The sequence below is a fragment of the Phoenix dactylifera genome, chromosome 2, assembly GCF_051530095.1.
Source record: "Phoenix dactylifera cultivar Ajwa chromosome 2, Ajwa_hap1_PhDact_Kaust_v1.1, whole genome shotgun sequence".
NCBI classification, from domain to species: domain Eukaryota; kingdom Viridiplantae; phylum Streptophyta; class Magnoliopsida; order Arecales; family Arecaceae; genus Phoenix; species Phoenix dactylifera.
In genome coordinates this window covers 24542134-24612311 of record NC_143191.1, presented here as the reverse complement: position 1 = coordinate 24612311, position 70178 = coordinate 24542134, and the positions used below count along the sequence as shown (strand labels likewise).

Below are 70178 nucleotides of genomic sequence, written 5' to 3'. Positions count from 1 at the left end.
TCATGCTGCTGAACTGCTGAGATCAGATATTCTGGTGGTAAAAAAATAAAAACTCTAACCATAAAATATTCAAAGATAAGCCCAAGATAAAGACTACACCACAGTAAACAGAGGCCATAGCGGTGTAACCCTGATGGATGTTAGAAATGAAGTTTGATCTGATTCATGTGCAATCTTAGAGCTCTTCTCTCAGCTGCTAGCTTGAAACATGCTCAGATCATTGTCAGATCTGATAAACACCAATAATAATGCTGTTGTTTGTCAGCAAGAAAGTAACAAAATTAATGAAAGAGGAAGAGAAAGAGACAAAGATACCATAAGAAAAAGGAGAACAATCTAAGAAATCAGAAGAACAAGAGGAAGTTTACTACTTTAGTTAGGACTAGAACCTAAACAAGCAGGCCAATAGAGCCTGATAATAGGCTTGAGGCCCTGTTTGGAATTGCTATTGGAAGTAGAACTTCAAGCAGTAGAATTTTTAACAAAAAGTTGTTCGTTGTTTAATAACTACATTTCTAGAGTGTAGTGAAACTTATACATCTGTTTGGTAACTAAATTGAAAATGTACTTTTAGTATGACGAAATTAACAATAAAGGGGACTACATAGTATTTTATATTATAGTATAATATAAATATAATATAGTAATATATTATTACATAGTATAATATTATTATAATGTAATATATTATTATAATGTAATATATTATTATAATATTATGTAATATAATATTATAATAATATTATGTGATTATAATATAATATAATGTAATGTAATTATGTGATTTGTTCAGTGATTTGTTTATGGGCATTTTGTTCCCTACAAAATTTTAATTAAATGAAAAATAACTTCCCAACATCAGCCAAGTAGAGCTATTGGAGAACCAAAAGGCACTTCTCTCTCTCTCTCTCTCTCTCTCTCTCTCTCTCTCTTAACAAACACCACCTATTCCCTGAAAGTACTTTCTACCTTCCAAAAAACACTTTCCAGCCCTCAAAAGATGTTCCCAATCAGGGCCAAAGTGATTATAACTTCTAACCTACTAACACCATCTAATGAGGAAATAGCATAAGACCAAGCAACACCTAAAACCCTGGCCATATTTTTGAATAGTAAAGGCCAGACATAACACCCCCTTTTAATGGCCTTCTGCTGCTCCTAACTGCACCACCTAGCCAAGACCTCTCTGATGCACTAGTAATTTTAGCACCTCTTCACTAATCTGCAGATCCTCTCAAGTCATGAGTTAGGCTTAGGGTTTTGATAGTCAAGTAATGGTTTAAGTTTTATGTAGGCAAACAGATGGATCCCAAGCTCATCTACCAGGTCATATTAGGAGATTCTGAAGGTCTTGATAAGCATTAGGGTTTTCTAGGCAGAAGTTAATGAGGGTTTCAAGCTTGAAAAACAAATGATGATGGGTTTGGAATCAAACAACAGCTGTACTGACATGGAAAACAAACCACCTGCTGATAACAGATCCATACTTAGCTGCAATGGATGGAGTGATGTGAGCAACAGACCAGCTTGCTGATCGAAGATCTGTACTTAGTTGTAGACTAGTCACGATTAGTAAGCTGAGGACTCTATAAAGAGCTGAGTATTGAGATAGACATGTTTATAGACAATTAAGAGATTGATTTGAGCATCAGAAAGGCCCTATAGGGGCTGCTTGAAGAGCAGATCAAGCCAGTATAATCAAATCTGAGCTAAGTTGGACCAGAAACCCTTATTCAGACTGGTGGCTGCTTCCGATAGTTGAGGCTATATACATGTAGAACTTAAAGCAAATTTACGCCGGTTGGGTGCAGAAAAGAGAAAAAGAATAGAAAATATTCTAAGAAGGGGAGGAAGAAAGAAGACTTGCTCCAGACTCCCCATCTTCATAAAGCCCCTAAGTTGGTTCAAACTTGAAATTAATTTCCAAGGAATCAAAACATTAAAGAAAGTAATATGTAGCCTCTTCATAACAAATACAAAGGTCAACTCATCCCAACAACTTTGTCAATATTCATCCAACATCTTTAATATGTCCCGAAATCATGGCAGACTCCATGAGGACTACTACAGCTAATTGATATGACCTGAATATGTGGTGGACTCTACAAGTCCTACTGCAGCATATTGACATGCCCTATCTCCCTTGGCAACCATGACATTCAATATGAACCTGCTAGCATGGTCACTTTATAGTCCAATTTCATGATATAGTCACCTGCAATAAGACCTGTATTACACCTACTATTAACGACAAAATGCAATTTCCCCAGTTGCTTGGAACGGAAGATCTAGTCATCGAGCCTCTGTTGGTTTTGATTCAACTGACACTGACATATTTTAAGCCATCAATCGACATCCATTTTCTACATGCTAAGCCTGCTGCCCTTTACTTCATTATCATCCCACCCATCTTTCTTCAAAATTCTGAAGAACTAGAAGTTCTTAGCACAGATAAAAGCACAGAATCCCAATACGCTATTAAGGACACCCACTTATAACCAAAAGCTGATCATGCTTGAGTAAATCTTTTCAATTCCATCACAACAATAATTACAAAGAAGGAACAGGCAAAAGAATCCCAAATCGCTATACCCAGTACTCATAATAATATATCACCAAAATACATATATATTTGCATCAAAAATAGCCGAATCTAACTTAGTCACGAAATACATATAGATTTAAGCAGAAAAAAAGTCTGAATAATATATAACACGAAGAGTTGGACATCTGGAATCAAAAGCCGACCCGAATCACAAAATCGACCGCTTAAATCGAAGATCGAAGGAGATGAGATTTGCTTACAGATGAGAAAAATCCAATCGAAACGAGCTCTAATGGCGCTCGGAGCGAAGCCTCGATCTCTTGGAGAGGAGAGGGAGAAGGAGAAGGACAAGGAAATGAGACTCAGAGGGAAAGATTATATCGCAGGGGCCGCGGATCCGGTCACCTCCCCGGCAAGGTCATCGGATCCAGAGAGGAGCTGCTCCTTCAGCTGGCGATAACGGCCAGTAATTGTCCGTTTGTTAAATAGATTTTATAAGGGGGACAAATATCAACGTGGCAAATGTTTATTGGCTTTGTATGCTGTGTCTAAGCAGCGTCGTCTCGGCCGGTTTTCGAAGTTTCCAGTGACCTAAGACCCAAACCGCGTTCTTTTCGTTGACCAGAATAAGTGCTCGCCTTGGTAGGCTGCGTGTGGTGTCGTTTCTATTTTATTTTTATTTAGAAATAAATTTTATTTTTCAGGTTTTTTATGTCAATATATATATATATATATATATATATTTTTAATACTAAAGTGACAGGCTAAACGAAAGTTAAAAGCATTAAAATGAGCAAATATTAAAAACTTGTTTGGTTTGTATAAAAAAATTTTCTAACTATAATATGTTTTTTGAAAAGATGTTTCCTAAAAAAAATAATGACTGAAAATATAGTTTTAGCATGTTTGGTTGATTATGGAAAAGTGGTATATTCTAGAGTGGTATTTTGTTAAGTATCTACTTTTCTAAGAAAGTTTTATAAAATATCTATTATATCCTCAATAAAGAGAAAGACTTTACTTATAGATATTGATGGTTTAAAGATAATTTTAGAAAAACATAACCCTAATTTCCAATCAGAGAGAAAGTAGCTTTTCCATATCTCCCATTAGTTTTGATTTTCTATAAAATATGAAAATTTTATTCTTATAGAAATTCTACTTTTCCATCTCTTTTTTTAAAAAATTTTAATCAAATAAAAGGTATTTCTTTGTTTTTCCGTTGACCACACTTTTTCTCTTTTTTTCACGATCCAAACGAGTCTCAAGAGAGTAGGAAGTGGGAGTAAGGAACAACCAGTGACAATGCCATGGGGACATGTTTGATCAGAGTGATAGATGCCATCAATGGATCGATGCCACCACTTCCAAAAGAATGAACTTATGGACAGACGAACGATGATAAAAGACAATGAATGAATGAATACAAAGAATGAAAGAATGGATGAACAAAGGTGGAAGATGGATGCTAGAAATGAATGAACGAATGAATGGAAGAAATGGCGGAACTGAGAAGGACGCCGATGAGATAATGGAGGAAGCCATCGGAGAGATGAGTGGCGATGAAGAGGAGGAAGGCAAAGGACTTGAGGAGGTGGAAGGATAGAGCCGAGAACGATAGGCTGGGTGGAAGAGATAGGAGAGGGATGAAAATCTATTTCGAAAAAAAAAGAAATAGAAAATTTTTCACTTCCACTTTTTTTCAAAAATAATAAAAATTATTTAAAAAACTAAAAAAAAATAACCAAATATATTTGTTGCATCAGATTTTATATTTTTATTTTTGAATAAAAAAAGATTAAAAAAACTATACCAAACAAGGTTTGTTTTATCTAATAATAATGCATGTATGGGAAAAGAGAAGGAAAGAGTTGGGAGCTTTCCGATATTCAGTCAGACGCAAAAATTGCAGCAGGTTCCACGTAAATTGTTTTGTTTCAAGAAGCTACCTCTTGTCTGCTCCCGAACAGCTTATCTGGGATTTGAGGTATAAATCCGTTGATCAAGTTTTTTTTTTTCTTTGAAGAAAAAAAGTTGCAATCAACCTATTTCTAAATCTTATATAATAGATTTGTCTTGTACAGCAGTTTTGGATCCTGCAAGACTTGATGGTATTGTTCTTTTTTTTATATAAAATTAAGAATTCAGAGGTGAAAGCTAAAGTTAGATTATATTCTTGATATATCTATATAGACATATATATGTGAATTATTGCATCTATTTAGATATTGATATACTTTAATAGATATATGCACCCTGTATACACATATACATTTTTTGCTACCTGGAACTCGCATAGCCAATGCATGCATATAGTGTATTCATGGATAGATACAAGTTATCCAAATATAAAAGCATAAAATTATGTATGTGTTTATAAGGATTAAGGAATTTATCCAAAACTATTCATGAAATAAATGTATTATACTATGTCTACTTCACGATAATTGAAGGATACTTATCATATATATATCCCATATAATATTTGGCCACATGTTGAATAACTAAGTCTTTTGATGAAACGTTAAATGATTAATTATGAATTGAATTTGGTTGGCTTGCCTGACAATTTGACGTAACCTAAGTTAGCTCACTGAAAAAAAAAAAGAATCTATGGGCAGGATGATAGAAGATTGTATTTTATATTGAGACGCGTATACGATTCATTAGCCACCTAATTGGAAGAAAGCCAACTACTTTTTGGCCTCATCCATGAGGTCTCCTGTTCAGCTACCATTTTGCTGAGCTTATCTTTACTTTTTGGCATCATCCATGAGGTCTCCTGTTCAGCTACCATTCTACTGAGCTTATCTTTATTTTGATGCTACTTCATGGTAGGACTGCAGGCTGCAACGAGAGAAATCTAGAAATTTCTCAATTGAGTCGGATCAGATATAACTAGAGATGTGCATGAGTTGGATCAGATTGATTTAGAGATATATTTGGAACCAAACTGATTTAAATCGGTTTTCTAAATTCGAAATTGAAACCAAATCGACTATCAAGAAAAATTGCCTGGAATTGGCTTGAGAAATTCAATTTAGTTTAGTTCAATTTATGGAATTGATGTTCAGTAGCGCGAGCTAAATCTAGAAATAAAAATTCTATTTTACATAAGGTTGATGTTCAATAAATTGAACCAAACGGACTGGGCTAAGTCCATACATAAAAATTTTATTTTATATTTTAAAAATATAAAAAATTAAAAAATATATATAAAGAGGGAGAGGTAAGCTCAAGACTTTTTCAAACCGGTACTAAATTGAATTTTAAAAAATCAATATAAATTAAACCAAAGAGGTTATAAGCCCTGGTTGGGTTCGGATTCGGCTTGTTTTTTGTGCATCCCTATATAGTAAGTACCCTTTTGTTTGCTATACTGCATTTGATTGTCTCTACTCAAACAAATTCCCACTGGATCCATCATCTACTACTCACCATTCAAGTGGTTCCTTCTTAATTACCACTTTTAATTTTAATAAAAAGTGACTAGAGGATCAACTCTTCCACCCTAGCATGAAGAATGGAGGAAAAGAAAAAAATATAGCCCCACAATAAAAAAAACTAAAGAAAAGAAAAAGGAAAAGTTACATATTCACGCAAGTACACCTCATTGTTCCTAATAAGCAAGTGGCACCAAAGAAGCCTTTTTAGATGGCAGTAACCTAGTCAATGCCAAAGCCTACCCATGATATATTCTAATTCCCCTTATGGATATTGACCACCAAAGTTCGTTGCCAATTGCTCAGCTTTCCTTGCACACTTTATCTGCATGTAGATAAGTAAATGCATGTATGGAAAAAGACTTTTGACATATGACCAGGTGCATGGCATCCCACTATAATATTTCATTTGGACTAGCATATGGGGCATAACCATTCTAATAACCAAATTAATTTGAACATCTAAAATAACTCTATAATTTCACAAATAATCTTACATATAAGCTATACAAAGGCATCATTTTTGGACCTTATCAAAATTTTCCACTCATGCATGCATGGGGCGTCTATGTTAGAAACCTATTCAAGTTTCTCTCATCACTTATCTCAAGAATATCAACTTTTTAATTACAAATTTCTGTCATTTTTTAATTATATTTTTTTTCTTTCTTTAGAAATCGAGTTTCTCCCATCACGTATTTCAAGAATATCAAAATTTTCCATGCATGCATGGAACGTCATCCGGAGAAACAGAGCGTTTGAGTCCAACAAGAAGAAAGCCTTAGCATATATACTAGTCGAAATTCAATATAACTTAAAAGTTTACATGCTTGAATTTTGAATCCAATCATCTATTTAAATCTTTCTACCTCCCATTAAGTACTTTCTGCGGGGTTAATGTCATATGTGATCCTCAATATTTCTAAGGAATCTCCACTCTCTAGCTTTCTAGTGGAAAAGGATTTGGTTGGACCGTCATTAGACCATTATGATAGTCCAGTTAGCATGAGCCCTCATATCATGCATGCACAACAATATGCGAAATGCGTGCTCATCTCCCTGTGTGAATCAAGAACCCAGACCAAATATATATATAGCAATCTTCAAACTGTTTGCAAGCCAATAAAGGGGGTTAGAAAGATTGTAGGATATTATGGAAAAGTGTATGGATGTATGTTGTTGTCACCAAAATCTGAGCTAAAGAGACCAGACGAGCTCTGAGCTGGATAGATTGGATGAGCGGGTGAATAACAGGTGATCGGTTGTGGCCATGCTCGGATGAAGAGATTTGCTAAGAGTCCGATTTGAAAGTAAGACAGAGAAAATACCGAAGGTCACCATATTTTGTCTGAGAAGGGACTCTTTGATGATAATTTTGTTTGGAAACAGTAAGCAATTGAGAATAGTGAAAACAAGAGTGTCTTGCGTGAGAGAGAACACATATGAAGGTTCTTCAGGTGTTGATTATATAGAGGGTCGGTATTGGTTATCCAAAGAGATAGACTTGTGACTTAACTGCTCTGTAGATCCCAAATGTTATGGGCTTAATTGCATAGGTCGTGTGGTAACTTCTCAATCAAGTAGATCGAGCTGTAAGTACTATTCTGCATTGTACCTCATAAATGCATAGAATCATAACTGTCTCTTTAGTAGGCTTTAACTATCTTAAATATACTTTTATTCGAAGATACATGACTCGTTACTGCTGGGCATCTGCTCATATTGCTGGCTCTGTCGACTCCTCAAGTCCGGGTCGATGAATCCATATGCTACATCATATGTATATATAGGAAGTTTTGTGCCTTCCACCCCTTTGGAAGCAGGTCTTGGAGAATGTAAATTATTCAAGTTGATGAAACTTTGGTTTGCAAACCTAGGACCCTCCCTATATTCAAAATCAATCACCTGAGTAACTTGGATGGGGCCAACAATTGCTGGGCCAATAAAAATTTTCCATGTACCATAACTCCAAGAATTTTCAGATAATGAGGCTAAACAAGAATTATACTCGAGTATTTTTCATAAAACTAATAAATATTTTCATATTTTAAAACCATCTTTTGTTACTTCCTTGCATGACTAGGAGCTAGCATACCACATCGAAAAGAACATGCGGCAGAGCTAAAAAAGAAAATCACATGAGAGAAAAGAAAGCAAAGCTAATGACCCAAGCAAATTCAGTCAACTTTTGAGAGAAAAGCAAATTTAATTGATAAGAAGCCACCTCCCACACACAAATACAATGGATTCCCCCACCCACCAAAACTATCACATCCCCCCAACTCCAAAGCCAAAGTTTACCACCATCCCTTAGGATTAAATTCAGAAAAACTTGGGATCGTAGCCGTTGCTGGAGGTGGCGAGGATGTAATAAGCCACGATGTGGCCGATGGAACCCCATGCAAGGACGTCGACTATGTTGAACCCGACCGGGTCGTTGGACTTGAGGAGACTCACGTACTCCTTGGCCCGGGTGTCGCCGGCGTCGTAATGGGTCATCCCGTTCTGCTCCGGGAGCCCTTGCTTGGCCACGTTCTCCCTCTGGAAGTTGAAGAACACGAACCGGCCCAGGAAGAGGGACAGACCGGTGCTGAGGCTGATCACCAGGGACGGGTTCAGCTCGGCCTTCACCGCTAGACCGGGTCTGGTGCTGGACCGGGCCGGCGGCCGGGCAGAGAGGGCGAGGCTGGCTCTTCGGGGGAAGGAGAGGGAGGAGTCGGTAGGCTTGAGAGGGCGGAGGCCGGTGAAGGTGGGTGTGGAGAAGAGGGTGGCGGCCATGGCTGATGCTGGCTTTGGCTTGTGGTTGAGGTTAAGACTGGTGTGGGGGGAAAGGAATGTGGATGCTGTGAAAGATTTGAGGATTGCGAGTGCTGGAAGCCAGGGGAGATGTTGTGGGGGAGGAGGATGAACGGGAGGCGAGAGGAGAGGACGATTTGGGGTGATGAGTTGGCTGGAAGTGATTGGAGGGAGATAGATAGGATATTGGGGTAATTAATCACCGGTCCATTTATTGACGGGTCTCTAATGTTTAATCCGGTGTGGGCATTTTTGGTCTTTTCTTAAAAAAAAAAAGAAAAAGAGCTCAAGGACCGGAAATTAAACTTGGTGAAGATATTGGACGGAAGATTTTAAGATCAGTCAACCAGGACTTTTTGTTATAGCGCGGTCTTTTTGAGGGTAGAGAATTAATGACCCTTAGGATAGGGGTTTGGTGGCCACAGCACCCAAATATAGCACCCACTCAATGTCGCACCCACCCAATGTCACACCCACGTATTGATCTATTGTTTGTTTTAGTTAAATTGAGACATCGCCCAATGGTGTATATGCATTCGATTCATGTGGCTTCAAAATTCCCATCCAAAACATGTCTTCTATTTTTTTTTTCTTAAATTTTCTTTAATTTTTTTGCATAAATATTCTTCTAAAAATTAAAATTTGCACAAATATCCTTTTAAAATTTATATTTATTTTTGTACCCTCGTAAAAGACTGATTTTGCACAAATCTTCCCAATATAATGATTCTTCTAACACCGTTAATAAAAACTATGTTTATTTTATTAAAAATAAAATAAAATTTTGAAATTGCTTTTTTTATCCTCCATTGCGATTGCCTTATAAATATATTTTTTTTTGCTCATCCATTTATTAAGAATATTTTAGTCATTTTAATTTGAAACCGTTAATTTTTTAACGTCGTTAGATTGTGTGGGTACATACGCAAAAACAAGGATAAAAAAAAGGTAAAATAGCAAAACAAGTGTTTTACGAGGGTATATATATTTATGAGGATATATATGTAAATATTAATTTTGAGAGGGTATTCATGCAAAATTCAATATTTAGGAGGGTATTAATGTAAAAAAATATTTTTTTTTCTTTTGTTTTTGCTTTTTTTTCTGCCCATTCTTTTGGGTCTTGCTTTTACTTTTTTTGATTATTATTTAAAACACTTTTTCTCTTCATTTCCCCTTTTATTTTCTTTTTTCCTTTTTTTTCTCTTCATTCTTTTGGGCCTTGCTTTTATAAACTTTTGCGCCTGTGATGAGATGATGTGAAACATCCTTTCTAATGATGGGTCAGCCACCTCTATTTTTTCTTTCTTTTTTCCTTTTTTTAATCTTTTTCTCTTCATTCTTTTAGGCATTGCTTTTATCTATTTTCGGCATGGGGTCTGATGGTGTGAATAGATACTTTGTCATCATGACTTGGCCATTTGGGAGTGGATCAGCACTGGATTTCACAAAATCCAGCTCATTTAATCATATTGAGGAATCTTTTGATTGCGGTAGTATTTTATCAATGCATATAGATCCAAAAGGTGAATGCACCATATTTTCCCTTTTATTTCCCTCTTTTTCTCTTCATTGTTTTGGGCCTCGCTTTATCTATATTTGGGACTGGGGTGTGATGGTGTGAACCGATCCTTTCTGATAACGATTTAGCTATTTGATGAGTGGATCAGTGTTGGATTTCATAGAATTCAATTCATTTCATGTGTGTTGAGGAAGCTTTTGATTGTGGTAGCATTTTATCAATATCTAGATGCAAAAGGTGAATGAAATCTATATTTTTAGTGTGGTATGTCTTGAGAAAGCATTTATCTTTCAAAAAAAGGCTTGATAACCATGCCTTTGACCTTTGAGCTTTGGTTTCCTTCAGCATTGATATCTGTCATTTGAATGGAAGTGAAAGCTCCTCCCTAGTCAAGTCTCCGATTAAATTTTCCAGAACAGTAGTTTTTATAAACAACCATTATTAGTCACTTGGAGAAATCTAGAACTATAACTGCAAAATAGCACCTTTGTTCATCATGTTCTTGGACTTTATCTCTTATGAAAAATACTGTTTGTAACCTCTACTTAAAAATTAGAAAGAAAAAAAAAAATCTCTTGTGGAGCATTGTCTTCTTTCAAAATTTACAAAGCAGAAGTCCAATCAAAGCTAATGAGAGTTTAGGTACAAAAATTGACAAGTAAAAATTTATTTCAAAATTCAAAATACCATCATCATATGATATAGTATCCAAAAACAGTTTGTGCGAAGCTTTCATTATCTCACTTCTTTACTGAACCAATTTAGTGTTCCTAGATGAGCTGTGCATCTTCATGCTAAGAAAAATCCTCCAATCAATCAGTAGTCAGTCCCTTACATACTTGATGCAGGGAGTTTGAGTTTGCACTTCTCATCCTTTATAGCATGCGTCTTTTACGAAACATTTTTCCATTTTAGCTTTTCATTATTTTTCACCCAATAAAGCCTTGCTCAAATGATCTACTCATGCTGATGCTTCTAAAAGTATTCTTTGCCTTTCAAAGGATGGAGTAGTAGAATGATAAACCAGTTGCATCCCTTGTGTACAATGAATTGGTACTCAGATATAACAATTAACTAAAATGACTCAACCCTATATACTTCACATTTTAATACAAAACTCAGGTTACTTCACTGCTGAACTTGATATAGGATACTTCACCTTCCTCAAAAATCTATTAATTTCCTTGAAGAGATAAAACAGACTTCAAGAGAAGCATAACCCAGTACAGTAGCATCCTCTTGCTAACCTGATACCCCTCTGAAAAATCTTAGATTAACGTGATATTTTAAATTAGTATAATAATCAAAAGAAAATAAATACTGTTAAAAGTAGAAACATTGACAAAAAATATAAATACTAACATCAGATCAAAATCAGCAGAATCACACATATATAGAAGTAATAATACGGACAAAAAATGATAATAATACATTATAGATCTTCTAGGACTAATAAAACAATATGCCCATAATTATTCACAAAATAATTACCCTTTACAAATCTTACATCGAGAAAAAAAATTTGTAAATAAACCTGAATCTTGCTCCTCAAAAGAAATTTTGCACGATGACAGCACAAAAATAACTTTCCGATGTCGATCCAATAATCACAGGTCAAAGCAATCCAAACATAAAACATTTGACTGAAAAAGTAATCAAACTAAGAAGAACAGATTACCAGAAATATCATCTTGTACTGCAATGCATGAGTCGAAACAAGCGGTGTGAAATTTCACTAAAGTTTGTAGAGAACAGAAAAAATAAAAAAACATTGAATGAAGATTACAACAGAATCACTCAGAAAATCTTCTGAAGGACAGCTGAAAGTCTAGCACATAGAGCTAACTCCAAATTTTCTTCACCTCACAACTGCAGTCTCTAGACATATGTACATTTTCTCTTTGTACACTTCAAAGGAGTCTGTTTTTTTTTATTCACGATTGAACATGAGAAAGATTTCCAACTTCCCCTTTACCCTTACTCTCAGTCCCCCTGGCCATGTCCATGTACAACACTCTGTCCTGGGCGCCAGAACAAAGAGTCTCAAGAGCTACAACATAGAAACGAGTTTTAATTCAAAGTAGTGAGTCAAGGTACGAGTAGTTCCGGAGGCGGCTGTACTGAAGGAGACTGCCATAGGTGCGATCCCACACACCAACAAAAAGAGCCTCGGTGTCAGGACTGAACGACATGCCTGAGATTTCACCAAAGAAGTCCAGCTCCTGTCGCTTGTTGTACCCACTTCTAACATCAAAGATGTGAACAAAGTCTGCAGGCTCTGCCATCGCCATGAACTGACCATCAGATGTGAAGCGGATTGATCTTATGGCTCCAAGGTTCCCTCTCAGTACATCCACAGATTTTGAGAGGTTCCTTGCATCCCAAATCCGACAGGTCTTATCCTGGTTACCAGTGGCAAATGTGTGACCATCAGGATTCCATGCCGATGCAAACGAGTAGTCCAGGTGACCACGCAATTCATGGATAGTCTGCAAGAACCAAACTTCAGAAACAAACTTTTTGTTGCTTCAACATTTAAAATTGGAAGTGATGAAGGCAGGTTACTCCCATTGAGGTTCATCACTTGACCAGAATAACCAAGTATAGTACTCACCTTTCCGGTATGAGCATCAACCAGTAGTCCGTCAGGGTTGTCACCCACAATAACAAGAAGCTTCCCATCAGGACTAAGTGATGTATGCTGAAAACAGAACAACAGGTAAAGATACAATAGTACAAGATATTGTCTGATAAAATATTAGACTATAAATAACACCAACTTCCCATAGACCAGCACGACTCAACTTATTGATTGGGTTTATAGTTTTTATAATCTGATTCCACTGAATATCCAAAGAAATGATAACACTAAATGGCTCTTTGACCAGGATTAACAACTTAACCAACTACACACTACAGTAGATCAATTACAGATGGCTCATATTCACATCCCACTAGAAAAAGAAAAAACATCTAACAATACAGTACAGGTAATCAAATACTAATGGCTTACATTGACCGGCCATTGGAAACGGAAATGCTTGCAAAGCTGAAACTTCTCCATGTCAAAGTCACGAACTCCACAGTCATTATTTGAAGCCATAAAGTGAACAGCGCCACTGAATAAATTCCATTTTTGAGTCAGAGCCACCAGACATGATCAAAACAAAAGAGAATGCCAGGCAAAATGTAGTACCTGGGACTGTCGTAAATCTCCACAGCATTAGTGATTGCATTGTCATCATAAGTTGTCCGGGAACAATAGCTTATTCCTTCTCGATCTAAATACTGCATTTCCAAGAAAGTAAGAGAAAAGCTCAGATAATATATACCTTCTAAAATACTGGAATAAATATATTTCCAATGTTGCATTAACTGTACAGTCCACTGCAATTGCATTTAGTGCATCTATGTCAAACTGCTAACACCATAAGTTTCATGCCTAAATTACACAATCGCTTCACCCGATTGATGATGACGAATCAGATACTCAAAAACACCTGATCGATCATATATATATATATATATATATATATATATATATATATATATATATATATATATATATATATATATTACCATTGGCAATAAATTTATAGCTATTTTACTTACGCAATACCAGAGATTTAGACTTCTCAACAAGGAGCCAAAAAAGTAACTTTCAAAAATCCTGGCCCGAATTATATGTGCATAAAACAATAATATTTCATTATTATCTAAAATTTTTAAATCGAACAGCCTAAAATGTTGAGCAGCATATTAGCAATAGATAATGATGCCAGGTAAGTAAAAGATAAGGTTGAAATGAAGAATTAACTCCTGGAACATAAACAAAAAGAAAAGAATGTTACAGTTTACAGCAAACTGATGATTTTTATCCTTTCAGAAGCATGAACACAAGCACTGGGATAGCACAACGTTGTGTAAATCTCTATTGCTTATGTACTACTGGAGGCAATGGCCACTTTTAAGTCATATTTCTTGCCTCATCAATTATTGTATTCCTATAAATTTTCTAAGATATTAGCTGAGCAAATCAGCTGATTGATTCTCAGGCTTGCTAAGCTGCTCCCACTTTAACATAATCCTTTCATCCAGTAGAATTCATAACCTCTTAGTGTAGCTATGAACTATGACCACATTAGATCACATAAATAAAATGTGCATATCACCTAATAACTGCTTTAAACAACCTGAACTACTCCTAGTAAACCATAACTTCTCAGCTTGCTCGATCTTTGTAACTGCCGACTTTTGGGGAGATCAGACAGTCTACCACCATGGTTCTTGACAAAGCCAAAACCATAACTCTAATTATCATTTTCTGATCTCAACTATTTGGAGTTAAACTTTTTTAATTCTTACAAGGTGTCTTTTAAAAGGGTAACTCTAAAAACACTACAAACTCTTCCAAAACATTTCTCATAGCTTTCATTCAAAATAGCTTATCACTTCTCTCTTTTGTGACCCTTCAAAATGCAAGTTTAAGCACCTTTCTATTGCATGCAATCACCTCTACATATCAAGTCTTCTCATCTTACACAGCATAGACCTTGAAAGCCTTGACTGACAGTCCACAAACCTCATTGTCCTCCCTACCCTGCGTGCTCAAATATGAATTGGCATTTCTATCAACCAAGGGTAAATACTTTCTCCTGAGATAGCTTTCCATCATACTACATTTTGCCATTCTTCTCAGACTCTCTCTTTGCATTATGCATTATCAGCATAACACTAAGTACTATGTACACAAGTATACAGTCATATATCTCGTTATTTTGCTACATATATAAGATATACATGGCAACTTTCTCACACATATGCTTATGAAAATACTTAATGAATAAGGTAAGCCAAAGAGGAAACTGTTTTTTTAATCATCGGCAAATTTTTCGTGAACATGCTTCTGGAAATAACAAAACATGTTTCATTAAAAGCAGAGAACAAATTGATAAACTAATGAAAAATAAATAGATAGATAATGGAAGTAGTGATGGATATTATATTCTCCCATGCTTCCATGAATTATTGTAAAAGAGTGGTGGACAAAATGAAGAGAATTACTTTACAAATAAGTTCCCCTTGAAATCCACCCGCTACAAGTAACTTATCTTTTACTGCCAATGTGCTAACTTGAGTCTGAGAAAATCCTTCTAATACACTTCCAGGGTGTTTCTGTAACAAAATTAAAAAGCCATTATGTAAGTTAAAAATTATAACTATCCACCTAATAAAATGATTATTGAAGAAAAACATCATTTAAATCAAAATAAAAAAGGAAGAGGAACAAAAGGAACTTTATAATAGATTTATGAAGAAAGATTATGCACCTCATTTGGTGCCACATGTCCTGAGACATTCATAACCTCATACTTCTCACAAGTTAACGCTGACCAATGGAGCACAGAATAGTGTGACATTAGATAGACATCATGCTTTGATGTAGCCCAGACCAGATTTCTCAGCTGTAAAAATAAAATATAATTAATGAAGATCAATAGCACAGTTTTTAAAGAAACTCAAAATAAATAGAATGCACTCATATAAATGTAATAAGTCCACTGAAAATTCTTTTGCACTATAGTTTAGCTACCTAGAAACAAATAACAGGGCAATCACATGGCACTTAAATTTTATAAAAATATGTAGACAAAATTTGACATGGTTAAGGCCCAGCAATAAGAGAAAGGTCAGTAACAGAAGGTAGAAAGAGGTATTTGATGTACTTATCCTTGATTATGGGTGTAGTCAAGATGAGCTAGAACAATTTTTGTTCTGAATTTCTGATCAACGACGGCTTGAAAATTTATTTCAAGCATTATATTCAGGACCCAACATGCCTTGCTTCAAGCCTTGTTCGAGGAAAACTGAACATAAGCCTATTTTTTGAACGGATTGATAGTCTTAAATCAATTCCTCAAGAGATTGAATGAATTATTCCTAGAAAAGAAAATGAAAGTCAAATCAAGTTTGAATCGGGCTCAATTCAAGCTCATTTGAGCTTCAAATTTAAATCCTTATTTAGACAAATAAAACCCATGACCCAGTAAACTGGAAAGCTATCAACCTACAACTATTGAGCCCATCTGACTGAATTATGACAATACAATGAAGCCATCAATTTGTTTAAATAACACCACATTAGTTTCAGCAGTTGCTGATTAACAATATACATAACAGGTACTGTATATAAAATATACATTGTTAGGTATTCTCTCTAAATATAGCATTTAAAACTTAAACATGATTTTTTAGCCTAATCATGCGATGCCTCATCAAATAGAGATCTGCTCAAGATTGGCTTGAAATTTATTCCAAGCCAAAAAGCCAAGATCAAGCTTAGATTGTTCCTATCTCATTCAAGATTAATTGAACCTATTTGCAAGTGAGTTGAACTGATCGGCATTTATATCCATAATGCGATGAATCTAATATGCCCCCTCTATGATTAAGTTCAAATGTCCAGTTACCACATGCATTTTTAGAAATTTCATCTTTATAATCTGTACAAGGCCACCACCAAGCACGTGCTCAGATGGCATCACCCTTGATAATCGGACAAATGGGCAGGAGTTCGACTTTAGCTAGGATCAGCCATCTACAACTGGGGTGGGAATAGGGTAGAAAGGTAGGGATTAGCCCCTCCTAATCTAATTTTTTTAAACAAAAAACTGCATAAGGGTCACCTGAACCTTTAATGTAATATGTTATTCACTAAATCTGCAGATTCCCACAACCAAAGGTAAAAATATAAAAATTTGATTTCAAGTATAGAGCTGAAAACTATTTCCCTTTCTTTTCTCAAAATATTTCTAAACTAGAAGTGGTGATCTTGCAGATATTGCAATTGCTTGTGTCAGCATATGTGGGATTGTGCACAAACATGTAGTTGAACAATTTCTTTTACATGTTCCCAATTATTAAAGTTAAAAGTGAAAGACAAATACTAAAATATGTTATCCCTCTCTTTCCTCAACCTGTTTCCAAAACACTGATGATAACACAGTACATGCTGAAAGTACTCAGCAACTCTATAAGGTTCATGTCTTAGTTGCCAGTAGTAGGAGCAGGTCCAGGAGCGAGGAAGCACATCTTTCACAAAATTGGAACAATGAAAAGCTCAGGAAGTGGGTGATGAGTTTCTGAAGCACATATGCCACTCTAAGTAGAATTCTAGATACTGAGGTTCATGCACGCAGAAATTTACTCAAACTTTCTTGTTATTGTTCCCAATTGCCAAATATTAATATAAGTGGAATGCAAATGATATTAAATCCAAAAAGTTAAATACCTGCAATAGTTCAGTCCATCTGCTGTAACGTCAAAGCAATCAATACAACTACTAGGGTCCAAACTTTGACTATTAAGGAACCTGAGATCTTAATCTGGACAAGGAAAATATTAATGTTTCCTCACTTGCAAGGCGGAAGGAGCTTTGGCTTATTAGAGTGAGATCTAGTCTTCCATATTTCACATTGATGACAGGCAAACATGCTAAGAAGACCGCAATAGAACATGTCCCCCTGTTAAGAGAGTGCAAACTAAGGGCCTGTCCGAATAAAATACGATAGGATGGTACATATAATTTCCTAAAGTTATCGCTATCACCCAAGGTCGGTTGTATGGATGTCTTCCTCATCAGATAAACTGCTTGTCAGTAAAGGCTAAAGCTTCAGGACAAGTCCCATAAATCTAGGACTTCTGCTCATAAAGCATCCATGCTCTCCAATACCCCTCCCTAGAGTTGCCTAAAGAGAATTCTCTGGCCTGTGATCTATATGCTCAGCCTCTGCCCACCAGCCTTCAACCATTTACACCACCAACTTCCCTCCCTCCCACCTCACAGCCGCTTGATGAGATCATAAATGCACAGGTGAGTTTCAAACCCACTCATCCGTCAACCCCACCTGTCCCCTCCATTCCATATCCTTTCCCCTTTCATCACTGCCCCCTACCTGTGCCCATGCCTCCACTCCATCCCTACCCCTTCAGTTGCCTCTTTCCCATCTGCCTCAACCCCTCCAATCATAAGCAGCTCTCTTCTGCATCCAGCCTTCTTTTTTTCCATTGATTTGTGTGTTGGTGGGGCCAGGTGGGAGGGGAAAGAGCAGGGGAGAGGCAGCAAAGAGGCAGCCACTTATGTTAATTAAATTAACCAAACATCAATAATTAAAATAACTAATCAGACATTCCCCCTATCTATTTAAACATAAACATACCGTAGGTTACATGATTTTATTTTTAAACCATAAGTCTTATTAGCTACTTAAATAGGACCTAACAACAAGGGTGTGAAGCTCAACGACCACGGGATGAATGGGAATCAACAGATTTTGCAAGCCTCTACTAGGATTTTGCAGTATAATATATGGGCATGCTCTAAATCAAAGCATCCATTCTCCTATAAAGCTAATCTGCTATTTTGATTTAAACACTAGCTACTAACCAAAGGCTATTAGCTTTGCTACTGACGAGGCTCAAAAGGTCAGAGATACCTTCAATCCAACTAAAAAAAAAGGATCTCTATGCTCTTGAAATGATACATTTTAACTTTTACATGTAAAAATATTCATGTCTGATAATCAGCAAAACCTACTGAGAGAAACATCAGTTATTAACCTAGTGAAGAACTATATGCCCATGTCCTAATCAGTTATCTCTTGATAGGATGAGAAGCATAAAGATATTAACCTTCCAAAATATACAATAAAAGAAGACTAAGATTTTATTAATCTAAAGGTAACTGAAAGACTCATAGAAAGCCAAAACCAAAAGGTGCTAATATGTTTTACAATCAATAACTTTTGAGAACAAAAATTAAGAGTCTATCAAAAATCCTAAGAGATTTGATTCCCTTTTCAAGCATCTTTCACGATCACATTCTGTATACATTAATTTTAATAACCAGAAAATTATTCACCTCCTCTACCAGACTAAGACTCTAGCTCAACGAACACATCTACAAAATACACTGTCAAAACTGTCAAAACCCTTCGGACTTTAGTAAGTTTTACTCCTTAGACTAGGAATCAAAAGTCCATCCAAATTCTACTTCAAGTTAAATTATCATTATCTCAATAACTTGTTGACATTGACTGATTCAAACCTTGGTACAAAACAGAAACCATGTCTCCAAGACATAGAAACATCTTGAAACAATACAAATAGCACGGCATTACATAAACCAAGATACTGAGCAAAGAATGAACAAACAAATTCTATAGCTCATTAATGAATAGAAAGGAACCTGCTTGGGAACTTTATTTGCTTACCTGAAAATGGAGGATAGTTGATTTCACTGATCTTGTATTAAGTCGAAACTCATAATACATGCCCCCTTTCTCAGTTGGTTTGCAAAACTAGATACAAGAAAAGGATGTTGAAAAGAATGCAACAAGAAAACCATGTAACAAACCCAAAATTGTGTAGCTATTGTACCTTTTCTGATGATTCGCCAGAATTTGGAATGTTCTCATAATTCTTGTATTGTTCTAATCTGGTTTGTCTGTACTTCTCCCTTGTGATGCTTAAGCTACTCCACGGTATTCCTTGGATATCCCTTCCTTTCCTTGCTTGTGCTGATGAAGTGTCAAATACCTTACTATGCTGGATAAAATAAGATAGCTTTCTTTTAGAATGTTGAGAGCATAATACAGAAAAGAGAAATGAGAAATGAGAAAAGAGTTTCTAGGAATTATAAATTCTGTACTAATAAGAAACACTAGCATGCCACTTAAAAATTGAAAAAGAAAGTAATTGCAGTAGTTTGATGAAAAGCACGCTAGTATAAGGATAGGCATACAGATTGGCCATATTCTTCATCATCAGAATCTGAATCACCCATCACTCTTCCTTGAAAATCTTCATCCATGTCATCCTCTGCATCCCCCATTTCATAATCCTCTGCCATCTCATCAACATCATCACCTTGGTACCGAGACATATTTGACTTACTTCAAAATTTATGCCTGTGCGATATCCAATACAAGGAAAGTTCAGATAGAGGCATACAGTTCCTATGGCATCTCAAAGATGCTCTCCAATATGCATGAGCTTAAGAGTAAAAAAAAATAGCAATATGAGAAACAAATTCCAATAGGGCATACCAAAAGGCACACTCCGGCAGGCACAAAAGAAGAAGTCTACCTACAGGTTCATATCTACTATGTATAAAATGAAAGGCTTTGCATGGCTTCATGACCTACAACACGTCATGATGATGAGAGCTGACAAACAGAGCCCCTTTAGGGATGAATACCCAGTGCTTCTCTATTATACAAACTACAGAGAGGGAAAAGCTATAATGGGTGGGTCTCTCTCTCTCTCTCTCTCTCTCTCTCTCTCTCTCTCTCTCTCTCTCTCTCTCTCTCTCTCTCTATATATATATATATATATATATATATATATATATATATATATCTACATACATATATATATATATATATATATATATATATATCTACATACATATATATATATATATCTACATATCTACATACATATATATATATATCTACATATCTACATACATATATATATATATATCTACATATCTACATACATATATATATATGTATCGACATATCTACATACATATATATATATATATGTGTGTGTGTGTGTGTGTGTGTGTGTGTGTATCTACATATCTACATAAACATATGTATATGTATACGTAGATACATATATATATATATATATATATATATATATATATATATATATATATATATATGTATGTATGTATGTACATATCTACATATCTACAGAAATATCAAAAAGAGAATTATAACCATTTTACATCATTCATACGCTAAACTGAAGGATTCATACACAATTGCTTTATTTATGAAATGTCAATGCTAATTAACATTCATCCTGAAACTTTTCTCGGTTTAAAAAATTGGGAGGACATAACTGACAGCTAACAAAAACTTTCCCTGATGCTTGAACTTGGGCAGATCATTAGTTCAACCACCAAATATCTTCCTTCATCACAAATGGATTGACAAACAGCAAATTGCCCAAGCAACAGAATAGTATCCAACATAAAAGTGAAATAGACTAAACCAAGAGCGATATGTTTATATGGCTAACAACAAACCTAGACCACAGAGAGCAACGGCCTTAGACAAATTCGTATCTTTACCCACACGATTGAAACAAAAACACATGCACCAATAAGTTGCATATATATATATATATATATATATATATATATATATATATATATATATATATATATATATATATATATATATATATGCAGATGAGAAAAAATAATTCTTCATCTATTAATTTCATGAATTAAATAACCAACCTGGGAACCACACCACAATGTAATATCATGAAATTACAAGAAAAAAACACCTTGTACGCAGAGTTCAGAGATCTTTACCCGGATTTTTTCGATAAATCGATAAGTTACTCAAGACAACATAAAAATTCGAACAAGGGGAGGTTTTTCACCGTAATTCCAAATTTAAAGAAAGACGGAACTTTAGATTACGCCACGATCCTGAAGTCGCAAACCCATACCTTTCTCTTTACAAACAATAAACCTCAAAAAATGACAATAAAAAAGTCAAAGATATCCAACATACACCAGAGGCAGCAAAGATGGATCACAAACATCCAAATCCAGAGACATCTAACCGATCGCATAAATTTCCAAAAAAAAAAACGAATTTTTATAATTTCGCACCTTTTCCAGGGTTGGCAAGCCTTCAGATCTCGAAGGAGGAGAGAATCTGCATCCCCTAGGGCCAGGAATCCGAGGAATCGAAAGCCTCCCGACCGGAATCAGACGAATTGAGGAGATTAAAAGGATCGCTTCTCGCCGATTTAGGGTTGGGCTTTCCTTAATTTTTCTTTTATTTTTTTATTTCTTTCCGATAGCTTACCGGATCGCAGACGAAGGAAGGACAGGGACAGGTTAGGGATAGAAATACTGGTCCGTTTACGGTAATGCCCGTATAATTTCGGATAACTACGAAAATGCCGTCCTCGGCCTCTTGCCAACGTGTCCCGTTGGCGATGTCCAGTTTTCCAAAACAAAATTCTGAATTTCTAAAACTTGTTTGCTTGATTTTGAATTTTTATAATTATTAAAGCTTTAGAATTATTTACCACAAAGATTTTTATTTTGCTTTGTAAAAGGCTGAGATTTAATTTTTACTCTCATCTTATTTTCTACTACATGAGAACAAAAGATAAGCAAAATTTGAAAGGATAACATATTTTTTTGCTAAAAAATGATAATATTATAATAATCATTAAAAAAATTGAAGGAATGTAATTGATTTTCTGTGTTTGGATGGGGACGCTGCATAATGTTGTGACGATATACCGGTTGCTTCCTATCAAATAAGAGAAAGGCCAAAATTCAGATAGATCGTGATTAAGCCCGTGATATTCAGATAATGAATTTCTTTTTATTTCATAGGATTGGTCAATGATTCAAGTTAGTATACATTATAATTGTATTGTACAGTTATATCTAGTTTTTGGAATAAATATTTGATTTAGATGGTGTAAAAGAGGGCTATAATTTTTTCTGAAGAAATATATCTAGCTCTGCAGCTATAAGACAAAATTAATTTTTTCTACAAAAAGATTGCATGAATCAGATTCAAAAGTCAAATTTTAGCTGAAACTATTGCATTAAGCATTGCAATTTCTTAAAATACTCTTTTTCTTTTATGGCATTTTACTTACTAAATTTGAATGTTGCGGTCTCAACCTTATCGCCTTTTTGTTAAAAAAAAAAGTAAATATAAAAACTTTGATCACTATTATTATCTTGCATACAAATGCTAAGATTTAAACATTATTAAAGTAGAGTACTACCGCGCCCAGTTTAAATTATATGATTCCAATGAAACCTCCTAAACTATTAGTAATCAATTATCAATTGGTTTCCAAATTTCAACATCAATGTATTAGCAATCTTAGCCAGCATACATCTAGTTAGCTACTTTTGCAAACGGATAATATACCTGATCATGCTTGGTTGCATCCGAGATATCGACCTATTAGCTTTGGAATAAAAAGAACCCCCCCTACTTGAATGATAGATTATATAGTAAATTGGAGGATTGTTGGGGGTATTATTAAGGATAGAGAGGAATAGATGGTTTGTAAATAGAGTTAATGACAAGGCTGTTTTGGTGACGCCATGAGAAATATCCTTGGGCAAGAAAGCCCATTCACCCTCAATTTTCTGGAGCTAATCCCAAGAGCTGTCAACTTCTTGTACCAGCGATGATGGCCGAAAGATAAGCACTGCAAGTCACCTTGGGCCCATTCAAACCATTTCCTTTTGTTTCCCGTTGATGGTATTGGCCCCATTCAACTGATGATAGAATGATAGCACTTTATATATTTCTCCACAAAACTTTGTCTCCAGCCCCTCGATTCTGGTTTCATTTGTCCAACATAGGTAAAAGCCATCATAAGTCTTCGGCTAAAATAGTTCTATAAATTTTATCCAGATTTCTTACCTCACAACCAGATCAACGTATCTTTCATAAAACAAAAGAAAAGAAAAAAAAACTACGGCTGCATGGATTGACTCTGCTTGGAAATAAACATTGTTGAATATACCTAAACCTGCAAGACTACATTAAACCATATTAGTTATTAGTTGGACCAGATCCACCGTTAAGTTGGTGGACCAATCCAACCATGAAGTAACAAGGACAAATATGTGTATATTCTACATGTTACTTCATGGTTGGACCAGTCCACTAGCTGAGAGGTAGACCAAGTCCAACCAATAAGACAATAACCACTCCGTTAAACCTATCTTGCAACATGTCAAGCCTCGCTGGATGCCATGTCATCGCCGAGTAGAGCTGTGAGCCGGTGGTCATGATCCTTGCCTCTACCATAGAGCTGAATCACAGGGGCATATTGTTTGAGGTTCAATTTGGGGTTGTGGAATGTCTAGAGTGAGGAGGGCTAAGAGCAATGGACCAATTGGTTCCTATTTTAATTGATTATTTATTGGGTTATTCTGATGAGCTTGGAAAATGTTTAGTATTGCTTTATAGAGTTAGCATTAAGAACATAAGAATAAGGGAAATCTAAAAAGATGGAGAAAATGGAAAAACAGAGGACTAGATTTTTAATATATATTATGTTACCCCAGAGCTTGATGTTGGAGGAACTACATGTTGAATAAGTTTTTGATAAAAATTCATGCATTCTTCTTCGCAACAATTGCATTTAGAGTTTTTGCTCTCTCTTTTGGGCTGGGGTGGGGGACGAGAACAAGAAAATATTGTTTATATTGTAAAAGAGTGAAATCATACAAGGTGATGTTATAAAGCCAGGATGGGACATCCTCGATCCAAGCTTCCTAATCATCCATAGATAAATAAGCCACCTCATTACCAGCGTTTAAATCTATTGATTGATTGATTATACCAAACTTAGTCGGCTTTACCAAACTTTATCTTGATTGATTTGTGATTGATCGTGCCAAACTTAGTCGGTCTTACCAAATTTTATCAATCTCCTAGTCTATATAAAGGCTACTCCAACACATTGTAACAGACAGATAGAAATACAATTTTTTCCTCTCTTATTCTTCTTTTTCAATAATCAGAGCAAGGTAGTAAGAGAAAAAAAAATTACATCAACATCTTTAGCAAGTGAAAGAGAGACTTCAAGAAGAACCGCAATCAGGTATTTCTTTTGTGCAATTCTTATATAATACCCACACAACTCTTTCCACCCGGAAACCATAGAAACCAATATCTAGCCAGACTTTAATGCATTCCATTGCTGCCAAAACTTTTTCATTCTCATTTCGAAAAAAATTATACTAACTCCACTACAAGTCTACACCAGATTTATCATCTGTGGATCCATAAAATTTACCTTCCATTTCTATTTATTTGGTCCTCTTAAATTCATTTGTTTAAACGTATTGCTCATGCATTCCTCTATTAACGCTCAAGCTTGATCAAGCACTTCTGTTGATGGTTTTTTTTGACCTGAATTGGCATGCATTTGAACACAAGAAAGGAATGAGCTAGCATTATTCAGTAGTATTTTGTTTTGCCATCACTTTTGTTGCTCTGACTTGATCTTCAAAAATTGATGTTATAATGGTAAATGTTGCAGGCTTGGAAAATTGTGAGTGCATTTTGAACTATAAAACAAGTTGTTATACTGCATACTCTTGAGAATGCCCAACAAGTGGATGCAAATGTGCTACCATCCTTTCATTATGTACATTGGATCACTTAATTCGTATCAGGATATTAACCATGCAATTCAATTGAGAGAACATTACATTATTATAGTTGGCTTGATCATTGAAACATAATGCTAGATGTATAAGTAGGAATGTAATCAAACATAATATGCGAGTCATTAGCTCACAAAGCTTCGAACCAAACTGATTATCAAATTACTTGTTTGGTGGAAGAGAAGAAAGCTATCCATTTTCCTGCAAAAACTATACTATATTCTACTCCCAATATAAATCAAAATAAAGACATACCTTTATTGCCTAGTCTTCCTAAGGATTTTGTGCGTGTAGAGTCTAAAAGGGAAATTATCCAATTATCGGAATGGGAATCTAACATCTCGGGAGGGGGTGGATCAAGGACAAATCTAACATTTTGGCTTCCTTTTCTGCAAATAATTGTCTCGAGATTTGAACCTATGCCATTGTGCTGCTTTGCAACCCCAGCCTTTTACCATGAGATCAAGCAATGGTTCTAATTTGTAAAAAACCACATCTATAGATAATAAATTCACGAACTTTTAAAGAGTTTAAAGAAAACCTAAAAAAGAATTATGTGAATAGTAGTCCTATTAGTGATGGGACTACATGCAGAGATAAAATCAAACAAGCTCCATATTTGGAGGCAACATAGAGTATCTAAGTAGTCATCTTCTTTTACCTCTTCTTCTACATTCACGTCTAAGCTTGTCGGATCTCTCTAACATGCCTTAACGAGGATTTCTATACGAAGGACAGCTAAAAAGGTTTCGCTAACAAAATTGTTGATTGGTTCTTTACTTTGTTCTTTATATAAATATGCCAAAAAAAAAGATAATAAAAAAAATAAAATGGAAAAGAATAAAAATAGCTCAAAGTTAAGGAGGTGCATAGTGTATAGAGAGAAAATAAACTTTGTTTATTTACCACCAAATACTTGCGCGAATGGTATTATCTTTTGCCGTTTGAGCGAAAGGTTGGAGGGTATGATTCACTATAGGCTTCAGCCTGAATGGGGTGGAGTAGTTACACGCAAGGGTGGGGTTATCATATTAAATCTGCGAGTCTTGCAGAATGCAGAGATTATGAATTTGCAATTGTTGCTGAAAATTAGACCCGGGGGTGGCCGTCGGCTGAGGAGGTGGAGTTCCGGCGAGGGTCGGTGAGTGGCGTTCCGTCGGCGAGCGGCGTCCTCCGCGGGGTCTGCAAAAAGCCAGTGGCCAGGGTTTCCGGTGCCGGCCCTCCAATGCCTAAGTCAGAGGGGGAAAAGATATATCGAAGAAAAATGTGTCCAGAGTTTTTTGTCTCCAGCCCCCTTCAAGGTAGAGGGGTTCTCCTTTTATAGAGGGGCGCTGGGTTACCTGTGATGCGACGGGACCAAGTTGCCGTACGACTGAGCATGTCGCATGAATTGGTGCACGATCATGTGAATTAATGCCTCGCCGTAGGGAATGAACAATTCTAGCTATTTCCGCACCTCCTAATCGACCTGAACAACAAATACGTATCCCCTCCACCCCTAAGACTGCTGCAACAACTGATGTAGTTTCTACTTCCGTGATTCTCTATGCCACTGCCACTATCTATTCTTCATTAACCCTCACGCGGAAGAGAGTGAGCTAGGTTAGTTAGAAGCTCGCTAACTAACCTAGCGAACGGAACACGGAATTCTGAAATTCCGTGTCGGAATCAGGGAGTTGTCACGGCTGACTGGACGCAGCCGAGCTGACTTGCCGTGGAGGACTGAAGATCTATAGACAGTAGGAGCCATGCGCATTAATTGTTGAGTAAGCCGGAGGTTTGCAGAGACCATGCGCATTAATTGTTGAGTAAGCCGCTCAAGGGGCGGTCCCAAATCGGGCCGTAGGAGGATGTGACCGCAGCGGGCAGCCGGCGAGGTCCGACTTCTGGGATCGGATGCCTTCCGAGATTGGGTGCTTTCTAGGTCGGGCGTTTTGAGATCGAGAGCTCCTAGGTTGGACGCCTGGTCGGGCGTCAGGTCGGTCGTCCGAGGTCGGGTGCCAGGTCGGTCGTCCGAGGTCGGTCGTCCGAGGTCGAGCGCTTCCAATCACGTATTTTGGGGGGACTTGTATTTTCCTCAACACTACCCCTCGACTTCCGAGTCCGAGCTGCTCGAGAGCTCGGACGTGGGAAGTAATTGCTTTTATTGTAGTAGTGGGGGCTAGGGAGACTTAAATTATGCCGGCGCTCCGCGCGCTTCGGGGTGCTTTTAATGAGGGGAGAGGGGGCGACGCCCTTTCGTCCTTCGAGGTCGTTTTATGTAGTGGGCTCATGATGAGGCTCCGGGATCCGACGGGACGGCGCCTCGATTCCGTATTCGAGGCTCCCGCCCAGAATAAATGTGCCACTTCGGCTTTCGGGGCCGACACGTGGCGCAATCCGGACGGGAGGCGGGTTTTAGCTCTGCCGATCTGGGCCGTCGGGTGGGTCTATATAAACCCCCGACTTCGCCCTAGAAAGGTCTCGCTTGTTTGTCATTGCTGCCATCCTTTCTCTTTCTTCTGGTTGCGACTGAGCTCTCCCGGCGGCTTTCAGAGGCAATTTCCAGCAGTGTTCAGAGGCGATTTTCGGCGACCCCATAGTAGGTCGTTTTCCCACATTGGCTCGGAAATCCTTTTCTTTTCTTTAAATACCTGCTTTCTTCCCCTTCTTCGTTTTCGTTTCTCGCTTTTTCCTTCTTTTTCCTCTTTTTCCTTTTGAGATGGGTCTTGGTCCCGGTGAGGTTGGGTCTACCTTGACCGAGGAAGAACTAGAACTGGTCCGTTCCCGGTTTTCTTCTAATCCGGGTTTCGTCTCAAACTCGCAGGGTCGGAAGACCGGGTAACTAAACCTCCGCCAGGTCGAATCGGATGTACATCGATGCGCTCTGGGCCGGCCTGCGGTTCCCCCTTCATGAGTTCGTGAATGACTTGCTGGTGGAGTACCAACTCGCCCCAGCACAGCTCACTCCAAACTCATGGAGGACCATTGTCGGGTTCGTGTCCCTCTGCCTTGCGCATGGGATCCCGACCTCGGTGAGCATCTTCCGCCGGTGTTTCATGTTAAAGACGAACCCGGCGGACGTAGAGTGGCTGTATTTCGCCTGGAGGAGCGGCATGTCGCTCTTCCGAGGTGCCCCTTCCTCGATTCACGAGTGGAAGGGGAGATTTTTCTTTCTTTCTTCCGAGCTCTCGTGGGGTTCGATTCGAGGTGGGGACGTCTCGGGCTGAAGGCCCTGAATAGGCTTAGTGGTCTTTCGGTGGGCGAGCAGAGAGCTTTTGATGCTCTGCGAGGTCTTGGGAGGGACATCCTTCTGACCGAGGAAGCTCTGGTGAACGTCGGCCTGAGCTCGGCGCGCCCCGAGGGTAAGGGCAGTTGTACTGCTCCTTCATTTTTCAGTTCTTTGCATTATCTGTTCCTTTCCTTTGTTCTTTTGATGTTGGTCCGATACTTAGAAAAATTTCTTCCTCTCTTTGTTTCAGATATTCCCCACATGCCGACCAGCAATGCATCTCTCTTCGCCCGACTGAAGAGGAGGGCAGCCGAGGCCGGCGGGGCTCTCCCCAAGTCCTGAAAGAAGGCTAAGCTGGCTGCTACTTCTGCTCCTGCTGAGGTGAGGGACTCGGGGGCCGGAGCTTTGGGGTCTTCCCAGGGGAGAGCTCCAGTTACCGAGCGCGCGAGCTCAGGTTCCGGGAGAGCGTCGGGCTCGACTTCTCCGACCTGCCCCGCTCCCATTCCCCAGCAGGCGGGCCGGCCAGTTATTCGTCTGCGACGCTCAAGGCCAGAGCAAAGTAGGGGCCTCGGGGTCCCGAGCGCATCCTGCCCCGTCGCCACGACCTCAGGGGGGCCAAGTTCTTCGGGGGCCGAAGGGAGGGCGTCGGCCGAGCCGGAGTCCCCGATACGCGAGGGTAGCTCGGCCTTCCGAGATGGTGATGTTGCGCGCGAAGTATTCCGCCGCGCAATGCTCCCGGCGGACCGGGCCGAGTTCAGAACCCTCTCGTTGGAGGAAGTTGTCGATCAGACCTACCGTAATACTGCTCGGGTAAGTCACCTTTTCATTTTGCCCTTAGTCGTCGGTATTTTCTTCATTTTTACTTATCGTTGCTTTCCCTGCAGCAGATCCACGAAGTCGATACCTTGGTATTCATTGCCTCAGAATGCCAGGAGGAGTCCCGGCGGCTCTATAGGCAACTGGAGCTGGCCAAGAAGAGGGTTGCCGAGCTGGAGGCCGCGTTGGCAGAAGCCGTAGCGCGGAGGGAGGCCACCGAGGCGGGTCAGCAAGCTATTGTCGACGAACTCGAAGAGGAGAGGGCCGCGCACTCTTTGGCGAGATCAGCGTTGCGTGCCTCCGAGGCGCGTCTTGCTGAGGCCCGCTCTTAAGCCGCCGGCCATAAGTACGAGGGCGGGGTCCTCCGCCTGAAGGTCGAGCAGCTCGAGGCCCGAGAGAAGAAGGCACTCGAGCGAGCTGAAAATGCCGTGGAGCTCTTCAAGGAGTCGGAAGAGTTCCGCGACATGCTGGAGGAGGAGACCGTGGATGGGTTCCTCCGGGGCTTCGAGAATTTTTGAAGGTAGAAGGCTCGATACTGCCCCCAGCTCGACCTTTCGGGGATCCGTCCGAGGATGGGGATAGGCGCTAAGACCGAGGCCGACGTCCCTGCAATTCTTGCGGCCGAGGAAGAGCTTGCCGAGGCCGAAGCTGGTATGGCCGATCAGGCGATGTCGGAGGCTTCTCCTGGGGAGGTTGCCGAGGGCGCTCCCGAGGCCTCTGGCGAGGCCCCGATTGAGGCCGCCGCGAGGGTTCCGAGCCAGCGCCCGCCGAAGGCCCTCAGGTTATTGCTATAGATGACCCTGAGGGTGACACTGGTGCAGCCGCCGCTCCCTAGGACTTAGCTTTTCTTTTTGTTTTCCCCTTTGTAAGTGAGGTCGGCCTTCAAACTTGTTGTATGGCCATCTTTGATTTTGTATTTCAGCCTTCGGATTTTTATTAATGGAAGAACTTTCTTTATAAATTCATGTCTACTTTTCTCTTCTTTGCGTAACGGATAGGCCTTTACTTTAATCGTTCGAGTTGATTCCCTCCTGGGGAATTCCTCTAAGTGCTGGAGCTCGGCTAAACTCATGGACTTAGGTTCGGATTATGTTTGCCAAACTATCAAGCTTAAGTCTGATAAAGAACTTTTAGGCGTCGGGCTCAAACCTTAGGAAGATTCACTAAGTCTTTGAGCTCGGCCAGGATCGTAGACTTGGATTCCGTAGACTTAGGTTTCGATTGCATTTGCTAGGGAAGGCTCCGAGCTCAGGCTCTAGGAGAGTTTACCAAGTCTTCGAGCTCGGATTCGAAGTTTGCTAGGCCCTTGAGCCTGGCTCCCGAATTTCCAAGGCACCGAGCTCAGGCCTCGGACCCCAAGGAGGTTTTGCTAGGCTTCCAGATTCATCTTCTGGAATATTCGGCCAAGTTTTTGAGCTCTGCTTTTTCGGACGTGGGTTTACGAAAAGTTCTGGGGTCGGTCTCCGAGGAGACCGTGAATCAAAGTTAAGTTGCCGTTGGGGCCTTTGCGGCTGTTGGCCTCGGGCTTGGTCGAGGTTCCGACGAATAGAATAGGATCCTGCGGTGAGTGCCTTGGCCCTTTCGAGCCTGATCAGAGTATCAACGGTCGAGGTCGTCACTGCGGACTGGCGTCGACTTTTCGATGTCCGGGCTTGGCCGAGTCCTCATTTGGAGGGGTCTGTATAGGCTAAAATGGCGATCACGAATGGGGAGAGCGTGCGCGGGGTTGACAAGCCCCTGGCCTATGGACGACTCAGAAGAGTATTCCGACCTTGGTCGGGGGAATCCCGAGCCTAATCGGGGTTTTGTCGACGATATAAATAAATAGATATAATGGAGCAGATGCTAAGCGGGGTGTACCTGTTGCTTTGTTGGGGTTAGGCGCCTCGTGTCGAAGCAAGCCACTTCGTTCTTTGGCTAGCTTTCGGAGGCGTTCTTTGGCCTGTGGTCCGCTTCAAAGACACCGGCATATTGGGAGATATTGACGTCGTCGGAGATTTGCGTGGGTGTTATTCCGTTGTCGTCGTCGAGCGTCATGGAGGGCCGCAAAGGTACCATCCCATTCTCCCGAGGACGAGGGAGCTTGGGCTCGTCGTCGATCTCGTGACGCCTCCTGAGGTCGAGGAAGTTTGGGACTCTACGGTCGACACACGGGGCATCCCGACCTTGATCGAGGTATCGAGCACGAGGTTGAGGGAGCTTGGGCTCGCTGTCGACCTGGTGACGCTTTCCGAGGTCGAGAAAGTTTGGGACTCTACGGTCGACACACGGGGCATCCCGACCTTAGTCGGAGGATCGTGCGCAAGATCAAGGGGTCTGGGAATGCACTGTCGACCTGCAACGCTTTCCAAGGTCGAGGGAGTTTGAGACTCTACGGTCGACACACGGGGCATCCCGACCTTAGTCGAAGGATCGTGCGCAAGGTCGAGGGGTCTGGGAACGCACGGTCGACCTGTGACGCTTCCCGAGGTCGAGGAAGTTTGAGACTCTACGGTCGACACACGGGGCATCCCGACCTTAATTGAGGGACCGTGCACAAGGTCGAGGGGTCTGTAAACGCACTGTCGACCTGCGACGCTTTCCGAGGTCGAGAAAGTTTGAGACTCTACAGTCGACACATGGGGCATCCCGACCTTAGTCGAGGGATCGTGCGCAAGGTCGAGGGGTCTGGGAACGCACTGTCGACCTGCGACGCTTTCCGAGGTCGAGAAAGTTTGAGACTCTACGGTCGACACACGGGGCATTCCGAACTTAGTCGAGATTTTTGAGGGAGATCGAGACCAAGCTCGATATCGATGCGGCGGGGCGTTCCAGGCTCTGCTGGGGCATTCGAGCTTGGTCGGGCATCCGAGCTTGGTCGGGTTTCCTGAGATTCATGGACATCCCGTTATCAGAAAGAGTATGAAATAATTAATGGAGAACCGTAAGCGAATTATCATAAGTGGAGGGTAAGAGTTGTATTCCCATTTATCGACGACCCCCGAGGGGTTTATTGGTAGTACATCCGAAGATTCTCGGAGTTCCAACTTCGAGGGATAAAAGTTCCCTCAAGAGACTCCAATTTGTACGCTCCGGGCCGCTGGACTCGCGTGACCCGGTAAGGTCCTTCCCAGTTTGGGGCTAGCTTCCTTTGCTCAGTTGGCTGAGAGGCTTCAGCTCTTCTAAGGACGAGATCCCCCACTTTGAAAAGCTTGGGCTTGACTTTGGAGTTGTAGTACTGGGCCATTTTCTGCTGGTATCTCGTCATGCGGACTCGGACGGCTTCCCTTGTCTCTTCGACGAGGTTCAAGTTATTCCTGAGCCGAGAAAAGTTGGAGTCGGCGTCATAATGCTCCACTCTCGGGGAGGGAAGACCGATTTCCAATGGGATAACAGCCTCCGTCCCGTATGCCAAGTTGAAAGGGGTTTCGCCTGTGGATAGTCGGAACGTAGTCCGGTAGGCCCAGAGAACGTTGTACAAGTCCTCGACCCACTGTCCTTTGGACCGATCGAGCCTGGCCTTGAGCCCCTGCAAAATGGTGCGATTTGTTACCTCGGTTTCTCCATTTATTTGGGAATGGACGACCGAGGTGAAGCGGTGGTCGATGCCGAGTTCGGAGCAAAATTCTCTAAAACGAATGTTGTCGAATTGGCGGCCGTTGTCGGATATGAGGATGCGAGGGAGTCCAAATCTACAGATGATCGACTTCCACACAAAGTTCCGCATTTTCTGCTCAGTGATTTGGGTTACTGGTTCAGCTTCGACCGACTTAGTAAAGTAGTCGATGGAGACAATCAGAAATTTTCTCTACCCGGTTGCCAGGGAAAATGGCCCCAGGATGTCGATTCCCCACTGGGCGAATGGCCAGGGGGCACTGATCGAAGTTAGCGGGGCTGAAGGTCGGCGCTGGATATTAGCATTCCGGTGGCATCGGTCGCACCTTCGGATAAAGTCCATTGTGTCCTTTTGGAGTGTGGGCCAAAAGTATCCTTGGCGCAAGATTTTATGAGCCAGTGCTCGGCCTCCCAGATGGTTCCCACATATCCCTTCATGGACCTCTCGCATAGCATAGTCCGCCTCCGACGGACGGAGGCATCTGAGGAGAGGAGAGGTGAAGGATTTTCGGTAGAGCTTGCCTTCATACAATATGAATCGGGAGGCTAGATGCCTGATTCGGCGAGCCTCAAGCTCATCATTGGGGAGGACTTCACTTTGTAGATAATTGACGAGCTCGTCCATCCAACTCGGCTCGGTGTCGATGCACATGGTCGGCTCAGGCTCTTCTGTGCTGGGTGTTTGGAGATATTCAAGCGTCGTCGCCTTGGGGAGCTCGCTCATGCGGGAGGTCGCCAGCTTCGACAGTTGATCAGCCCTGAGGTTTTCCGTTCTGGGGATATGGTGAATGTTGAAGGAGCCTAGGGCGGATGTGAGTTCTCGCACCTTTTAGAGATATTTCTGCATTGACGGCTCCTTTGCTTCAAAATCTCCCAAAACCTGGCTCACGATCAGTTGGGAGTCACTGAAGACCTTCAGGTTCCCGACTTTTAGTTCTTTCGCCAATTTGAGCCCGGCAATGAGCGCCTCAGACTCCACCTTATTGTTCGAAGCCGGAAACTTGAGGCGTAGGGCCTGCTCTGCCACCACCCCATCTGAGCTTGTAAGGATAAGACCGGCTCCGCGAACCCCCGAGGTCGAGGAGCCGTCCACATATAGGACCCATGGCTGCCCCGGGGTCTCCTTTGTTGGCATAAGTGGGAGCTCGGGGTCGTCCGGCAAAGTGCACTCCACGATGAAATCGGCGAGCGCCTGGGCTTTGATTGCCGGCCTTGGACGGTATTCGAGGTCAAACTTTCCGAGCTCGACTGCCCATTTGGCAATCCTCCCGGCACATTCCGACCTCCGCAAGATTTGCTTCATAGGCTAGTCAGTCAGTACGGCCACAGTGTGGGCCTGAAAGTAGAGCCGGAGTCCGAGCTAAAGTGATCAGGGCGAAGATTGTTTTCTCCAATTTAGAATATCGGGTCTCAGCATCCCTGAGGACCCGACTGGTATAGTAGATAGGTCTCTAGAGCTTGTCCTCTTTCCGGACCAGGACTGAGCTTACTGCAACCGGGGAGACGACCAGGTACAAATAAAGAACTTCGCCTTGCTGAGGCTTGGTGAGTAGCGGAGGGAAGGCAAGAAGGCACCTAAGCTCTTCAAAGGCTCGCTGGCATTCCTCCGACCATAGGAAGTCCTTTGGTCGTTTGAGGAGTTTGAAGAATGGGAGGCAGCGCTCGGCCGACCTGGAGACAAACCTCCCCAAAGCCGCGACCCGCCCGGTAAGCCTCTGCACTTCCTTGACCGTCTTTGGAGGTACCATCTCTTGCAGCGCTCGGATCTTCTCGGGATTAGCTTCGACTCCACGTTGGGTTACTACGAGCCCAGGAATTTGCCTGAGGTGACTCCGAACGCGCACTTTGCAGGATTGAGCTTCATTTGGTACTTTCTGAGCTTGGAGAATGTTTCACTGAGGTCAGCCACATGGTATTCTGCTGTTCGGCTTTTCACCAGCATGTCATCCACGTAGACCTCCATGTTTCGGCCTATCTGATCTTTGAAGATTTGGCTGACCAGTCTTTGGTATGTAGCTCCTGCATTCTTCAATCCGAACGGCATCACCTTGTAACAATAAGTGCCCTTGTCGGTGATTAAAGCTGTCTTCTCCTCATCTTCTGGCGCCATTCGGATTTGATTGTATCCCGAGAAGGCGTCCATGAAGGTCAACAGCTGACGTTCCGAAGTAGAGTCGACGAGCTGGTCGATGCTGGGAAGGGAAAAACTATCCTTCGGGCAGGCTTTGTTCAGGTCGGTGTAATCCACGCACATACGCCACTTCTCGTTGGCTTTCTTCACGAGGACCACGTTGGCGAGCCAGTCTAGATGGGAGACCTCCCGGATGAAGCCGGCCTCGAGGAGCCTGTCTACCTCCTCGGTCGCCACCCGCTGTCGTTCCAGGGCGGAGCCCCGCTTCTTTTGCCTCACGGGTCTGTAGGTCGGTTTCACCTGGAGTCGGTGAACCGTGACCTCGGGGTCGATTTCCGACATGTCAGCGGGCGACCAAGCGAAGACATCCATGTTGGCCCGGAGGAATTCGATCAAGCGCTCCCTTTCGTCGAAGCTCAAGCCGGAGCCAACCTGCACGGTTAGCTCAGGGCAATTTTCCTGTAAAGGGATTTAGGTAAGGAGCTCACCAGGCTCTACCCGCTTCTTCCAGAGGTCGTTCCGCACGTCTAATGGTTTCAATGGGCAGCATGCGATCCGTTGCTTGAGTCGGCGCCTCGGCCGGTAGCTCCTGTAGGTTTGATGCTTCAATCGGTGGTTTTGCTTTGTAGGTCGCCATGTAACACCGCTTGGCCACCGTCTGGTCTCCACGAGCTTCGCCTATCCTCTGATCAGTGGGGAACCACACAAGCAAGTGGTAGGTTAAGACCACAGCCCGAAGGGCATTAAGTCACGATCTTCCCAGAATGGTGAAGGCAGGCGGACCACAAGGAAGTTCGTCCTCATAGTGCTTTCTCGAGGGGCGAGCCCGACCGTGACAAGAAGGTTGACCTCGCCCTCGATCGGGACCGAGTCCCCGGTGAATCTGACAAGTGGAGCATTCATTCTCCGAAGGTGGTTTTCCGTCAACCCCATTTTTCGATAGGCATAGTAGTATAAAATATTTGCCGAGCTTTCATTATCAATCAAGACACGCTTTACATCAAATCTACTCACAATCATAGAGATGACCACAGCGTCATCATGAGGAGTTTCAACTCCTTCCAAGTCCTTGTCCGAGAAGGAGATGGCTTTAGAAGTGCGCGGGCGCTTTGGGGGAACTCCTTCTTCAGTTGGCTCTTCAGCCGAGCTTCCTCCTCCAATGACGTTGATGGTGCCGGCAATAGGCCTGTTGTCATTTGGATTTTCAGATGGTGCAGCATTCTCTGCGGGCCTTCTTTCCTCGCGCCGGTTCCGTACAAACCGATTTAGTACTCCGCGGCGGATGAGTGCCTCGATCTTATCCTGGAGTTGGAAGCAATCCTCCGTGTCATGGCCATGGTCCCGGTGGAAGCGACAATACTTCCTTGGGTTGCACCGAGCTCCGGTGTCCCGCATTGGGAGAGGAGGCTGGAAGTAATCCCAGCCTTCTATCTCCATAAGGACCTCTGCCCGGGGGGCATTCAGCGGGGTGTAACTCTCGTACCTCCCCGAGGACATTCGTGGCCGCGGTGGAGATCTCGGTCGAGGCGGGGACCTTGGTCGATGCCGTCCTTGTGGTTGGGGCGGGCTTCTCAGCTGAGGTAGGTTTTTGTCTCGACGTAGAGACCGACTTCTCAAGCAACCGCGCTCTTTGTTGCGGTTCCTCTGCTTTTTCGAGGCCTGCTCGGTCGCGCCTTTTCTAGAGGCGATGGCCTCCTCGGCCTTCGCGTACTTCCAAGCTCGGGCTAGCATTTCGGTAAAATCTGCGGGAAAACTCTTCTCAATGGAAAAGAGGAATATGTAGGAGCGGGCTCCAGTCTTTAGCACCGACATGGCAATCGACTGGTCGAGCTCACGGGCCTACCAGGTCGCAGCGGTGAAGCGGTCAAGATATTCTCTGAAGGATTCCCCCTCCTTTTGTTTGACGTCCAGAAGGGAATCCGATGTCCGCCTCTGGCGTCGGCTGGCAGCGAAGTTGGTGGCGAACTGCTGGCCGAGCTGCTCGAAAGAAGATACCGAGCTCGGCTTCAGTCCAGAGAACCAAAGCCAAGCGGTTCCCCGAAGGGTAGCTGGGAAGGCCTTGCAGAGCACAGCCTCCGAGGACCCTTGCAATGCCATGAGGGCTCGGTAGCTCTCCAAGTGGTTGAGGGGGTCAGCAGTTCCGTTGTAGGGCTCCACTTGGGGCATTTTGAACCTCGGTGGGACCGGCTCGCCCTCGATCTGGGAGGAGAAGGGGGACTTGGTGGTAAACTCAAAGTCACCCTCGCGCCTCGCCTTCCTACTATGAAGCGCCTTAATCTGGCGCTCCAAGTTCTCGACCTTCCTGTCGAGCTCCCCAGCCTGGGGGATTATCATAGTAGTCTGCTCCGGCTCGTGGCGGTCTGGAGCCGACTCAGCTTCCGAAGGCTGCAGCATTCGGTCTATGCTCCTCCCTGGCATTTCTCTCCAGGAAGACGTCCGGGCCGAGCCTTGATGACGGCATCGTTCTTCATTATTAGCCCCTGAGGAGCCGTGGAGATTCTGGCCCTGGGGCACCGGCCCGTTTGGAGGGTGCACTGGCTGAACCTGGGCCTGCGGAGGCGGTCCAGGCGTGGCTCCCCCTGTTGCAGGCCTTGGACGGCTGCGGCCAAAGCCTGGACCTGCTGCACCAGGATGTTGAACTGTTCTGGTTGAACTTGGGGAACCGGGTCAGCCGAAGGCGGCGAGTTCTGGCCCTCCGATGCCTAAGTCAGAGGGGGAAAAGATATATCGAAGAAAAATGTGTCCAAAGTTTTTTGTCTCCAGCCCCCTTCAAGGTAGAGGGGTTCTCCTTTTATAGAGAGGCGCTGGGTTACCTGTGATGCGACGGGACCAGGTTGCCATACGACTGAGCATGTCGCATGAATTGGTGCACGATCATGTGAATTAATGCCTCGCCGTAGGGGATGAGGTCGGAATCAGGGAGTTGTCATGGCTGACTGGACGCAGCCGAGCTGACTTGCATGGAGGACTGAAGATCCATAGACAGCAGGGCCATGCGCATTAATTGTTGAGTAAGCCGAAGGTCTGCAGAGACCATGTGCATTAATTGTTGAGTAAGCCGCTCAAGGCGTGGTCCCAAATCGGGCCGTAGGAGGATGTGACCGCAACGGGCAGTCGGCGAGGTCCGACTTCCAGGATCGGATGCCTTCCGAGATCGGGTGCTTTCTAGGTCGGGCGTTTTGAGGTCGAGAGCTCCTAGGTTGGATGCCTGGTCGGGCGTCAGGTTGGGCGTCTGAGGTCGGGTGCCAGGTCGGTCGTCCGAGGTCGGGCGCCAGGTCGGTCGTCCGAGGTCGGGTGCTTCCAATCACGTGTTTTGGGGGGACTTGTATTTCCCTCAACAGCAATCACCTGCACAGGTCCATGCAAGGCTACACGACTAAAGCCATGCGAGATACCAGACCACATACATGGCAGAAAGATAAACAATATAATTACAAAGGCCGCAAATGGTTTGGGTTGACCCATGGTCCGACCCGTCCACCCAACTCGGACTCAAATTGGAGGACTTGCATGACAGGGTTGGGTCCTAAAATTTGGACTCGTTCTATTTTCGGGTTGGTTCTGGATTTACTGAATTCAGACCCGACCCGACCCGAGCGACCCATATATAAAATATTAAAATATTACTATAAATAATAAATAAATTGGCCAAAAATTCGCTGGTTTCTCATACGTAATGTTACGTTAAATGCCCATTTGACTTGTGAGGTAGATCAACCGGCCACATAATATTACATTAAATGCCTATTTTACTTCATGAGGTAGATCAGCCAAAGTATTTATGGCTATGGGTAGAGAGAGACATAAAGCCGTACCTCTCAAAGATAGCTAGCGGCTAGCTAGCTGACCCAGCCCACCATGCATGGGTTCGTGTCGCAAGAGCCAGCAGCGTATTTCTTTTCCGCCGGCATCTGGAGCTCACATTCCCAGCGGCGTCACAGTCTTCAATCAATTTTTGCATCTCCTCTCCGATCTCCTCGGCCCCATACCCACCACCTCCCAATCCCATCCAACCACAGGAGTGGAGGAGGAGAAAATAAAAGAAAGAAAAGCGTCCAATCTTTTTCTTTTTGTCCTTATGTGAATCAGAACAAGATAGGGCCAGAAATTAGAGGAGGAGGATCAGCGGGTCTCCGCTTGGCGCTGGCTCTAGCAGTGACCTCTCTTTTCGCCTCACCCACCCGATCCCTCCGCTTCGACCTCCAATCGGGCAAACCCAAGTGCATCTCCGAGTACATCAAGCTCCACGCCACAGCTGTCGGCAAATACAACATCCTCAACCCCGATGACTCCAGCCCCCTTCTCGACTCCAGCCCCAAAGGCGGCGGCGGCCAGACCGGGCTTTGGAGAGGATGGCAAGAAAAAAGGACTAAGACGAGAGACCCAATCCAACCCGAATGGCCCGTTGGGTCTACCATGGACCTGACCCGACCTGTTTTTCTATCGGATCGAGTCTGAGTCCAAATTTAGAACCCGAACAAAAAATCGAATTACTCAGGATCCGGTCCGACCCGACCCATTTACACCCCTAATAATTACTTGAAATACAGTGTTCCAAACTCTCTTTTCCCCAAAGGGAACCACCACATACCAGCCAGATTGCAATTTTAAGGTGACTGAAATGCTGAGAAGATGGAGCAGATTAATTGATTCTCTGAATACAACAGCCAAAAGAAAAACACCAATACCATATTCAAAAGTTGGGAGCAATATATTGTCTTTGGTTCCATACATATAACTTAGAATTACATTTTGGTACTGCCAGCAACAAAAGGAACACACCAACAGACTTAACAAGTGTTAGTGTAAGAAAAATAATACATATGTCCAGGAACCCAATGCCCTTAACATCACTACGAAATTAATTGGCCTGAACTCCGAAAACAGAACATCCATTCAAACAGACTGCAACAATGCAGCTTCCAGAGACATATACAGCTCCCGACTTCAAGAGAGCACAAGCGCTAGAACCATTCCAGACACCAACACAATAAGAAAGGTGAGGCTCCGATTTACATGGCCAGCATTTGCAACGTTTTCATCCTGTGACTTTGAAGAGCCAGAAGGGCAGGCAAGCCCTTCTTTGCCTTCACGGCACTCACTGGCAAACAGGCCTGGCGGGTATTTGCCATAGAGATTAATGTAACTGAACATGGTTGATGCGCAATCGTTGGTGCTATCATTCAATTCTTCAGCATAAGGGCATGCAAATTCTTTGAAAGCACCACAGCAGAGCTTAGCAGAATACTGGGGCCCCTTGCACTTGCTCGTGATAATTGTGTAATTCAGGAACTCGAAGTTCACAGGGCAACCTGACAGGGATGCCAAAGAGATCAATTAGATTTACCATTAGTAATAAAGCTAAATGATGCATGACAGAATGAGATTCCACATTTGCAGCTGACTTTTTAGGATAGAGATTAAAGATCTTCCCTTTGTAATGTTCATCAGTATTTTTGGTGATAATTATAGCAACTTGGGAATTGCAACCATTATCATCATCAGACAACGATTTTCTAACAGGATTGGAAATGTTCTTCTAATAGGCTCTGTGACAGTAGTTCTGCAAAATTATACTTAGGCCCTATTTGGGGGAGCTGTTAGTAATAGAGCTTTTGGAAGTAGAGCTGTCTAAAGCAGAGCGTTTATAAAAAGCTATTTGCTGTTTGGTAACTACACTTCTAAAGTGCTGTGGCACTTTAACATGTATTTAGTAAACAAACTGAGAAAGTACTTTTATATGACAAAATGACCACAAAGGACATTACCAGTATTATACAACAGAGCATAATAAAATATAATATATATTAATACATAAATATATGATATAGTATAATATTAATGTAATGTAATATAATATTATTATAATATAGTACTATAACATTATGTATTATAGAATAATAATTTAATATAATATTAAATTATTTAACATAACATATCAATGTATTATGATATAATGTAATATAAAATTATATTTATAGTATAATACAATAATAAATATATAAAATATTATAATTATTAGTGTAAATTAATTTTTCATCCTTCTAATAACCATTTATCTCTCTAACAAATTTTCTAGCTAGGTGATAAAATTGGTTAAATAATTACTAATATTTATTTTTATTTATTTATTTAGATCAGATTATTTGCCACTCACTCATTATTTTCCTTTTTATTTATTTTATTTATTTTATTTATTTATTTATTATTTTATTTTATTGAAATATAGAGGGGTCGCCGGCCATGGATGGTGGCCGGCATGGTGGCTGCCACCGTGGGCAGCCACGAGCTCCCAAAACAAAAAAAAAAGAAAAAAAAAAGAAGAAGAAGAAGGAACGAAGGCGGCGGCATTGAGAGGAAGAAGAAGATAGAGAGGGAGAGGGAAAGGATGGGTGAGAGAGGAAGAGGCGGGATGAGAGTTTTGGAGAAAAAAAGTGTGATTTAAATGGAGATATTTTGGTCCAAAAAACAGCTTTCCGACAAAGCTGAAAACAGCGTTTTCGAAAAGCTCCAAATTGAAGCTTCTCCCCAAAAGCTGTTTTCAGCTTTCCGCAAAAGCTGAAACAGCTTTACGAAAATTTTACCAAACACCATTTTTTATCTAGAAATACTTTTGGAGGGCCAGAAAGTGCTTTTTGGCCCTCCAAAAGCTCCCCCAAATAGGGCCTTATAAATTGTGAAGAATGCTATCTATTTTGTTATTGTCATATAGCTTTCTGGATTTGCAGCTGTATCAAAATTTGTATTTGAGGCAGTCATATTTCTGCAAGAGTGACATAGCTTAATATATGCTTTCGTTTAAAGAACTTATTTGCTTGCATTATCCCAGTACCGTTGCATAACCGCACAGTGTACTCTCTGATGTCACTCAAATTGCAGAATCATGCCTGAAAATGGTGAGACTCACCAGCACATTTAGTTATCCTCATGAAACAAAATATTAGCTGAGCGCATTTCTACTACAAATATCTGTTGTTACATATACTTTCTTACATAATTATTGATGCATAAGCATAGGAAAACTATTTGGGACCAAAATGATTCATTTGGAGTGCACTCACAAGAGAAGGGCTAAGTTTTTTCAAACAACTCTTGAATTGTCAAGTTTTGGCTATTAAATGAACCAGTCGCAACGATATTGGTAAACAGTGGTTGACAGTGCTTTAGTAATTAATCATGATGCTTATAAGCATATAAACATCGTCAGGTTGATAAGTACACCACCAACCCCCCCCCCCCCCCCCCCCAAAAAAAAAAAAGAAAGGCGCCCTCTATTTCACTGTTAAGAAGTACTTAATATAAAATCCATTCTCACAATCCATTGTGAACTGAGTGTCATGGGTTCAAAAACACAAAAATAGCCTTTCGGCATGCAGGGATAATGCTACATACATCTGACCCATCCCATACCTCACAATGGCTAGACTCTCGTACATTATGCTGCCCTTTCATATATCTCAAAATTGAGAGATTGGACACTCACACCATGTTGGTACCAGTACAAGATGCATATGTGAAAATCAAAGCACATGTATCCATGGACAAGATAAAGCCAGCTGGATAATTAGATTTCATCATATATTAACCGGTTGCTGGGGACCATACATATTCTGATCTCACAATGTCGATGTATCCAATCAACCATGTTCAGTAAAAGATGAAGCGGTTTTGTTTTGGGGGGAGGGGGGTGTTGTGGTTGATTCGGCAAAACCCAAAAATAAGCCACTTCCAGTGGCTTTTGGCATGGTATCTCAAGAATCTGCCATCTCTCACTGCTCACCAGTCAATCAGGCAATATGCTGAATTAAGTCCAAGGTTCAAAAGGAATCATCGTGATACTCAATCTCGAACCTTGGCGATCCAGCAAACTATTCCAGGTACTAATTACCTGCTATAACTTAAGAAACAAAAATTGCAAAACAAGTCGCAAACCATGCACTCACTACTCCTTCCCTTGTAGGCACTTCCTATGCCACTTTGAACTATGTGCAACATACATAGACTGCTAGCTTATGATGTTAAACCCCCACTTTGAATTGTGGATCCACTCTCTCCTTCATATCTATTTCAAGTGTCATCTGAAACTGGGAGTGACATGCAGTCACTGGTAAACTATGTCTTTTAATCATGTTATGAAACCATGAACCCATTGTCTCACATGAAATCAAATGCTCCAAATGCCTTTTGTAGTTAGTTAGTTCTCCACATCATGTTTAGCTTGCAGCTAAGATCCTCCGATCTCTTGAATTCAATTCTGCCACTGAATGGTAGATAATACTAATTTAGACATTAAAACTCCACTAGCATAAGAAATTGCACCTTTCTTTCCTCCAATTTTCTCAGTTCACCCTAATATTTATCCAAAAGCCAGCTTAAACTACCTCGTAGATACAAGGACAAAAAAGAAAAGTTCTTTTATCAAAAAACAAACAAAAAAAAAGCATCCCTTTAAAGTTTAAAGCAAGATTCTGAGTTCAAATCAGGTGATTCCAGCCCAAGTTCAAATCTTTATCCCATAAAATCAGCAAAATATAAGTAAAAAACAAAATCTTGAATCAGATCATAGACTGACTACTGGGACAAGATCTTACTCTTTTTCGTCTGCAGCAAACTCCGACCCGTAGGTCCATGACATTGGAACACATCATCTATCACAGCAACAAAAATTAAGCAAAAAAATCAGCCCACAAACCTAAAAAAGAAAGAAAGAAAAAGAAGAAAAACCTGAGAAGTTTGAAATTAAACGGATCGATACCTGAGATGAAGGTAGAAGCAGCTGCCAATCCCACGAAACACATGAAGAGAGCCGCCCGCAAGGAGACGCTTCGACTCAAATCCATCTCCAGCCCCAAAAATGAGATCTTTCGAGGGTTCCCCGCCTCCTCCGATCTCTGGAATCCTCGGAAGAAGTGGGGCGGGAGGGTGAGGAGCAGCGGGGAGGAAGACGGGGGCGAAGAAAGCGCCGAGGAGAGGAGGGCACGAACACCCACCGGTGCGACCGAGTCAGGCCGAAATAGCCTCCTATTCGCCTCTTCCAACCGGCCCGATCTAACAACCGAACGGAGATTAATACCAATTACTGACATCCAAGTTCCCCATAAAGAATAGAGGAACGCGGTTTCGCTCCAGGACGAAGGTCATCTAAAGCCATAAAAAAAAAGGTGACGGTGCAATCACGGACCGTTGGATTTTAATTTTCGTGTATTGGGCAAATCGGACGCCTACAGATGGAGGATTCCAACGATCGTGATGAATGATGCCTGGCCGCCACTCTTAGCCCACTTCTTTGCGCCACCCACAGCTGTCAAAGTAACAGCTGGAGTGCAATGATGCGAGCCATCGGATTTGTGGGGTCGGCCCAATTTTAGCTGGATCTGGCTGGAACGGAGTTTGGTCAGAAAATTCTGTTGGGTTCTTGGTTCAGCTAGCGCTGGCCAGAGCATCATTTTTTGCCGCATAGTATCAGAAGCCGTCATTTTCGCTAGTCTCATGTCTAGTTTAGCAGGGATTTGGGAGGATACTTGGAGCACCGAACAACTTTTGCCACTGTTATATTGCATGCCATTATCAGTTCTTGTCACCGAAGATGAGAAGCTTCTCAGTGATTCAAGAGCAAGGAGAAACTGGTAACTACACTGATGAAATAGTTAATAATAGAGCTTTTATAAATAAAATTTTTTGAAATAGAGATTTTATAAAAAAACTATTTGTCATTTGGTAACTACATTTTTAAGGTATTGTAAAACTTTAATATAAATTTGGCAAACAAACTGAGAAAATACTTTTGGTATAACAAAATGACCATAAAGAATGCTATAGCATAATAATATTGTTACGGGGGAACTTAGCCACCATGCCCCACGTGACTGGCACGCGCGCCCGGGAAGACTACGGCTGCCCCTTGGTCCAGCAATCCGACCCCGGGTCGGATATCTTCGGCTCCGCAGCCCGACCCCGAGTCGGCTGCCCCTTGGTCCAGCAATCCGACCCCGGGTCGAATATCTTCGGCTCCACAGCCCGACCCCGAGTCGGCTGCCCCTTGGTCCAGCAATCCGACCCCGGGTCGGATATCTTCGGCTCCGCAGCCCGACCCCGAGTCGGGTGCCCCTTGATCCAGCAATCCGACCCCAAGTCGGCAATCTCTTGACAACAACAGACTGTTCCCCTGAGGCACGCCGCGGCCCCCTGCTCCACTACTCCCTGCAACGGCCGTATCCGGCGCTGCCCCACGATCCCCTGTAACAGCCGTACAAAGCGGAGCTCCACTACGCCCAGCCATGGCCGTACCCGGCGCTGCCCCACGACGCCCTGTAACGACCATGTCAGTGGCAACCCCATCGTGCCACACGATGACCAATCCCCAAAAAAATCCCCCAGCCTGATATATATGCGGCTGGGGGGGGAAGGGGAGGGTAAGAAAGATTTTCCAGAGTATCATCTTACCTGCAACCTCTCCTTCTCCTTCTCCTTTGATCTCCCCTGACTTGATCGTCGGAGGGCCCCCACCACCCCAGTGGTGGTGCGAGGCTTGCTTGCAGGTTTCCCGGCGGAGGGCGGAGCGCAACCAAAGCAATTCAAAAGGAACCCCGTTCACACCGCTGTGCCAATCGTTCTCGGTTTGGACCCCCAGCAACAGTTGGCGCTAGAGGAAGGGCATGATCTCAGAGCGATCGTAATGGCACGGCGAGGTGGTCGTGGAGCTTCCAATGCTTCCGGTCGCGGGGCCTCTCGCGCCTCTGGCCGGGAGGCCGCTGCATCTCCAACACACTCTCAGCAACACTCCACCGCCCCACCGCCCATTCAGACGGTCGAAGCCGCCCAGTTCGACCAGCTAGCCCAGCAGGTTCGCACCCTCGCGGAGGCGGTGCAGAATCTGCAGGGTGCGATGTCCCGGGCGCCGCAGCGGGCTCAGGAGCCGCCGCTGCCTGAGCGTTCGCCTGTCCTCCTCAACCCGCGCTCCTTCCTCTCCCATGGGGGGAGCGCCGGCGCGAGGAGGATTCTCGAGCACGCTCCATTCTGCCGGGACCTTCCCACCGGAGCTGCGCGGGGTACGAGAGGCGGGCCCGGGCGCGTTCCCAGACCCCCCAGTCCTCGAGGAACCCGCGCTCCAGTCGGTCCCCCTCTCGCCGCTCCTTGTCTCCCACCCACCGGTCGCGCTCCCTGGACCGGCGGGTGGACGATCTCCACCGACAACTCCAGGTCCTGAAGGGCCATTCCAAAGATCCCTTCGCCGACTTAGAGATCTCCTCCCAGCCGGCGCTTGCCTCGAGGATCCTGCGGACCCCGAATCCGCCGGGGTTCAAAATGCCGGCGATCGAGCCCTATGACGGGGCGGCGGACCCGCGGGATTACGTCGAGAGTTTCAGGACCCTCATGCTCCTCCACGGAGCATCAGATCCCCTTCTCTGCAAGGCTTTCCCGGCAACCCTCCGTGGCCCGGCGAGGGCGTGGTTCGCCGGGCTGGAGGCTGACTCAATCCAGTCCTTCGACCAGTTCACCCGCCTCTTCATCACTCATTTCGCCGTCAGTAGCCGGCGGCGACTGGTCTCCGACTCCCTCTTTGATGTCCGGCAAAACGAGGGAGAAAGCCTGCGGGATTATCTTACCCGCTTCAACAGGGCTACGCTGGAGGTCCGGAACCTGAGTCAGGAGGTAGCTCTTTCAGCCCTGAAGCGTGGCTTCCGGAAGGGCAGACTCACCTTCTCCCTGGACAAACGACTGCCGCGGAGCTTCCCAGAGCTGTTGTCCCGGGCGAACCAGTATGCGGACGCCGAGGAGGCGGCCGCCCACCGGAGCAAGGAGGCCGTCGAGATCCCTCCAAAGCTTGGGAAGAAAAGGCGGAAAGAGGCACGCCAGAGGAGGAGCCCGACGCCCCAGCGTCGGCGCAGAAGCCCGTCGCCGGCGAAGAACCACGGCGCCCCACGCCCTCGTTCTCCGCCCCGATGTTTCAACCGGTACACCCCTCTCCTGACTCCCCGGGCCCAGATCCTTATGGAGATCAAGGGGCGGGAGGACCTCCCGGCCCCGAGACAGATGCGGAGGATACCTGGGAAGAGGCCCTCCCGGGCGTACTGTGAGTACCACCGAGACCACGGCCACGACACAGAGGACTGCTTCCAGCTTCGGGACGAGATCGAGGCTCTCATCCGTCGGGGGCGTCTCGGTCGATATGTGAGCGGCCGACGTCCCCCCGCAGACCCGCGTCCGGCCGACCCGGCTCCTCCGGAGCCTCGGGAGCAGAATCGACCCGTTGCGGGCGTGATCCACACTATCACTGGGGGCTGCCCCCGGCCCGTGAGGAACGCAGGGGGCTCGACGAAAGCGTCAGGGGCGGCCGTCGCAAAGAGGCAGAGGGTCGGCATTGTAATCACCTTTTGTGATGAGGATGTAAAGGGGGTTCAGACCCCCCACGATGACGCCATGGTGATCTCCCTCACTATGGCAAACTATGATGTAAGGCGTGTTCTTGTGGATAGTGGAAGCTCAGCTGATATCTTGTTTTACGAGGCCTTCCAAAAGATGGGCTTGTCCAGACAATTGTTGCACAAAATATCCACCCCCTCATAGGATTCACCGGTGACGCTGTTCCGGTGGAAGGTGTCGTTGAGCTGCCTGTGACTGCGGGCGTCGCACCCGCAGAAGCCACGGTGCGACTCGGGTTCTTGGTCGTCCGTGTTCCCTCAGCCTACAACGCTATCCTCGGACGATCCGGACTGAACGCCCTTCGCGCGGTGGTCTCTACGTACCACTTGCTCATGCGGTTCCCCACGGCGGTCGGGATCGGGGAGGTCCGAGGCGACCAACCGACCGCACGGCAATGTTTCCTAGCGACCCTCAAAGGGAAGAAGCCCGCAGAAGCCCTAAGCGTCGAGTCCCTTGATGCCAGAGACGAGGTGGCCTTGCGGCAGGGGGAGCCGGCCGAGGGTGTGGTCGAAGTTCCCCTCGAGGAAGGCCGCCGGGACCGGGTGGTCCGGGTCGGCGCCAATCTCGACCCGGGAGCTCGGGCCCGGTTGGTGGAATTCCTCCGAGCCAATGCCGATGTATTTGCCTGGTCGGCGGCCGATGTACCTGGGATCGACCCGGAGGTCATTTCTCACGCCCTCAACGTCGACCCGACCCACCGGCCAGTGAAGCAGAAGAAGAGACACTGTGCCCCGGATCGGATCCGGGTGGTCGACCAGGAGGTAGACAAACTCTTGGAGGCAGGATTCATAAGGGAGGTGAGTTACCCCGAGTGGCTGGCAAATGTCGTACTTGTCCGGAAGGCGAGCGGGAAGTGGAGGATGTGCGTCGACTATACCGACCTGAACAAGGCGTGCCCTAAGGATAGCTTTCCGCTTCCGCGGATAGACCAACTGGTCGACGCGACTTCCGGATATCAGCTGCTGTCTTTCATGGACGCCTTCTCCGGTTACAACCAGATAATGATGGCCCCACAGGACGAGGAGAAAACTGCCTTTATAACGGACCGGGGGCTGTACTGCTACAAGGTAATGCCCTTCGGTCTGAAGAATGCTGGCGCCACTTACCAGCGCCTCGTCAACAAAATCTTCAAAGAGCAAATCGGCCGGAACATGGAGGTGTACGTGGACGATATGCTGGTGAAGAGCCGCCAGGCAGACCAGCACATCGTGGATCTGGAGGAGACTTTTACCACCTTACGGAAGTTTCGCATGAAGCTGAACCCAGCGAAGTGCGCCTTTGGCGCTTCGGCCGGGAGGTTCCTTGGTTTCATTGTCAACCAGCGGGGTATCGAAGCCAACCCGGACAAAATCAAGGCCATCCAAGGTATGTCCCCTCCGACCAAAGTAAAGGAAGTTCAGGAGCTCGCTGGAAGGGTCGCCGCGCTCGGACGATTTGTGGCAAAATCGGCCGAACGCTGCCAACCATTCTTCAAGGTGTTAAAACGCCCGAAAGACTTCCTCTGGACGGCCGAATGTCAAGCAGCATTCGACCAGCTCAAGGAATACCTGGCGTCTCCTCCCCTACTGTCCAAGCCGCAAGAAGGGGAGATGCTCTACCTCTATCTGGCGGTCTCCCCAACCGCGGTCAGTGCGGTGCTGATTCGGGAAGAGGCAAAGCTCCAGAAGCCTGTGTACTACATCAGCCGGGTCCTACGGGACGCCGAGACGCGGTATACGAAGGCTGAAAAGATCGCCTTCGCGCTGCTGACCGTGACCAGGAGGCTCCGCCCCTATTTTCAGGCCCATTCTATCACCCTCTTAACTGATCAACCACTACGACAGATCCTCAGCAACCCCGAGAATGCGGGACGGCTGGTGAAGTGGGCAGTAGAACTCGGTGAGTTCGACATCCGCTACCAGCCTCGACCCGCCATCAAGGCCCAGGTGCTCGCGGACTTCCTCGCTGAGTGCACGGTGCAGGAGGCGGAACCTAGTCCACCGGAAACGCCCAGCCTCGACCTCCCGACCTGGACGCTTCACATCGATGGGTCGTCGAACCCCGAGGGTGGAGGGGCCGGGCTGGTCCTTACCAGTCCTGATGGAGTGATAGCCGAGTATGCCTTGAGGTTTGGATTTCCAGTGACCAACAACGAGGCGGAGTACGAGGCCCTAGTCACGGGACTCAAACTCGCCGGAGAGCTCGGCATCCGGCGTTTGAAGGTCTTCACCGACTCCCAGCTGGTGGTCGGGCAGGTCCGTGGGGAGTTCGAGGCCCGGAGCCCGACCATGCAGAACTACGTCCGGAAGGTGCAAGCACTCATTCCCGACCTCGGCAGTGTCGGCATCCAGCAGGTCCCCAGAAGCGAAAATGCCAGGGCCGACAGATTGTCCCGCTTGGTGGGCGCAGAGGCGCACAACTTGTCGAGGGCAATCTACCTGGAGACCCTGGATGCCCCGAGCATCGGCGAGGCTGGAGCGGTGATGGCGATTGATCCGGAGCCGTCTTGGATGGACCCGCTCGTCGCCTACCTCGCCGAAGGGATCCTCCCTGAAGACGAAGATCAAGCTCGGCGACTTGTCAGGAAGTCCGCCCACTACGTACTCTACGAAGGGAGGCTGTATCGGACCTCGTTTACCGCCCCCCTCTTAAGGTGCCTCCGCCCCTCGGAGGCGGCCTACGTCCTCGGCGAAGTCCATGAGGGCGTCTGCGGATCGCACTCGGGGGCTAGGTCCTTGGCGCACAAGATCATGAGGCAAAGCTATTATTGGCCTACCTTGTTGGAGGACTCAAAGGATCACGTACGGAAATGCGACGCCTGCCAGCGCCACGCCAACGTCCAGAGAGTCCCTTCTGTCCCCTTGGCACCAATCACCGCACCCTGGCCCTTCGCACAGTGGGGAATGGATATCCTCGGACCATTCCCCGTCGCTTCAGCCCAGCGAAAATTCTTGATTGTTGCAATCGACTACTTCACCAAGTGGGTGGAGGCAGAGCCGCTGGCCACTATCACGGAGGCGCAAGTCCGGAAGTTCGTGAAGAAAAACATCATTGTCCGATTTGGGGTACCCCGGGTCCTCATCTCGGATAATGGTCGACAGTTCGACAACAAGCATTTCCGTGACTTCTGCGAGGAGTTCGGGATCGAGCATCGGTTCACATCTGTGTCGCATCCCCAAACCAATGGTGAGGCCGAGGTGACAAATCGGACAATCCTCCAAGGAATTAAGGCGCGAATCGGTCGGACGGGGCAAGCTTGGGTCGAAGAACTCGAGAACGTCCTTTGGGCGTATCGGACCACGCATCGGACCCCTACCGGAGAGACGCCTTTCAGCCTAACCTATGGCACGGAAGCGGTTGTCCCCGTGGAGCTCGGACTCCCCTCGCCCCGGGTGGCTGCGCACCGACCCGAGGCCAATTCGGAGCAACTCCGAGGGAACCTGGACCTCTTGGAAGAAGCGAGGGAAATGGCGCAGGTCCGGATGGCGATGTATCAGCGGAGGGTGGCCCGATATTATAACTCCAAGGTCCGACCAAAACTTTTCAGAATCGGAGATCTGGTGCTAAGGCGAGCCAAAGCATCTCAACCCGCGGAAGGTGGGAAGCTGGCGCCAAATTGGGAAGGCCCGTATAGGGTTCGCTGGGTAAACCGACCTGGCTCCTACCAGTTGGAGGCACTAGATGGTCGAGAAATTCCAAGGAGCTGGAATTCCGCTAACCTGCGGGTATATTACCAGTAGAAAGACAAAGCCGGAAAGACAGTTCAAAAAATATATAGTTCTTTTCATTTCAATAATTCCTGGTTACAATGGCGTGTTCGTGTGATTACAATGAATTTCCAGAGGGGGATTGGGGAGTAAAGAAACTAAGGAAGAGGTGGGGACTCCGTGGAGCTGAAGATCCGGGATCCCGAACCCTCCATCCGAAGCAGCTGCAATCCCACCGGACGTGGGTGCTTCCCACCGGAGGCGCCATCGACGCCTCACGCAAAAGACGAAGAGCCGGCGCGGACGAAGAAGTTCGCACTGCTTCTAGAGGAACGCCACATCCAAGGGATATTCCGGTCCTCCCCAGGAGAAGGGGAGGAAAGGAATACAAGGGAGAAGAGCGCGAGGAGGCGCGATCCCGGATGAAGTGTCTAGCGCAGAGCTCAATCGGGAGGTAGGACTGAAAAGAGGGGGGATGTGATCCCGGATGAAACGCCTAGAGCGGAGTTCCACCGGAGAGAATCTTCCTGTTGATCCCAGATGAAACGACTAGTTGGCGGAAGTTGCGAGGGGCGCGCCTCCCGTTCCTCCGGCGGGGGTTTCCCAGCCACGCGCCGGAGAGGAGGTCCACGATCCATGGCAACCTGAACAGCTCCGGCTTGGCAGGCTCCACCACACTTGCGCTTATATTTATAGCCAAACTGTGGCCCCCTGGTCGTTCCGATGCGGGTGGCTCCAATAAATGCGGGCACATCGAATCAGGAGCCGTTCCGGCTCTCGAGGTTTATCCCCCCACGATCTCCTAAGCGTCGTTCTCCTTAATTGCATTCTTCGTGCAGGACACTCCGGGCGGCGTGTATCCCGCGGCCCACATATCTCCGCACGCGTCCAGGCCGCATCCGCCTCGAAGAACGCGCGTATCGCGGCCGCTTAACTGGCACTCCTCGCAAGCAGCAACTGGCCGGTCCGATTTCCCAGGTAACGCCTCAATTAGCATTTAATGGCCTTCTGGTGTTCCCCAGGCGACGCTTCGAGAGGAGGAGAAACACGATCGCAGCTGGCCACGGAGAAACCCCGTCGAGCGGCAAGTGATAGGGGCGCGACCAACGAGCGGAATTTCCCGAGGCTTGGCCCTCGGATGCCAGGCTAACCCGATGATCATCCCGGGAGCAGACTAGCCTGAAGCCCCGACCGGTCGCCTCGGCTTGCGCCAGCCTTGGCCGACCAACGAGCGGAATTCTCCGAGGCTCGGCCCTCGGATGCCAGGCTAACCCGATGATCATCCCGGGAGCAGACTAGCCTGAAGCCCCGACCGGTTGCCTCGGCTTGCGCCAGCCTTGGCCGACCAACGAGCGGAATTCCCCGAGGCTTGGTCCTCGGATGCCAGGCTAACCCGATGACCATCCCGGGAGCAGACTAGCCTGAAGCCCCGACCGGTCGCCTCGGCTTGCGCCAGCCTTGGCCGACCAACGAGCGGAATTCCCCGAGGCTCGGCCCTCGGATGCCAGGCTAACCCGATGATCATCCCGGGAGCAGACTAGCCTGAAGCCCCGACCGGTCGCCTCGGCTTGCGCCAGCCTTGGCCGACCAACGAGCGGAATTCCCCGAGGCTCGGCCCTCGGATGCCAGGCTAACCCGATGACCATCCCGGGAGCAGACTAGCCTGAAGCCCCGACCGGTCGCCTCGGCTTGCGCCAGCCTTGGCCGACCAACGAGCGGAATTTCCCGAGGCTCGGCCCTCGGATGCCAGGCTAACCCGATGACCATCCCGGGAGCAGACTAGCCTGAAGCCCCGACCGGTCGCCTCGGCTTGCGCCAGCCTTGGCCGACCAACGAGCGGAATTCTCCGAGGCTCGGCCCTCGGATGCCAGGCTAACCCGATGATCATCCCGGGAGCAGACTAGCTTGAAGCCCCGACCGGTCGCCTCGGCTTGCGCCAGCCTTGGCCGACCAACGAGCGGAATTCTCCGAGGCTCGGACCTCGGATGCCAGGCTAACCCGATGACCATCCCGGGAGCAGACTAGCCTGAAGCCCCGACCGGTCGCCTCGGCTTGCGCCAGCCTTGGCCGACCAACGAGCGGAATTCTCCGAGGCTCGGTCCTCGGATGCCAGGCTAACCCGATGACCATCCCGGGAGCAGACTAGCCTGAAGCCCCGACCGGTCGCCTCGGCTTGCGCCAGCCTTGGCCGACCAACGAGCGGAATTCTCCGAGGCTCGGTCCTCGGATGCCAGGCTAACCCGATGACCATCCCGGGAGCAGACTAGCCTGAAGCCCCGACCGGTCGCCTCGGCTTGCACCAGCCTTGGCCGACCAACGAGCGGAATTTCCTGAGGCCTAACCCTCGGACGCCTGGCCTAGTGCCGGAAGAATTTCCTGAGGCCTAACCCTCGGATGCCTGGCCTAGCGCCGGAAGAATTTCCTGAGGCCTAACCCTCGGATGCCTGGCCTAGCGCCGGAAGAATTTCCTGAGGCCTAACCCTCGGATGCCTGGCCTAGCGCCGGAAGAACTTCAAGAGTCAGGAGTCGGCGAGGCGCTACCAGGAGTTAAAAAGAGGAAGGACGAAAGTGAAATGAGGAAACACTTTGTTTGCATTAACTTTCGTTGCATCAGGGTCGAGACCCATACAACGTGGCAAAACGCCAACATACAAAGAAAAGAACAAAGAAAAGTACAGAGAGTCAGCTTGGAGGAACCCCTGGGTCGGGAACGGCGAGTGCGTCCGCGAAGGGTAGGGAGACGGTTGGAGAATCGGCAGGCAATGGCATCGGAGGGGAGTCGAGGAGGGAGACCCCACTCAGGTCAATTCTGGGATATTTAGCGGACACCCTTGCCAGGCCTTCATCGAAGCCTAAGGCAAAGGAGTCGGACCCCGCGTCCGACATGTCACGGATGAACTCGGCGGACTGACGATAGGCCTGTACCACCTGACGCCCGATTTCCGCGCTCTTCTCGGCCAACGCCGCCTCCGCTCGCTCCGTAATCTGAGCTTTCGCTTCCATGACCTTCGCCACAATCCGGTCGTCCGCCTCAGAGGAGACCCTCAGCAGATCGGCCCGAGCCTCCATGTGCTTCGCCTCGGCAGCGACGCGAGCAGCCTCAGCCTCCTCCAGGCGCGAATGAAGCTCCTGGTTGCTCGCACGAGTCCCCTCAAAGGCCGACTCCAATTCGGCCAGCTTGGCTTCAAGAGATCGGGTTCGGTTGCGGGCGTTGTCGGCCGACTGCTGGGCCTTCTCCCACCTCTCCCGGAAGTCGGCAGCCTTCCGGGACTGCTTTTCGGCCCGCTCCTCCGCCTTCCTGATCTCGCTTTCGAGACCCGAGGCAACCTTGAGTTGCTCCTGAGCCTCCAACAGTTGCCTCTCGAGGGCGGCGAAGCCGAGTGCCCGCTCTTCGGCCACCTGGAGCCTCGTCTCGAGGTCCCTGGTCGTCCTCCCCGCCGCAGCCCGGCCTCCCTCCTCTACAGCTTTCAATCGGCTCTCGGCCCTCGCCAGAAGCCTCGCCTGTTCCTCGTGGCTCTCCTCCAGGCGGATCATGTATTGGGCGAGCTAAGAGGTAGGAAAAATGAGAGCGTCAGACGGGGATCAATAGAGCCTATAAATGACGAAAGCGACCAAAAGAACACTCACCGACATGAGACAGACGCAGCTGGCAGCTCCAACTTCAGGGATACCCATCTGCCGGACCTGCCTACGGTCCCCCTCCAGCAGCACCGTCTCGACAAGGTTTCGGGCGCCGGCGAAAGTGAAGGCCGACCCCGACTTCGCCCCGGAGCCGGATGGTGGTTCTGCAGCCTTACCCTTACCCATCGCTTGGGGGAGAGTCATGCCGACCGTGCTCGGGACGGGGGCCGCGCCAGAAATCGACAGGGTCCCGCTCGGCCGGGGCCTCGGCGCGCCCCTCCTTCCCGTATCATCCGAAGCCGACCGAGTCGAAGGCCGGGCTGGGGACCGACCGCGTCCGACCCGGCCGTCTCGGGCGCGCCCGGATGACACCTCCAGAAAAACGGTAGTCTCATCACCGGAGGGCTGATGCGGCGTCAACTGTCGGTCCGAGCCCGCGGCGTCCCCCTGATCGGTGGGCCCGGACCCGTCTGTCGGCGTCGGAGTCGCCTGCTGGCGGGGCTTCTTCGCTGATGGGACCCCGCTCGGAGGAGTCCGTTTCTTCCTCCGGACCGCTTCCAGTAGGGACGCCCTACTAACAGCCATTGCCTTGTCCGACTGCATGACGTCGTCGATTTCTGCAAAAAGGACGAGATGGTTAGAAACCGAGAAACTGATGGAAAGAAGAAATGAAAGAGGAGAAAAGAGCTAAAAAGAAGAAGTAGTGGCGGGCTCACGGTCGGCAGGGACCGAGCTCAGACCGACGTTCACCAAGGCATCCTCGGAAATAAGGCGAGCCACCGGGGGGAGCCGGCCCTCGGCAACCAACCCCCTCAAGACGGCGACGCCATCGGACTCCTCCCTCGACAACCTCGATAGGCCGATCGGGGACTTCATCGGCGTCTCCCAGGTTGTCCCGATTCCCCAAGAGGGATCTACGTCGATGAAAAAGAAACGCTCCTTCCAGCCATGAATGGAGGAAGGAGCCTCCTTGACGAGGCCGCACCCTCGCCGCGCCGCAAAGCACCACCACCCTCTGTCCCGGGGGTGGCCGTTCAGGCCGTAGCATTCCCAAAAGACGTTCAGGGTGGCGGGAACCTCGTGCATGCGGCAGAGAACCTGGAAGGCCGTCAGGGTACGCCATGAGTTCGGCACCAGTTGCGTCGGCGCCACTCTTAAACCTCGAAGCACCTGCACGACTAAGTCCGAGAGGGAAAAGCGGAACCCAGCCCGAAGGATGTCCTCATTGATGGCGACCTTCCCTGGAGGAGGATGGGACATCCTCTCCTCAGGCCCCGGAAGCGTAACGTTGCAGGCTTCGGGAAGGTGGTACCGGACCACGAACCTATCTAGGTCTTCGGGGACCAGCTCCGACTGAATGCGGTCCGCTCTTACTTCGTCCATCCCTAACGGCCAGTGAATCTACGGTCAGGACGGGGTCAAGAGGGGAGAAGGGACCGGAACGACTGGGGTACACTAATACGAAAGGAGAAAGTACGGAGAGCCCTAAATTGAAGAGTGGGGCAACTCACCGGAAGGGAAGGAAGAACGGCTCCGAGAGTGTCAAAGGAGGAGCGAACGAACAGTCCGACGGCAACGGCAGCAGCACAAGGGAGAAACTCGAGGATGCCTGTGAAGAGAAAGGCGGACGGGGGAGGGCCCCCGGTTAAATAGGCAGAAAGGCGGGTGACGCCTCGGTGACGCCAGAGGACGCCTGGCTACCGAAGGATCGTTCGCGCCCCAAAGGCGAATCGACGCCATTAAGGAAGGATGTCCGCCGAAATCAGCAGACTGCCAGATCAGCGACAACCGCCATACGCCATAAAGAAGGCGGGGAGCTCGGAGCGCGCGCGCCTTTCCGAGGGATGGCGGCAATCTCGAAGCATCACTCCCTTCACCCGTTCCCCTCCTGGTTCCAGGCTCGGAAGTGGGGGGCTACTGTTACGGGGGAACTTAGCCACCATGCCCCACGTGACCGGCACGCGCGCCCGGGAAGACTACGGCTGCCCCTTGGTCCAGCAATCTGACCCCGGGTCGGATATCTTCGGCTCCGCAGCCCGACCCCGAGTCGGCTGCCCCTTGGTCCAGCAATCCGACCCCGGGTCGGATATCTTCGGCTCCGCAGCCCGACCCCGAGTCGGGTGCCCCTTGATCCAGCAATCCGACCCCAAGTCGGCAATCTCTTGACAACAACAGACTGTTCCCCTGAGGCACGCCGCGGCCCCCTGCTCCACTACTCCCTGCAACGGTCGTATCCGGCGCTGCCCCACGATCCCCTGTAACAGCCGTACAAAGTGGAGCTCCACTACGCCCAGCCATGGCCGTATCCGGCGCTGCCCCACGACGCCCTGTAACGACCATGTCAGTGGCAACCCCATCGTGCCACACGATGACCAATCCCCAAAAAAAACCCCCCAGCCTGATATATATGCGGCTGGGGGGGAAGGGGAGGGTAAGAAAGATTTTCCAGAGTATCATCTTACCTGCTACCTCTCCTTCTCCTTCTCCTTTGATCTCCCCTGACTTGATCGTCGGAGGGCCCCCACCACCCCGGTGGTGGTGCGAGGCTTGCTTGCAGGTTTCCCGGCGGAGGGCGGAGCGCAACCAAAGCAATTCAAAAGGAACCCCGTTCACACCGCTGTGCCAATCGTTCTCGGTTTGGACCCCCAGCAACAAATATAATATAATTTAATATTATATAATATAACATAACAATATATTATGAAATAATATAATATTATATTTATAGTATAATACAATATTTTGCTATAAAATATTATAATTCTTATCATTATATATCAATATTTTATTAATATCATATTTTTAGGAATTAATAATAGTTGGGGCTCCTGCAGATTTTTTTTCTTTGTGCATTATGATATAAAGGGACACTTACTATAATTATATAATTTTATTAGATGTATTTTGGTCTAAAAAACAAAATTTTATGAATCTAAAACATTTTTTCTAACGCATGCTAAAAGTATTTTCTCGAAAAAGTTTCATATTGGAGCTTCTCCCAAATAGACGTTTTCAGTTTTTTGGTAAAGTTAAAACAGCTTTCCGATTTTTTTAACAAACACTACTATACCATCCAAAAGTACTTTTAGAGGGTCAGAAAGTGTTTTCTAGCCTACCAAAAACTTTACCAAATGGAGTCTAATCCGAAAAATCAATCGAGAATCATGGACGATTTCAATTTCATCATCAATAGGTGGTGCACTGTACAGCACATGTAATGCACATGAATTAGCTAAGTCAGTTCAAAGTTGTTATTATCTTTTATTTCATGGAGGCATTCTCTCTCCAATGGCTAAGATTATTTGCAAACACGCCCAACCTGGAAAGAAAGAAAAAATCAAGTTGTTGACGGTTTTACCGAGTAAAAGAAAGATTCTTGCTGTAGGAAATTTAACCGACCTTCTCCATCAACTTAATATAAATTCGACGATGGAATTACCGACAACAATTGGCAATTATACTTCGGCTAAGGCCCTGTTTGGGGGAGCTGTTGGCAGTAGAGCTGTTGAAAGTAGAGCTGTCTGAAGTAGAGCTGTTATAAAAAGCTGTTTGCTGTTTGGTAACTACATTCGTAAAGTGCTGTGGTACTTTGTTTTGTGTTTGGTAAACAAACTAGGAAAGTACTTTTGTATGACAAAATTACCATAAAGAACATTGCATAGTATTATACAACAGAATATAATAAAATATAATATATATTAATACATAAATATACGATATAGTATAATATTTTTGTAATATAAAATAATATTATTATAATATAGCATAATAGTAATATAATTATTAGAGTAAATTAATATTTGGTAATATAACATAATATTAAATTATTTAACATAACATATTAATGTATTATGATATAATGTAATATATATTATATTTATAGTATAATACAATAATAAAGACATAAAATATTATAATTATTAGTATAAATTAATTTCTCATAATATAATATAATATTAAATTATTTAAAATAACATATTAATGTATTATAATGTAATGTAATATAATATAATATTTATAGTATAATACAATAATAAAGGTATAAAATATTATAATTATTAGTGTAAATAATTAATAATGTTGAAATATATTTATTTATTATCTTATTTATTCATTCATTCATTTATATAAATATTTATTTATTTTTTTATTTTATTTTTTAAATTTTCTTTTCTTTTTCCTTTTCTTTTCCTTTTCTTTTTTTTTCTTCTCTTCTTCTCCTTCCTTCCTCTCCCCCGTTCTCCTTTCTTCTCCTCCCGCGCGGCCGGCGGCGCCGGAAGGGGGCCAGGCTGCCGCGGCCGCGGGAGGGGGCCGGGCCGGGGCCGGCGGCCGGTGGCGGCCGCAGGAGGGGGCCCTGGGAAGTGCTCTCCCGCGAGGCCGATAGCGCCGGGCCGGGCCGTGGCGGACGCGAGAGGGGGGCGGGTCGTGACCGCCGGCGGCCGCAGGAAGGGAGAGAGGGAGGGGGTGCGACGGCGGGGCCTCGCAGACGCGGGAGGGGGGCCGTGGGACCTCCTTCTTCTTCGAAACCGTCCTTTTCCGTGATGGGGACATCATCGCCGGCGGCGGCCGCAGGAAGGGGAAGACCACCTGTCTTCCTCTTCTTCGGCACCTCCCCACCATGGGGGCGGGGGAGAGGGAGGGGGTGCGACGGCGGGGCGTCGCAGACGCGGGAGGGGGGCCGTGGGACCTCCTTCTTCTTCGGCACCGTCCCTTTCCGTGACGAGGATATCATCGCCGGCGGCGGCCGCGGGAAGGGGAAGACCACCTGTCTTCCTCTTCTTCGGCACCTCCCCACCATAGGGGCGGGGGAGAGGGAGGGGGTGCGACGGCGGGGCAGAGGGAGAGGGTGCGGCGGCGGGGGAGAGGGAATGGGGTTGGGTGGGAGAGGAAGAGACCGTGAGAATGTGAGAGAGAGGTTTTTGGGAGGAAATTTTTTTTTTAAAAGGGGGTATTTTGGTCAAAAATACAGCTTTCCGAAATAGCTGAAAACAGCATTTTCGGAAAGCTCCAAATTGGAGCTTCCTCCCAAAAGCTGTTTTCAGCTTCCCGCAAAAGCTGAAACAGCTTTTTAGAAAATTTACCAAACACCATTTTTTAGCTAAAAGTACTTTTGGAGAGCCATAAAGTGCTTTTTGGCCCTCCAAAAGCTCCCCCAAACAGGGCCTAAATAAGTTTGGAGAGGCCCTTTTTTTTGAGAATGGGCTGAACGGTCTGACATCCATGGAGATCAAAGGGCATATTGAACCTCTAGAATAGATACAGCAAATCCGGTATATGGTCGTCTAGAAATATCAGGAAAGTTTGGCGTGGCTGGAACAGTTTCCACGATGTTTAAACAGTTCTGTTCCTTTTCTCCTATTTGTTTACTTTAGTATATTTAACAAAAGTGATTACATTGCCAAACTTAGGGTCCCTTTAAACATTTTTTTCCTTCCTGTTCAAAGGATGGCTGCTCCAGGCTTGAGATGCTCTGGCATCATATAATGGACAACAGCTCCTAATTGAAAAGAATTATCAAATTGGCTGAGGCCACTCAAACAACAAATCATAGGATGGCAGAAGAGTGTTCTGCCTTAAAAGCTAGTCGAATACTGCATTCGACTTGGAGCAAACTCCAAAACGACATCCACAACAACAGACAGTAGAACTGGTGGGCAAGGCTCAAAGCTTTGTGTGTGTGTGTGTGTGTGTGTGTGTGAGAGAGAGAGAGAGAGAGAGAGAGAGAGAAAGAGGAAGCATTGCCAAAACAAAGAAAACATATATATTAAGTGTGAAATTTCCTCTGTTTTTCCCTTCATCTTTCCCTTTTCCTCATCCACCATCTCGCCTTCTCCATGATGCTGCATGTGCTATGTAAACATGATAAATTTCTGATCACGAACAAAAAACAAAGAAAAGAAAAAGAAACTTGTATAGAAGGTAGTCTTCTTTTGATGCTAATCTGAACCGAAAACTGCCCTTGCTATGCATCTCAGTGCTATGCATCTCATTGATGTACAGCTACTTCCACTCAGGATTTAACAAAACTTCCTTCTCTGCAAGCAATTTTGCAAGCAAGCTAATCAGCGCCATTTATTTACATCTAAAACGATCTACACCGTGATTGCAAGTCAACAATAGTACAAACAAGAAAACATAGACCAAATGATTAATAAAAGAAAGATAGTGATACTCTTAACGCACGCGCACGCAGAGGAGGAGAGAGATACTACTAAGCACAAAGAAAGTAAAAGTTCCAGTAGTCTGGTCTGTCAGACTTCAAAACCTATACCAGATGGAGACTGCAGCCTAAGAAGGTAACACAAGCTGCTTCATATGCGCTTGGAATAAACAAATAGATTTCAAAATACGTTATCAATGCAGTAAATACTTTGAATGAGTACTTGCACAAACATCTAAGCTAGCATTTACCTTGGCATAACGGCATGTGATATGGGCATTAAACGTTTGTGTCAAATAAAAAAAAGGAGAAAACAAGAACAGGACTCAGGAAACTTGTAAATGAGAAACTCATTATCTAAACCATTTATAACTAAAATGGTTTCAAGTCCAGCTGTCCATAGGGCCAGATATTAAAGCACCCCCCACCCCATCCATCAAGATCCCAAGTCCCATGTACAAGTATTACCCCATCTATGCATCCCTATATTTCTCTTCAAATGTGCATTGCAAGTGCTCCATTCTAATATAACTAGATATAATTTAGACCAATTTCTCCACAATTTAATAAAATTTAAGCATGACTTTAGCGATCAAATAGATTTGACACCTTTAACTAGGTGAGCCAACTGCTAGCAAAGAATGATGTTACAATGGTTAAATGATTTGAAGTGTTATTAGGACCCGACACATTTTGGAGCTCAGAGTCTAAAGTGTCCATCTTGAAAACACCGGTATCACCCAGTACATAAGAACCAAGATCAATGGAACATTAGATATATCCTAACATAACAATGGTTCTCTAAAATCTGCACAAAGCTCCATTTATTGCCAGAAATATTTTATACTCCAAATGCTCATTTTGGATTTGACTTTTGATCTTTTTTTTGAAGAGGAAGTTTTGATCTAATTAAATGAAATAAAATCCACTGGAGATCTAGTACCAGAAACCTACATTTAGGCTGTTCATAAATGTCTCGATGAACTTAAGAGTTTGATAGTAAATGGCATTTCAGCTTACCCTAATATTGGACTCCTGTACAGCTTCTAACATTTCTGCAATCTCCATTTGCTTCACCACTGTGGCCTGCAATACCTGAAAGAAGAACTTACAATCAGAACATAGCAAGAGGCAAACCTCAAAGAAAAAACTATGATAAAAATGAACGATAAAACAAGGTAGAATTAAACAAATTCTGTTTTAAATAATTGCACAATTTCATATATCTACAAATCTAAATCATTTTGAAGGCCAAATGACTTATAAATAAAGGTATACAAATTTTCCAAAATAGTAATGTGAACAAAAAAATGGGGAAAATTATAATGTCTCTGAAAATCCTTGAGATGCATCTTTTGTCTGATAACAGACTCCAAATTAGATAAAAGCTAACACTGCAACAAAAAGCAGATAAAATATTGATGCTGCCAGCTCCAGTATTCATTAGAAGCATCAAATATTTCGGAATTGTTAATCTCGGTCAAGAATTACACACAAACTATCATATACTCTCTTTTATGATATAACTTAATTTTGATATACTGATATTCTTAATTCAATTTAAGCTATTCGATTCATCTTTGAACATATAAAATCATTTAATATAAAATAAAACTTTACCTTCTTTGTCTTCTCAAGGTCAAACTCGATGGACTTGATCCTGTCCCAAGAATCAAGAAGCGCACGCTCTTTTTCCTGTGGAATCTGTGCAGGTTTGCTACTGAGCTCATTGAACATCAACTCAAGCCTTTGAACACGTTCTAAACATGGACGGAAATTGTTTTCCGTGACAACTTCCACACTGGGATGGCTCTCCGGAGCAGGGACCAATGTATCTGATGGATGAATGTTCTCCAACCTCCTTTCATGTCTACAACCAAAGACATGAAAGAAGGATAGCAATTTAACCAAAAATGCAACTAGTGCTCTTGCAAGATATCGCAAATTTCCTTCCTCCACATCTTCCCGGGTTTGTTTGCACCTATCATTGCGCAAGTTACCTGAAACTGTAAGGAACATGATCAAATCCCAGTCTGAAAATTCTAAATTAGGACCTTATCAGCACATGCTTTTTTTAAAGTAGTGAGAAATGATAGGCAACTTCCATTTTAAAAGACTAAGCGCTAGATAGGAAAAGATGATTAAGTAGGATGATTGTAGCTGGCACAAACTGCCTGCATAAGGTTGTTTATATGCATACAATTAACTTGGTGCCAAAAAAAAAGATGTAATAAGCAACTAGCTTGGTACCAAAAAAAGATATTATAGGCAACAACAAAAGTTATCCATGTGTAGATTAGATAGAGTAAATACTGCAAAAAAGAAATAAAAAAAATAAAAAAGTAACGCAATTCCTTCTATAATTAGGGAATTGTCATGATAAGTGATTTCACAATATTGCAGAACACCAACAATTCAGCACATCTGTTTAAAAAAATCAAGTAGCATAAAACTTACCACACATCAATACACTCTTGAGCAGATATTCATCATATCTGTGTTATCAGCACTGAAATTTATTAACTGAATCGACCACTGGGCTATTCTGAGAAATTATAGATTCAAGGGATCATCTTGTTAACTGCTATATTCCAAAATTATAGTAGTCATGGTTTATAGCCTCTAGTTCATAGCAAAACTAGACTGCCACAAATATTTCATGATGGGACACAAAAGTTGGCAAAAAAAACCCATATATAATATATCATACTGAAAGATGTGTTGAGCAAATCATAGTTTATGACATTCCCAAGGATCAAAAATTCATTGGATTAAGGCTTAGATAAAATGTTTATCAGGCTCTCAGTGTGATACAAGTGCAGAAAAAGACATCTGAACTAGAAGTAAATATTCATTTCTAACAAAATAGAACTTTCGGAAGACAGCAGATAAGGAACTTAGAGATCACAATGGTGGGGATAACTAAACAGTTATGTGGCTGAGTAAATTTAACTGTCAGTACCTAGTGAATGTGATGTTCCATTGGCAAAGCCACGTCCATGATCCTTGAGTTCTCTTGATGCATTACCAGCAGATCCTGTTTTCCTTCTGGATACTACAGTCTTATCAACCAACACAAAGCGGTCATGGCAACTGTAGTAAGATGTTGAATCTGCCATCCTAGCCTATATGCATAACAATTACAAAACATAAATTACAAAAATGTAATTCTAGTATCTAATTAAAAGAATGAAAACTAATCACTCTAAAATAACGACTAGTAACTATTATTTCAACTGTGCATGAAGATAGAATGCCCTTATATCATAGATATTAATATCAGAATGTCAAATTAATGGAAGAGATGATGATTAGTATCATTTCCACATGGCACAAACTACCTAGGAATTAGTGGTTCAGAGTCTTCAGACTGTAAATATGATCAAGGGGTTGTGTGGACATGGATGTCATGTTCATTGATATCTCCAACATTAATGCTGACCAGCCAAGAGAAGGCAGGTAGAATGAAGGAGAAAGGATTGAGAAGGCACTTGACACCATAATTCAAAGATCTTTCATTGGAGATACATTAAAAAAAAAAAATCATCTTCTGATGGTTTCTAGTACTCCAAATTTTTTAAGATTATAGGATCACCAGGCCTCCATTCTGTCCTCTTCTCCTTTCATCCTCAGATCTGAATCCCATGACATATATATCACGGATACACAGTAGCCAAACATCGATACAGCCCATAAAAGAAAAGGCAATGGGCATATAAATATGATAAAGTAACACTTTATCCAATCTAGAATAGTGAAAAATGGAAATAGTCATGATTTCCAATAAATACTGCTAAATTCAGCATTATACCAAAACATATATAAAGAAAATACCATTAAATTATTTTTGGGCCCTCCCCACCCACTGCCCCTTTTTACCTGAAGTTACATGTTAGTAAATGTGCAAGAGTGAGAACCGAATATGACCGAACAGAATAGTTCAAGCATTCAGAGAAAGGACGAATTTTTCATTTATATATTGTGATAGAATATATGAAACTCATAAGAAAATGGCTCAGATAGAATATAAGCATGCTGACATCTGAATAGTATAATTCCTGAAAATAATATTGGTAATTTAACATTATATTTAAGGTTCATCATTGCTTTTGTATAACTTTTATTATCTGACCTTTTCTCCCTCTGTTTCCTACAAGGAAGTCAGCTCAATGTATATACATTAGAGGGAGTGGCTGTTAACTAGAAAGTGAAGGTTTAGAAAATCACAAAGAAATGCATAGAAAATAAACATGCTGCTATATCTTGCACCTGCTACAACTTATTGCATAAACTCTTGAAATCCTTTAGAAGTCAATCTTCCTAGGAACATGAGATTGATTTGTTGAAAACATATCAACTCTGTAGAAAACTTATAAAGTGGTAAGGTGAAATAGTACTTAAAGTCAAACTTGCTTACTGGTCCAGTTTTTCAAATAGTTGTTTTACTTTTTGTACGAAAGGTAATGAATTATTATAATGAAGAAGTTTACATTAGTCTGTCCAGAATGAAAGTAAGCTATATACCACAAGGATGAAAGTGTCATAGTACACCTACTGTGGTATCCATCTTGGCACCTCGTATCCATGTCATACTATGCCACATTTTAATGCAAGTTTAAAAAGTTGCAAAACAGGACCATAAATAAGATCATATTGAACATGTAAATCAAAATATGGGTTACTCACTTCTTCATGAACTGGAGCCAAACGACTATATTCGGCAGTTCTGGACATAATAGGAGAACCAAGATCATCAAAATCTGATCCTGATTCAGCCGTTGAAGTATCACTGCTTCTTCCCTGCCATTCAAATAAGCAATAAAATGCAATTTAGAAGAGGAAACTTCAAAAATTGATCTCCATAATCAACCTAGAGTAAACACCATCAACAATTCTGTTGTCTTGCCTTCAGCGTGCATAACCTAGGACAGGGTTCATTTCTTTGTTCTCCAACAGATACTCGCCTAATTTTCCTTACAAATGCTGCTTCAACACTATGTGCAAGCTACAAGAGAATTTCATATCAGTACTCTTCATTCTCTTGGTTGATAAAAATACTTCACATATTTGATTAAGAAGGTAACACAACGAATTTGTGAGCTAATATAATGTAATATGATTGGCCTGTTACTGCTTGAGATGCCCTACCTTCATAATGACAGGGTCATTCCATGGTCCTTTATTAGACCTAAGACATCCACCTTCATCAGAGCATGTGCATGAACCACCCAGGAATTCTGGCAGTTGGCTGAAAGAAAAAACAGGAAAACAAAATTAAAAATCCAATTTGCAGCGCTGCTACAATATGTAAAGGAAACAATTGATAGCATCAGAGCCAGAGAAGCTAGAAAAGCCAACCTTGCATCAATAGCTTCAAGAAGTCTACTCTGATATTTGGTCCCAAGTACCTGCGCAAATTAAATGAACCATGAATCAAGGCTGAAGAAATCAGGGGAAAAAAATCATATATTTACTTCAGAAACATGGATCCTACATGGATCTTTGCCGTGGTTTTGGGGTCAAGAAATCCCTTTACAGTGTTCCAAAGCAGCTTGAAACCATGACCGGCATTAACAATGAACATTTGATGAAGTGTCTGCATTAACGGACAGTTGAGTGATCCTTCTTAGTGCTAGACCAAAACTACTTGAAAAGAAGATGTTACCGTAAAATAGTAGATACCTCAGGATAGTAATCACCATCTATTTTCTGCATATTGTGCAAGAGGTCTCTTGCTGTCTTGCTGAAATTCTTCAATCCCTGTATTCCAACAGAACTCTATATGAGTGGGTTCCTCCACAACTGAAAAAATCACCAATATGCCCGACATGCTATGTGAAATCTTTTTTTATTCTCATTCAAAAGAAGAAGACCATTTGTAAGCTGCCCTATCAGGGTAAAGAAAACGCAGTGACTTGACAAGAAAACAGAGACACCATCTTACCACACCATGCACATCCAGTATTGTAGTTGTTGAATCAATGTGCCTTTTGGCAGCAATTGAACAAGCAGGAAATCTCTCATGCAGGGCCCTCTCAAATTCCTGTACGTGATATTTTATGTAGCGCTCAACTGTAGTGATGTGCATAAGCTTGTTAGGCTCGACTCTTCCAAGCCTCTCAATGTATACAGGCCTTCCCTCCCTGTCCACTCCATGGTACCCTTGAGGATAGTAGTGTAGGACTTCCTCCAGTTCTTCAAAGTCAAAATCCTTGAATCCAGTACATTTAATTGTCATTATCATGCCATATGTAAATTAAGGATTATAAATCGCTTCAACGTAACATAAACAAATTGCAAATAAGGCAATAAAATATTCAAAACAACAAGTATTATAAATTGAGAAAACATTTTATGCTGGAAGGAGCATATCCCACTATAAAGAGAAGATTTCCTAAAGTTAAGGAGCCAAATATTTGAACATATGAGAGTATGAAAGGAAGTTCTTAACTGCACCTCTAAGAAAAAATATACATGCTCAAAACCATTCAGAGAGGACAGACTGAACCCTGATAACTTTGAAAATGAATAGAAAATAGAGTTTCTTCCACTTGGCAAGGGTAGCAATAGACTGCTAAATCTATGAAACAGTTACCTGGTCACATCTAGATTATTCGCTATCCATTCTATTTCTTCAACAAAAGATTCTTGTTGCTCCTATCTTTACCTGATACGATTCATTATGCCTCCCCATTTTAAAAATCCTTAATGCATGTAAAAGTGCTCTGTAGCATGTAATAATTGCCTCACCTCCAAAATAGTGTCTGCTCTAAACTCTTTTCTCCATCGAAGCATCTCGGCCCACATCTGGGTCGATCTCTCAAAGTCAAATTTCCTAGCCTTAAGAAATCTGAACGAAATAAACAGAGTAATCAGCCAGCATAGTTATGCTTCAAATGCATGCTTAAAACTTAAATTTATAGCATATAAAAACTAATGTTACATCGCTGCAAGTCCTAAAGATCACGAAAACCTGAGCAACGTGTGATAGTCATCGTGCTTATCAGGCAATAAATCCTTGGCAATGAGCTCTTGCCGGAAAGCATAGACTGCGCGCTCCTCTTCAGCATCCCTTATATCCTCGATCGCAACTGAAGGAACCCTGAAATCAACTTTCCGTTTCCCTCGTTTCTTAAGAGAGTGGGTAAATTTAGTGGAAGCATTCAAAGCCTTCTTCTTCAGAGACCCGATCTTTGTTCTCCTTCTCTCATCTTCCGAGATCTCAACATCTGATCTCCTCTCTTTCCTCTCATCGCAACTGACCGCTCCTTCAAATCCTTCTACGTGGAAGACTGAAATGTCACAATGCGCCATAAATAAGTCAGAAAAAAGACAATCTAAACCACGGCTTTTCTATGATCATAATACAGTATCTTCTACAGAGCAGAGGGAAGAAAAACCAAATGAACATACCTGACATTTTCCAGATCTCAGACTTCAGAAGATGAGAACTGCAATCGATACTATCAATAAAAGTCCAACCTGATCACAAAAACACCGTCACTGCACTAATGTTATTTATCCTGATTAGAAAAACAGGGGAGAAATAAAGAAAATCTAAAAGCTTACGTCTCCGTATCGCTGAGGGGTTCTAGAGTGCAGCAAAGATCCATACAAGGCCCTGCAAGCAAGAAAACTTCAACAGCTGATCAATGACATTAAATAAACAGCAAGAAAAAACTACATGTTATCTTCCTATCTTGTTTCCTTATTGTTCGATCCACAGATCTAAATTTTAGATCAACAACCAAACGTTTTAGTTGGAGAGAAACTCCAAGAAAATTAGATTAAGGAACGGCTCAACCTCAATGGAGGCTCCAAGATCCAGTTCAAAGGAACCGCAAAATCCTTTGGACCAAGAGGCTCGCAGCCTGCATTGGCTCAACCGTTATTCGAATCCGCTAATAAATCCTTTATGCTAAAGCAGCTAAACCAAACCCTCATTAAATCTCAGCAACCCCCCAAAGATCCATTAAAACCGCAACAAATCTCGTAACTCTCTCCAAGATCCTTGAAACTCTCTCCCAAAACCGTCAAAGAATCCTCCGAAATCAAGAAAACCCACTCAGACCCGGATTTCCCGGATCCAAAGCACCAAGAAACGCGTTCCAAAACGGATTTAATAAAATCAAGAAAAGAACCCCCGAAACGCCAGATCCGGCGATCAAACAGGCGGGAGAATACGGCGATGGCGGATCTGAAGCCAATACCTCTCGGAAACTCTAGTTCGGTTGCTGGGGCGGCGACAAGAGAGGCGAGGTGGAGAGAAGGATCCGAGGAGAAATCGGTTAGACGAGCACACGGAGGGCTACTATCTATGCAATGGTGTGGGATTTCTAGGCTGGAACACAAGAGAGAGAGAGGGGAAGAGAGAGAAGAATTGGAACTGTTCTTCTCTGACCCTTCCTCTCTCCGTCTTTCACTCTTTCTCTCTCTGTAACGCCTCTGCCTTCTTTCACTGTTTTCTTCTGCTGGCGTCTGGAAGAGAAAAATTCGAAGATTCGCCCGACCTCTCTGCTCGGCTACCCTCTCTCTCTCTTTATCTCTCTCGTTGTCTCTGTCTCTTTTAAGGCTCCTTCGTTTTCTTTGTTTTAAGTTTGTGCCACCACTACGATTCTGACTATATATACGCTTTTTATACGTGTCCGTCTTGGTTTTGGTTTTTAGTTTTTATTATAATTCGGAGGCCGATTGCTTGCCGTCCGATCAGGTGGACCGGACCTAGATCGCCGATTTCTAAAACTCTACGCCACGTGTCATAGAGCAACCACCTCAACGCGACTTCCGTGCCAAGTACATCTCGTCCATCCATTTCCGAAAGATGCATCGTCCACACGGAATTTCTAAGTGGAATGCTGAACAAAAATCGCACATCAGAAAACGATATCCATCCTCTGATTATATATATATATATATATATATATATATATATATGAAGCATCGCCTGTAAGATCATCTATCCGGTTCAACC

At 44.4% G+C, this 70178-nt stretch overlaps 6 protein-coding genes across 11 annotated transcripts in view; all 6 read right to left on the bottom strand.

Moving 5' to 3' along the window:
• LOC120112121 (ubiquitin-conjugating enzyme E2 11-like) overlaps positions 1 to 3016 on the bottom strand; it is a 6578-nt gene extending 3562 nt beyond the window's left edge. Inside the window, exon 1 of one of the 2 annotated variants that reach the window (XM_039130770.3) lies at positions 2806 to 3016. The gene's annotated coding sequence lies outside the window, so the exon portion shown is untranslated. The remainder of the gene's footprint in view (positions 1 to 2805) is intronic. The other variant, XM_039130766.3, reaches the window with a different exon arrangement.
• Positions 3017 to 8174: 5158 nt separating this feature from the next.
• On the bottom strand, positions 8175 to 8949 carry LOC103718464 (photosystem I reaction center subunit V, chloroplastic-like). Its single transcript, XM_008807301.6, has one exon. It carries the CDS (start codon positions 8764 to 8766, stop codon positions 8311 to 8313), a length of 456 nt encoding a protein of 151 aa, XP_008805523.2. The 5' UTR covers positions 8767 to 8949; the 3' UTR covers positions 8175 to 8310.
• Positions 8950 to 11980: 3031 nt separating this feature from the next.
• LOC103718463 (putative WD repeat-containing protein C2A9.03) lies at positions 11981 to 22223 on the bottom strand. Its single transcript, XM_008807300.5, has 10 exons — positions 22011 to 22223; positions 20109 to 20274; positions 19745 to 19912; positions 19579 to 19665; positions 15637 to 15771; positions 15371 to 15481; positions 13503 to 13594; positions 13320 to 13425; positions 12921 to 13007; positions 11981 to 12795 (listed from the first exon to the last, which is right to left on the bottom strand). The coding sequence occupies exons 2-10, from the start codon at positions 20247 to 20249 to the stop codon at positions 12382 to 12384; spliced, it is 1341 nt and encodes a 446-aa protein (XP_008805522.1). The 5' UTR covers positions 20250 to 20274; positions 22011 to 22223; the 3' UTR covers positions 11981 to 12381.
• Positions 22224 to 40007: 17784 nt separating this feature from the next.
• LOC103718467 (GPI-anchored protein LORELEI-like) lies at positions 40008 to 44439 on the bottom strand. Its single transcript, XM_008807307.6, has 3 exons — positions 44073 to 44439; positions 43909 to 43965; positions 40008 to 40629 (listed from the first exon to the last, which is right to left on the bottom strand). Exons 1-3 carry the CDS (start codon positions 44401 to 44403, stop codon positions 40265 to 40267), a joined length of 753 nt encoding a protein of 250 aa, XP_008805529.2. The 5' UTR covers positions 44404 to 44439; the 3' UTR covers positions 40008 to 40264.
• Positions 44440 to 44538: 99 nt separating this feature from the next.
• Positions 44539 to 55136, bottom strand: LOC149768258 (uncharacterized). The gene is made up of 3 exons (XM_089927884.1): positions 55054 to 55136; positions 54220 to 54972; positions 44539 to 44952 (listed from the first exon to the last, which is right to left on the bottom strand). The coding sequence occupies exons 1-3, from the start codon at positions 55099 to 55101 to the stop codon at positions 44539 to 44541; spliced, it is 1215 nt and encodes a 404-aa protein (XP_089784010.1). The 5' UTR covers positions 55102 to 55136.
• A 5649-nt stretch (positions 55137 to 60785) lies between these two features.
• Positions 60786 to 69816, bottom strand: LOC103718468 (phosphatidylinositol/phosphatidylcholine transfer protein SFH13-like). 5 transcript variants are annotated; one of them, XM_008807309.5, is made up of 16 exons: positions 69418 to 69816; positions 68777 to 68828; positions 68621 to 68710; positions 68181 to 68499; positions 67958 to 68057; positions 67152 to 67418; positions 66890 to 66967; positions 66702 to 66803; positions 66566 to 66615; positions 66356 to 66455; positions 66114 to 66212; positions 65894 to 66007; positions 64170 to 64332; positions 62828 to 63213; positions 62228 to 62302; positions 60786 to 61082 (listed from the first exon to the last, which is right to left on the bottom strand). In XM_008807309.5, the coding sequence occupies exons 3-16, from the start codon at positions 68625 to 68627 to the stop codon at positions 61065 to 61067; spliced, it is 1878 nt and encodes a 625-aa protein (XP_008805531.3). In that variant the 5' UTR covers positions 68628 to 68710; positions 68777 to 68828; positions 69418 to 69816; the 3' UTR covers positions 60786 to 61064. The 5 variants fall into 5 exon arrangements, with proteins under 5 accessions (XP_008805531.3, XP_008805530.3, XP_008805533.3 ...); XM_008807308.5 differs by having other exon boundaries at positions 68621 to 68689; positions 69418 to 69814; XM_008807311.4 differs by having other exon boundaries at positions 62828 to 63207; positions 68621 to 68689; positions 69418 to 69814.
• Positions 69817 to 70178: the final 362 nt, after the last annotated feature.

What these genes read in the sequence shown, in the direction of transcription:
- LOC103718468 (XM_008807309.5), bottom strand. An exon ending in CTTGAAGCTATTGATGCAAG is followed by an intron (nt 66,456 to 66,565) that starts GTTGGCTTTTCT and finishes TTTTTCTTTCAG; the next exon opens with CCAACTGCCAGAATTCCTGG. An exon ending in ATGACCCTGTCATTATGAAG is followed by an intron (nt 66,213 to 66,355) that starts GTAGGGCATCTC and finishes ATTCTCTTGTAG; the next exon opens with CTTGCACATAGTGTTGAAGC.
- LOC103718463 (XM_008807300.5), bottom strand. Translation starts at nt 20,249, where the DNA reads ATGTCTCGGTACCAAGGTGATGATGTTGATGAGATGGCAGAGGATTAT. An exon ending in CAACTATCCTCCATTTTCAG is followed by an intron (nt 15,772 to 19,578) that starts GTAAGCAAATAA and finishes TTATTTTTACAG; the next exon opens with CTGAGAAATCTGGTCTGGGC. An exon ending in GTTTCCAATGGCCGGTCAAT is followed by an intron (nt 13,008 to 13,319) that starts GTAAGCCATTAG and finishes TTCTGTTTTCAG; the next exon opens with CATACATCACTTAGTCCTGA.
- LOC103718467 (XM_008807307.6), bottom strand. Translation starts at nt 44,403, where the DNA reads ATGTCAGTAATTGGTATTAATCTCCGTTCGGTTGTTAGATCGGGCCGG. An exon ending in TGCTTCTACCTTCATCTCAG is followed by an intron (nt 43,966 to 44,072) that starts GTATCGATCCGT and finishes TTGCTGTGATAG; the next exon opens with ATGATGTGTTCCAATGTCAT. An exon ending in TTTGCTGCAGACGAAAAAGA is followed by an intron (nt 40,630 to 43,908) that starts GTAAGATCTTGT and finishes CATCCCTGTCAG; the next exon opens with GTTGCCCTGTGAACTTCGAG.
- LOC103718464 (XM_008807301.6), bottom strand. Translation starts at nt 8,766, where the DNA reads ATGGCCGCCACCCTCTTCTCCACACCCACCTTCACCGGCCTCCGCCCT.
- LOC149768258 (XM_089927884.1), bottom strand. Translation starts at nt 55,101, where the DNA reads ATGGGTATCCCTGAAGTTGGAGCTGCCAGCTGCGTCTGTCTCATGTCG. An exon ending in GCTGCGTCTGTCTCATGTCG is followed by an intron (nt 54,973 to 55,053) that starts GTGAGTGTTCTT and finishes CCTACCTCTTAG; the next exon opens with CTCGCCCAATACATGATCCG. An exon ending in CCAGAATTGACCTGAGTGGG is followed by an intron (nt 44,953 to 54,219) that starts GTCTCCCTCCTC and finishes CTATTTCATCAG; the next exon opens with TGTAGTTACCAGTTTCTCCT.